The 72,089-nt window shown below is 32.7% G+C and overlaps 3 protein-coding genes across 4 annotated transcripts; 2 read left to right on the top strand and 1 right to left on the bottom strand.

Moving 5' to 3' along the window:
* The first annotated feature begins 13,942 nt into the window (after positions 1 to 13,942).
* Positions 13,943 to 21,868, top strand: LOC139844494 (AMSH-like ubiquitin thioesterase 1). Of its 2 annotated transcripts, none has more exons than XM_071834718.1 (14): positions 13,943 to 14,241; positions 14,489 to 14,553; positions 14,675 to 14,750; positions 14,838 to 15,038; positions 15,659 to 15,729; positions 16,865 to 16,970; positions 17,364 to 17,410; positions 18,143 to 18,467; positions 18,849 to 18,938; positions 19,013 to 19,075; positions 19,648 to 19,722; positions 20,206 to 20,268; positions 20,814 to 20,866; positions 21,537 to 21,868. In XM_071834718.1, exons 1-14 carry the CDS (start codon positions 14,128 to 14,130, stop codon positions 21,709 to 21,711), a joined length of 1,524 nt encoding a protein of 507 aa, XP_071690819.1. In that variant the 5' UTR covers positions 13,943 to 14,127; the 3' UTR covers positions 21,712 to 21,868. The 2 variants fall into 2 exon arrangements, with proteins under 2 accessions (XP_071690819.1, XP_071690818.1); XM_071834717.1 differs by having other exon boundaries at positions 15,656 to 15,729.
* Positions 21,869 to 41,978: 20,110 nt separating this feature from the next.
* LOC139844493 (probable inactive DNA (cytosine-5)-methyltransferase DRM3) lies at positions 41,979 to 47,549 on the top strand. The gene is made up of 12 exons (XM_071834716.1): positions 41,979 to 42,118; positions 43,076 to 43,137; positions 43,232 to 43,339; positions 43,658 to 43,754; positions 43,905 to 43,951; positions 44,057 to 44,152; positions 44,325 to 44,435; positions 44,565 to 44,664; positions 44,839 to 44,936; positions 45,236 to 45,335; positions 45,464 to 45,543; positions 45,925 to 47,549. Exons 2-12 carry the CDS (start codon positions 43,135 to 43,137, stop codon positions 47,293 to 47,295), a joined length of 2,211 nt encoding a protein of 736 aa, XP_071690817.1. The 5' UTR covers positions 41,979 to 42,118; positions 43,076 to 43,134; the 3' UTR covers positions 47,296 to 47,549.
* A 1,742-nt stretch (positions 47,550 to 49,291) lies between these two features.
* On the bottom strand, positions 49,292 to 52,053 carry LOC139844491 (polygalacturonase At1g48100). The gene is made up of 6 exons (XM_071834715.1): positions 51,652 to 52,053; positions 51,376 to 51,543; positions 50,928 to 50,972; positions 50,607 to 50,814; positions 50,225 to 50,306; positions 49,292 to 50,072 (listed from the first exon to the last, which is right to left on the bottom strand). The coding sequence occupies exons 1-6, from the start codon at positions 52,051 to 52,053 to the stop codon at positions 49,568 to 49,570; spliced, it is 1,410 nt and encodes a 469-aa protein (XP_071690816.1). The 3' UTR covers positions 49,292 to 49,567.
* Between the last annotated feature and the right edge of the window lie 20,036 nt (positions 52,054 to 72,089).

Here is a 72,089-nt window from a genome sequence, read left to right as displayed (position 1 = left end):
CAGGTACGAAATAAATCTTCCGCTGTGCATTTGCTCATTTTAGAGATATTACTTGGAGTCATTCATGACATATTTCAAAAGATGTTGCATTCGAGTCGTTGAGTTTATCAAGATTATTATTAAGTCAATTATAGTTGGATATATTGTGAAATGGTATGCATGCCGTCAACTTTCGATATAATGAAAGTTTGTCTTTTAAAAACGAATGCAATGTTTGCAAAATGTATCATATAGAGGTCAAGTACCTCGTGATGTAACCAAATGTAATGTATTCGTCCAGATGAATTAGGACGGGGAATTAGAGTTGATATCAGAGCGGTGGTCTTAGCGAACCAGGTCTTGCATTAGTGTGTCTAACTGATAGTTGTTTAGATGCATTAGTGAGTCTGGACTTCGACCGTGTCTGCATGTGAAAAGTTTTGCTTATCATTTTGTGTCAAAAATTACCTGCTTATCCTTCTTAGGGAATCACTTGATTATCATTCTTAGTTTAGACACGTCTTATTGCATTGATTGCATAAATAGTGTATAGACAAAATTCATATCTTAGCGTATCTGCTAATTCATATCTTAGCGTATCTATTACTGTAAACTTTGCCTGACATATTCCGTAAACTCCTCCGTAATCTACGGGATCTTCTGTACTATATTTAGGTATTCTATGCAATTAGAATATCATCCGATATCCGAAAATCATTTCATATCGAAAATCCTTTATCTAACCGTACAATTTGGAACTCGCAACTAGTTCAAATTCCTTAGATTCCGACAGCTATTCCGATATGGATTTCGACTCAAGCTCCGAAGACAGTGTAACCGAAATGGATCAACCGACTAGTCATCACCAATTCTGGATGAATTGGGGATGGGTTCATAGTCTACTTAATTATTGGAGACAAGAAGAAGGTGATCCCTTCCACCCACCATATTGCCCTCTTGACGATGAACCTGAAGCACTTACCGGCGAACCTATTCGAGACACCATTTTCTCTCTCATTTCCAGAGTATCTCGTCATGATTATATACTATCTCAGATTCTAGATCTTATTCATCCACTCGTCCGAACCGACAATCATCCCGGTGTAATAGAAGAAGTCAACGAGCTTCGCGCTCGGGTAGTGACTTTGGAGAATATGGTGCAAAGATTATAAGCACCAGCGGCAACACCGGCAGCAACAGTACCACCATCAGCGGCACCAACAGCATAACCAGTACCACCATCCACAATATCCACATTCCAAGATTCAACATCACAATCTGTATCTCGAGCATCAACGTCATACGCACCATAGATACCAAGGAGTACCAACAACAACAACAACAACCGATGAAGTATTAATCTATAACATCATTGGAGAAACATTCGGTAGCGATTATGTAATCTCTAAAGTCTTAGAGATTATATATTCTAGTTCCAGCCAAAAATCAAATGAGCTTAATATGATATAAACTCATTAAATCTGTATTACATCTGAAGAAAATATATGTGTGTATATGTTTTCATAAAGATTGTAATTAAAAAAATTCTTTTGTACATACTGTTAATGGTGAAAATATTTTAATGGGTAGGTAATACCCGAGGAATATTTAGATTTCACATTAATAAGTTACACTGTACATTCTTCGAATATGATTCAACAGTCATTTACTATCCTACTTACATCCACAGATATACATAACCATTCACCACAGAATAACCATTTTCATTCAATTTCATATTTGGATTTTGACTTATCATAATCCAATAAGTGACATAATGAAGAAAACATTGGACAAAATAAAATTTGTTAGAAACAAACAAATTAACTTGAGAAAAATTTTGTTAAGAATCCACGCTAACTGTTCCTAGCTAACTGTTCCTAGCTAACTGATTACATTTTATTTATCGTAATTTATTTATCGCAGTTTATTTATAGCAATTTATATTCTCGCAATTTTATTTATCGTCATTTAATTTATGTTATTTATTTTACGCACTTTATTTATCGTCATTTAAATACTGTTATTTATGCATTTAAATATCGGGACACGTATACAAGGTTTTGACATATCATATCGACGCATCTATATATATTATTTGGAATAACCATAGACACTCTATATGCAGTAATGCTGGAGTTAGCTATACAGGGTTGAGGTTGATTCTACAATAATATATATACTTTGAGTTGTGATCGAGTCTGAGACATGTACACGGGTCACGACACGTATTAATTAATTCGAATATTATATATTGCTAACTGTAGACTATCAACTGAGGACTACCAACATTAGACAATTAAAATGAATTAAAATATTGATTATAACATATGAAACTAAACAATTCTTCAAGTTTGCCACTTGATTCTATCCTAAACTTCATTTGTATCTTGACGATTACGATCTGCGTTCAAACCTTTCATGATTCTTGAAAACACCTCAATCGAGATGATGATCCAACCACATGTTATCCACAGTCATGCACCTGGGAGAACTTCCAGAACCCAAGTAGAAGTTTAACACGTATCTGTGATAGCTCCTTTGGCATTGTTATTACCGAAAATAACATTGCAATTCTTTTTCAAATTAGCCAATTTTGTCACAGCTCCAGCAAATCAACTTCAATTTTTCATTCGAATAAACCTTATTATAACAATTACGCCCTTCATCATCGTTACCGGGGAACTGTTTATATCTCACCACATTAGCAGAAACTTACCAGCAACTTCATTACTCATTGGCTTAAGTCTCTATGAAGAACCATTACATTTGTTCATTAAAACCTTATCATATACTCATTCACATCTTATAACGAAAATTTACCATACCAATTATTGAGAATTAACAATCTGTATTTTGAATCTCGCAACGTTTCTACATCAACAGTTATATGTATACATATAACCTTTACCTCTTGGAATTATGATCTCCAATTCTGAAATTCTGAAAAATACTCAGCCTGCGAATCAATTCTGAGTATCAAAAGAACTGATAAAGCAGCAAAATCTATAGATGACTTTAACAGTCAAAAGTTTGATGACAAAGAAGGATATGTTGGAGAAGCTCAAAAGAAAGTTTTAATACTGAAAAACGAATTGAGCAAACCATGAAGGAGACTCTGAACAAATCACAAGGACTAAACTTGTACATAAAGAATCCGGATGATTCTGTTTCTGATGAAATCTATAGCGAATACCTTACTCCTTACTCTAAACTGTTGCGGACAATATTCTTCATCATCCTTTGATCTTAGATATTTTACAATTCTAAGATATCATCATATCTTTCATTATAAATATCCTCGATATTTCTGAAGATAAATTCATAACTATTCTTATCTAAGATTATTTATCTCTCTGCGATATCTGCGTTACATCATAAAGGAAACTATTTTAGTTTCTAAATTCAGAAAAATTCGAATTTAAAATATGAATGTTTTTGAAGTACTATTGAAAATTGATGCATGAGTTAGTATAATATAATGACACTTGATCAACGTGATTATATTACAGTAAGTCATGCTGAGTTTCTAATGGAACGTGATGATTCACAGATCATAACGTTATCATGTGCCATGTTACACGACTCTTACATTCTATCTAATATATAAACATACCAAGAACATATCTTCCTGATAGTTCCATAGTTTCTCTTGAGTTCTGGTAATTTAACTAACCAAGATCGTGCTATTACAATCTCTCTCTTAGAGCATTAGTCATGTTCATTCGAAACTTCATACCTACAAATTCTGGACCATTATTCGTTTGATTTAAAGTCAGGAAGAGAAAACAAAAGTATGGAACTCCAAAGTATAAAGAAAATGAAGAGAGTGGATTTATAGTGAAATATCAGACAGAGCAATCGAGACAGATTATCGCACTTAAACAAAGGAGATTATAATTTCCTTAATTACCGAGGAACCAAATCTTATTACGAGGATTTTCTCTAAATCCCTTGAATTCTGAAATTCAACCAGACTACGTCAAAAGCTAATACAAATCTTTACTTCATTATTTCACTCTTTTGTGATAACTTCACTTGTACTCTTCGAGTAATCGAATTATATTATCCATATTACTCGACAGTAATAAAACTCTATTTATCAGCTCATATTCGTCAGGAAAACATTCTTATTATTAGCTATGACGATCTCGATCAAATTTTGGGATGAAATTTCTTTAACGGGTAGGTACTGTGACGACCCGAAAATTTCTGACCAAATTTAAACTTAATCTTTATATGATTTCGACACGATAAGCAAAGTCTATTTAATTGAATCTCAAAATTTTTGAACTATTTTCATATATTCATGTGACCTTCGACTGTCCCCGATGATTCACGAACCATTGCTTGTAAATATGTGGATATATATAAAAATGTGTATATATAAATATATGTATAACGTATATAATAACATGAACATTAATAAACTATTATATACATTTATTGTTATAAATAAATATGTACAATAAAATACATTGTAATCAAAACTATTATTTTATATGTATATTTCTTGTATATATATATATATATTGTTATATTTAATTTAACTATTTAATATATATTATTTGCGTAGTAAATTTTGTTATTTAAAACTGTTTATATATATACATAGTTTATATTGAATATAATTAATTTTGAGTTTAAATGGTAAATGTCTGTAACTTTTGATTGACGTTTAATTATTTTTAAAATAGGTCTAATATATATATATATATATATATATATATATATATATATATATATATATATATATAGTTTAAAAATAAAAGTTGTTCCAAAATTTGATTAAAAAGATAATAGTTTTGATAAATATTTTTTTTACCTTTTCAAACTAAGTTTTTGTACTCCGTACATATAAATTGGAACAGAAAATAAATAATTATCGAATCTTTTTGATCAGGTTTCAAACAGGTAATGATTGAAATAAATAAATGGACTTAATTTTAAAATATGAGATTTTTCTGAATTAAATTATTCGTAACTGTTTAGCAATGGACACAAAACTGATATCCGAAAAGTTAGATGTCGACGGAGTAAAACAAAGAAGGTGGCTGCTACAATTTTGTTTACTGTGCTTGATTTCAATCAACTTTAAATATATAATTATTGTTAGATATTTATTATTATTAATATTATATCATTAGAGCTTAAAAATATTTATATATGTATCTGTATGGTATATACACAAACAATCATATGGAAAGCCACCCTCCCTCTCTCTTTCTTTGCTTCGGACGACCATCACTTTCTCTCATATTCTGTTTCTCGATTCTTGCTGCTGCTGCTATACGCTTTTATGTTTATGTTTTAGCCGCCGTAAAACAATCTCCAACCACCACTAAAAGCCACTTTGAAACACCATCAAAGAACAATTTAAAACCGCCAACCTCACCCTCAAAATACCTGTTTACTTCGATTATGTATTGCTCCTGCTATACTATTTGGTTCGAAAACACACCATCACCATTCTCCTTTATTGTTTCTTGCTTCGGGAACCCACCAATCGTCACCACCTTAACTCATCTAACAACATACACCACTTTATTATTCTGTCTTAACTTCGGTTACGACTCAAACAATCAAACACCACACAACCACCACTCATTCGTGATAAATAAATTGCTACTACTACAACTGTGTTCCTTGTCTACGGCCACCACTAGATCATCACTATCTTCAATGGACCATAACCACCAAACCACCTGCAACATTCTTCGAGCACCACTACTCCTACTTTTCTGTTTCCATTTGAGTCAAGCCAAGAATCACCACAAACAAAAACCTGCATGTAGTGACCCGAACTTTTACATGTTTATATATATTAAATGAAATTGTTATTTACATGATTAAGTGTTTCCAACATGTTAAGTAATCAAACTTGTTAAGACTTGATTAAGTGAAATAGATTTCATATAGACAATTGACCACACAAGTTGACCGGTGATTCACGAACGTTAAAACTTGTAAAAACTATATGATGTTATATATATGGATATATATAGTTAACATGGTATTATGATAAGTAAACATATCATTAAGTATATTAACAATGAACTACATGTGTAAAAACAAGACTACTAACTTAAGGATTTTGAAACGAGGCATATATGTAACGATTATCGTTGTAACGACATTTAATTGTATATATATCATATTAAGATATATTAATACATCATAATATTATGATAATGTAATAATTTAACATCTCATTTGATATAATAAACAATGGGTTAACAACACTTAACAAGATTGTTAACCTAAAGGCTTCAAAACAACATTTACATGTAATGACTAACGATGATTTAACGACTCAGTTAAAATGTATATACATGTAGCGTTTTAATATGTATTCATACACTTTTAAAAGACTTCAAGACACTTATCAAAATACTTCTACTTAACAAAAATGCTTACAATTACATCCTCGTTCAGTTTCATCAACAATTCTACTCGTATACACCCGTATTCGTACTCGTACAATACACAGCTTTTAGATGTATGTACTATTGATATATACACTTCAATGATCAGCTCTTAGCAGCCCATGTGAGTCACCTAACACATGTAGGAACCATCATTTGGCAACTAGCATGAAATATCTCATAAAATTACAAAAGTATTAGTAATAATTCATGACTTATTTACAAGTAAACAAAATTACACATCCTTTATATCTAATCCATATACCAACGACCAAAAACACCTACAAACACTTTAATTCTTCAATTTTGTTCATCTAATTGATCTCTCTCAAGTTCTATCTTCAAGTTCTAAGTGTTCTTCCTAAATTCTATAAGTTCTAGTTTCATAAAATCAAGAATACTTTCAAGTTTGCTAGCTTACTTTCAATCTTGTAAAGTGATCATCCAACCTCAAGAAATCTTTCTTATTTACAGTAAGATATCTTTCTAATACAAGGTAATACTCATATTCAAACTTTGATTCAATTTCTATAACTATAACAATCTTATTTTGAGTGGAAATCTTACTTGAACTTGTTTTCGTGTCATGATTCTGCTTCAAGAACTTTCAATCCATCCAAGGATACTTTGAAGCTAGATCTATTTTTCTCATTTCCATTAGGTTTATCCACAAAACCTAAGGTAGTAATTATGTTCATAACATCATTCAATTCATATATATAAAACTACCTTATTCGAAGGTTTAAACTTGTAATCACTAGAACATAGTTTAGTTAATTCTAAACGTGTTCGCAAACAAAAGTTAATCCTTATAACTTGACTTTTAAAATCAAATAGACACATGTTCTATATCTATATTATATGCTAACTTAATGATTTAAAACCTGAAAACATAAAAAATACCGTAAAACCGGATATACACCGTCGTAGTAACACCGCGGGCTGTTTTGGGTTAGTTAATTAAAAACTATGATAAACTTTGATTTAAAAGTTGTTCTTCTGGGAAAATTATTTTTCTTATGAACATGAAACTATATCCAAAAATCATGGTTAAACTCAAAGTGGAAGTAAGTTTTCCAAAATGGTCATCTAGACGTCGTTTTTTCGACTGAAATGACTACCTTTACAAAAATGACTTGTAACCTGTATTTCCGAATATAAACTTATACTTTTTCTATATAGATTCATAAACTTAAGTTCAATATGAAACCATAGCAATTGGATTCACTCAAAATGGATTTAAAACGAAGAAGTTATGGGCAAAACAAGATTGGATATTTTTACTTGTTGTAGCTACGTGAAAATTGGTAACAAATCTATATTAATCACATCCTAACTAACTTATATCGTATAATACATATATTCTAATATATTATGTAATCTTGGGATACCATAGACACATATGCAAATGTTTTGACATATCATATCGACTCATCTATATATATTATTTGGAACAACCATAGACACTCTATATGCAGTAATGTTGGAGTTAGCTATACAGGGTTGAGGTTGATTACAAAAATATATATACTTTGAGTTGTGATCTAGCCTGAGACGTGTATACACTGGGTCGTGGATTGGGTCAAGATAATATATATCAATTTATTTCTGTACATCTAACTATGGACAACTAGTTGTAGGTTACTAACGAGGACAACTGACTTAATAAACTTAAAACATCAAAATGTATTAAAAATATTGTAAATATATTTTAAACATACTTTGATATATATGTACATATTTGTTATAGGTTCGTGAATCGACCAGTGGCCAAGTCTTACTTCCTGACGAAGTAAAAATCTGTGAAAGTGAGTTATAGTCCCACTTTTAAAATCTAATATTTTGGGATGAGAATACATGCAAATTTTATAAATGTTTTACGAAATAGACACAAGTAAATGAAAATACATTATATAGGTGAATTATCGAAGCCGAATATGCCCCTTTTTAGCTTGGTAGCCTAAGAATTTGGGAACAGACCCCCAAATTGACACGAATCCTAAAGATGGATCTATCGGGCCCCACAAGCCCCATTCTGGAATTTGGAATGCTTTAGTACTTCGATTTTATCATGTCCGATGGGTGTCCCGGAATGATGGGGATATTCTATATGCATCTTGTTAATGTCGGTTACCAGGTGTTCACCGTATGAATGATTTTTATCTCTATGTAAGGGATGTATTGAAATATGAAATTTTGTGGTCTATTATTATGATTTGATAATATATAGGTTAAACCTATAACTCACCAACATTTTTGTTGACGTTTTAAGCATGTTTATTCTCAGGTAATTATTAAGAGCTTCCGCTGTTGCATACTAAAATAAGGACAAGATTTGGAGTCCATGCTTGTATGATATTATGTAAAAACTGCATTCAAGAAACTTATTTTTGATGTAATATATTCTTATTGTAAACCATTATATAATGGTTGTGTGTAAACAGTATATTTTAGATTATCATTATTTGATAATCTATATAATGCTTTTTAAACCTTTATCGATAAAATAAAGGTTATGGTTGTTTTAAAAATGAATGCAGTCTTTGAAAAACGTCTCATATAGAGATCAAAACCTCACGACGAAATCAATTAATATGGAACGTTTATAATTAATATGAACGGGACATTTCAGTTGGTATCTCCTTTATATCACTGTTATTGCTACGTCTTTCTTTTCTGTTTCAAACAAACTAAACCAAAAGCTTGAAACCCAATTTGATTTTCACTGCTGTTGATGGTTAAATGAAGAAAACCATGAATGATGAATCGTGATTTTATGTGGAGGATGATGAAGTGATGTTTCGATGATAATGATATAAGTATCATGATGATAATGATACGGAGGATAATAATGAATATGATAGTAATGACGATTAGGGTTCTGTTAAAAAAAAGAAAAGAAAAAGAAACAAAACCTCCGTCTGGATGGCCTACTGCTCGATCTCATTTCCTTGTTTCTAATTTTGGGCCTTGTCATATTTTTTTGTTGGGCCGAGAAGTGTGTTGGGCCGAGATGTAAGGGTTAAATACAATAGGATACCAGAAATATCAGATAAATAGAAAATAGATGAATGGTTTGGGTTTGGTGCGGGTGAGCGAGAGGTCTTGGGTTCAAGTCTCGTCTGGAGCATTTTTTTTAGAAAAGCTTCTTACAGGGTATACACTCTTATTTTATTTTCATTATTATTATTATTATTATTATTATTATTATTATTATTATTATTATTATTATTATTATTATTATTATTATTATTATTATTATTATTATTATTATTAATTATTATTATTTTCTTATTATTATTATTATTATCATAATTATTATTATTATTGTTATTATTATTATTATTATTATTGTTATTGATATTATTACTATTATTATTAGTTATTACAAGTATTATAATTGTTATTATTATTAATATTAATATTATCATAATTACAAGTATTATTATTATTATTATTATTATTATTATTATTATTATTATTATTATTATTATTATTATTATTATTAATTATGATATTACTATTAAATTTAAAACTTTAATATTATTATCATGAATATGTTTATTATTATTATTATTATTATTATTATTATCACTAATAGAATTATTAACATTATTACCTTTATTAATAAAATTAAGTATTATAATAATTATTATTATTTTACCATATTTAATATAATTTTAGTATTGTTATAATTACTATTTTAACAAACAAATGATATACATATATATATATATATATATATATATATATATATATATATATATATATATATATATATATATATATATATATATATATATATATATATATATATATATATAGATATTTAATATATATGACATAACAAAATTAATATTTTTATGAATATATAAAACATATATATATTAATAATATAAATATGATATAACTAATAAATTTATATACATTGATTCCATTACAAGTACATGATTTAATATATATATATATATATATATATATATATACACACACACACACAAATGATATAGGTTCGTGAATCCGAGGCCAACCCTGCATTTTTCAATGTCGTCATATGTATTTTTACTACAAAATACAGTATTGTGAGTTTCATTTGCTCCCTTTTTAAATGCTTTTGCAATATATATTTTTGGGACTGAGAATACATGCGCTGCTTTTATAAATGATTTACGAAATAGACACAAGTAATCGAAACTACATTCTATGGTTGAATTGTTATACCGAATATCGCCCTTGTTGAACTTGGTAGCCTAAGAATTGGTGTTTATTATAATTGCCACCAATTGACGCGAATCCTAAAGATAGATCTATGGGCTTTGACACGCCCCAGTCAGAGAATTTGAACTGATTTAGTACTTCGATGATTATATGTTTGGGGATATTCTAGATGCATTTTGTTAATATCGGTTACCAGGTGTTCAATCCATATGAATGATTTTTATCTCTATGCAGTTTGCGAAATGCCTTATATGAGATTATGTTTATGAAAAAAAACTGAAATATGAAATCTTATGGTCTATTAAAATGATGGAAATGAATGTTTACGATAAACTAATGAACTCACCAACCTTTTGGTTGACATTTGCTCATTTTAGAGATATTACTTGGAGTCATTCATGACATATTTCAAAAGACGTTGCATTCGAGTCGTTGAGTTTATCAAGATTATTATTAAGTCAATTATAGTTGGATATATTATGAAATGGTATGCATGCCGTCAACTTTCGATGTAATGAAAGTTTGTCTTTTAAAAACGAATGCAATGTTTGCAAAATGTATCATATAGAGGTCAAGTACCTCGCGATGTAACCAAATGTAATGTATTCGTCCAGATGGATTAGGACGAAGCATTAGAATAATCTCCAATTCATAGTATCAGGTTCAATTTGCTACACAATATTGGTTTGGGTAACTTTTGCCACATATCTTACCACTTATTGATCATCCTTTTCTTTTGTTTTTGGTTGGTTTACTATGCATACCCTTTTCATTTTGTTTCTGGCCAGTTTACTTCCGTATGACTGGAACTAAATATGCAACTTTTTTAAATCATAAATCAATATGTTACTACTACATAAAATTTACCTAATGGACAAAAAAAAACTATGTTTTTTTGCCAATACAACTAGAATCCAATTCAATTTTCACTAAAAAGTTATCACATCCAACCCATTTCATGACCCAACCAGTTTAACACCTCAGATGCTCAGCATTTAGAAACAACATAAAGGAACCTTGTTTTACAATATGAACCCGCCTCATGTATAACATAATACAAATACGTAAGAATAAATCAAAACGATTGATATCATGTCAACTATCACACTTGGATCCAATCCTGCACCCCCTCTTCTGGTCAACCCACAAATCAATCCTTGCATGTTGACAGAAACAGAACTCATTTGTGATTGCTCTGCAATATAATGTCTTCCAACCTACATAGAAATAAACAACAAAAGAACACGTCAGTTGAATTCTTAGATGTCCACGAAGTACGAATAATCTTGAGACTACCGCAAACACAATACACTCATTCTAAATTTGGATAGGAGGTTGTTTGGGTCTATCAGCGTTCGAAGAGAATACTGGGTGGGAATTGAATTAGGGCTCAGTTTGTTTATATTAGACAGGTATAATTAATCACGTGAGGTACATGTAGCTATCCAACTTAACAGACGTTTACAACAGCTAATTTCAGGGACTGATTTGATACTCCAAAATGCAAATAAGGATTGATTTTGCAGTAAATTATTTGGAGGGACTATTTATGCTAAAGTGAACGGACGAATTTGGCAATTTTGTCTTTATTATATTATACCTATATCTAAAAGAGAAAGCCTAAATGAATAGCAAGGGTATTTTCGACTTTTCAATTTTTAAATTTTTTTACCACTTAACAAAATTTCATTTGCACAACAAAGCCCCCTACACTTTTATTTGCACAAATCGCCCAGAGAGAGCCTAAATGAATAGCAAGAGTATTTTCGACTTTTCAATTTTTAAATTTTTTTACCACTTAACAAAATTTCATTTGCACAACAAAGCCCCCTACACTTTTATTTGCACAAATCGCCCCCTCATACAGGGGTATGAACTGTCAAACTATTATTTTCATAAAAAATCTTAAGTAAACTCCACTCAAATATTCAACGGGTCATATCTTCTCGCTCGCATCGAGTCAAATTTTTAAAAGAGAGAGTCCAAATGAATAGTAAGGGTATTTTCGACTTTTCCATTTTTTTTTTTAATACTTAACAAAATTTCATTTGCACAACAAAGCCCCCTACACTTTTATTTGCACAAATCGCCCCCTCATGGGGTATAAACTGTCAAATTATTATTTTCATAAAAAATCTTAAGTAAACTCCACCCAAATATTCAACGGGTCATATCTTCTCGCTCGCATCGAGTCAAATTTTTCCGACACCATCGTTAAACTCGAAATAATTTTAGGAACACAATGTCACTAGCTATACGCAAAACGGACGTTTTTTAAAAAACGCTAAATATTTGGGGTACTTTTCATACACGTTTATTTTGCGTTAAATTTTTAAAAATCGAAAATTCCATAGCGAAACGCAGAGATGCACACATATTGTTAATTTAAAATAACATTTAAATCTTTCACGGGTTATACATTTTAGTTCGACTCGAGTTGCGCTTCAACGACATCATCGTTAGCCACGAAATAATTTTACAAATTAAACTAAACGCAATAAAATACATTGAATATCGAACACCCGGCGCGAAGCAAGGGTTCGAACACTAGCTATATCTAAAAGAGAGAGGGGTAATGAATAGTGCTCAAGGGCATTTTTGACTTTTCATATTTTTTTTTTAACTTAACTAAATTTCATTTGCACAACAAAACCCCCCACACTTTCTTTGAAAAATCAAATCGGCCCCTCATACAGGGGGATAAAAGTGTCAAATTACCATTTTCATAAAAAATCTTAAATAAACTCCACCCAAATATTCAACGGGCCATATCTTCTCGCTCGCAACGAGTCAAATTTTTCTGACCCCATCGTTAAACTCGAAATAATTTTAGGAACACAATGTCACTAGCTATACGCAAAACGGACGCATTTTAAAAAACGCTAAATATTTGGGGTACGTTTCATACACGCTGATTTTGCGTTAAATTTTTAAAAGTCGGCAATTCCATAGCGAAATGCGGAGATGCACATATATTGTTAACTTAAAATAACATTTAAATCTTTCACGGGTTATACCTTCTAGTTCGACTCGAGTTGCGCTTCAACGACATCATCGTTAGCTACGAAATAATTTTACAAACTAAACGCAACAAAATACATTGAAAACCGAAACCCCTACGCGAAGCCAGGTTCGTACACTAGTTTTATTTATTTGATATGAAAAAAAAAATACAGTAAAAGAAATCGTCACGTATTCTTCATCGTTCTTGAGTATACATACAGATTTTATAAGTCAACATTTTGCTGTAATTTTCATCGTCTATCGCTTCAACGAAGATATTTAGATTAGAGTCTGTTATTTAGATCTTTCAGTAGTTAAATTATTATTATTGTTTTATTTTTAAGTGTTCAAAACCCTACCTGTGACAAATTATTGCTGAATTTCAACTAATTGAATCCACACACAAGCAATTTTGTTTGTGTTTCTCTTGAGATCATTTAACGAGATGCAATTTGGTACCAATTGGTACCAATAAGAAAGAGGAAATTCAAACCCTAATTCGATGAAGTCTTCTTCGGCAACTATCAATGTAGCCGCCAGCGCACCGAAGATAAATGTTGATAATCGGATCTCTCTCCATTACTATTACCGGATCTCTGATAATATTCTCCGACAGGTTCTTACTTTTTTTTTTTTTTTTTTTTTTTTTAATTGTTAGGTGCACTAATTATAATTATATTCAGTTTAATCTGTTGTGCTTTTAGAGTTCATATAGACTTATATCTGCCCTAGGATGTCTCAGCAAATATATGCTGAATATATCTGTTTTGTGAATGCATTTCTTTTTTTATTTGAATTGTAGTATACAGATAGATATAGATATATGTAAGTTGATATTTAGATGGTTAACTTTACCGATGCAGGCTGCGATATTCCGAGAAGAGAAGAATATTATCGATTTGTATGTTATGCTCTTAAGATTTTTAAGGTAAGAAAAGATATATTATACTGATACGAATATGAATATGAATATGAATATTGTCTTTGCGTATCGTCAATCATTTCAAGGTCGTCTGTTGATCCTGAAATGATGTGTTTTGTATTTTAAGCTTGGCTACTGAAACAATACCGTATCATCGAGATTTTAGAGCATCTCTTCAGATAGATAAGCTTTCTCTCAAAAAGGTATTGAACATCTTACTTATACCAAGGCGTCACCTTCGTTTCAATTCAGCATTACATCATCAGTTTTTTATATTATTTGTATCTCAGAAATCATTGAGTGCTCTAACTGAGCTGGAGGCGTTAAAGCCAACTGTACGACAGAAGATTGATGAGTTATCGAGGAAAAATGTATATCAATCAAATGGGTTGACTCATCCTCCTCAAAGGAAATTGTTGGAGTCGTCAAAATCTTTACCACATCGATCTTCTTTCAGTGAGCAAACATCGATAAACCGTACCTTCGGGAAGGTATATATAATGTCATAAATTCAGCATTTCAATAGTCAAAAATTAAATTGTCATTTATGGAGAATTATACTGTATTAGATTTTGCATATAAAGAAGCTAGTTTCAATGGCGCGTTATAGTCGTGCTAATATACTTGTGTTATGTTATATTTTCTGGTATATTGCACTACTAGTCTTCTTAATTTTATTTTTAGATATCTTATATAAATAACTTTTCTGGCAACTATCATAGTACTTAGGGTTTTTTTTTTTTTTTTTTTTTATTGACTGTATGCCAGACAGATCTCAATTGTTTGATGGGTATAATATTCCACTCCTTAAAAGAATATTTATAGGACTAGTTGCAATTTGTTATTGATTGTTTTCTGAAACCATGTATACTTAAGGCTGAATATACATGCATACACCTGGCACACGGTAAAAAAATTTCACAAGTTTTAGTTCACTTAATGTTTTGATAATAAAAATTTCTGCTGCAGGTTTTAAGTATGATGAATATGAGTATTGATGCACATAACCTATGTGTCTTATGCAGTGGGTTGTTTTTTTAGCTTGGAATTAGGAAATGTCATTTAAATTTCTATGGAGTATTTTTTTATACGAAACTTTAATAAATAGCAGGTGCCAGAAGTTTATAATGGGTATGCTTATCAAGAAACTCGCAATCAGATGCCCTCTTCTGCTAATTCTATGTGAGTGCTATTATTATGGCTTTATTTCTTTGTGGTGTCAGTTGTCTTGTAGTTTACTATCAATATTAAATATGGAAATTTATAAAGAATCATTTATAACACATTATACTACAATTTATTAATGATCTCAAAATCAATACTTTTACATAAAGTTATTTTGAAATCTTTAATTTGTGTATCGTTCTTTTTAATTTATGTTTGTTCATTAAATTATCCTTTAGAAAAAAGTGCATTAAATCAAAAAAATCCATACTACACTAAAGACACTTATTGTTTGATCTTTTCCCCATACATACACAAACTGTATTAGTCTTGGCTAGTACAATGATCTGTTCCCCATATAACTTGGATGATAATCTGAATATATATGGGATGCAAGGATATGATAGTCATTTTAAGCTGATTATGTAGGGAGCTAAAGGGAATATAATTGTCACTTTAATATCAGACTGTGGTACGCCATTCTAATTCAGAATCCAATGTAAGCTGATTATATGGGAAACTGAGTGGGCATAAATATTTTCTGAATAACGTTCAATATTTTTTTAGCGGAATTATAGAAGAGAGCTAGACTATTCATTTGAAATTTATATTTCCGATAAGGTTACTTTACTATGTTCTTGACATTAATAATACATCACCACACACATTATTGAGAGCAAAGATATGCTATTTAACTTTGATGTTAATAGAACAATATGGCCATGTAATTGATTATCATATTGCTGTATTTTTTTGTCTTCGACAACTCTAGGAATTAAATAGAGAACGAAAATTGAGGGTTTTGGTAGATGTTGTTAGTCAACAGAGAACCATATAATTATGTTACTATATAATGAAATCAATATCAATATCATTAATTTATTATATGATACTGATACTGATAACTTGATTAGGCCAGTTTAATTATCCATCATTTGATTATATATTGTTAGAAAAGGTTGTCACCCTATTAACATTAACATCCAACTTTAACATAAAAATATAACATACTGGTAAAAGAAAAGCATTATTACTTCTGACATTAGGGATCTGCCTTATAAGTTAGTTGATATCTCAAGGATCAGCTAACTAATATTTTGTTATTTTGCATTTTATTTTCATACAAATTATTGTTTTTCCATCTGTGCTTTAGATCTCTATATATTCCTCGTGCAAAGGATGAAACTCTCTCCAGACATTCTATTTTGGGCCCCAACGGACTTCGCGGGCAATCACAACCCCCTACTTTCAATGTTGCGGTATCATGACCTTCCTTTTTGGTTCCTTCGTTATTATTTTTTTAGAGTATATTACATAAATGATCTATATGATTTGCACAGTTTTACAAAATGGTACTTTAACTCTTTCGTCCAATGAGTTGCAATTTGCTCGAAAATAACCCCACGCCCACCTAAATTAACTAAAATACTGTTATTCAAATTATTTCTTTAACTTTTCTATGTTTTACTTGATCAAAGATAAAGGGTAATTTAGTCATTTTAGTTGGACAACTGATTATTTTCGAACAAACTGTAAACTTATTGGACTTAAAACATGGAAAACTAATTAGGGACGACTTTCGTAATTTAGTGACAATTTATGAATTTTACCATTTTTCTAATGAAGTCTTGTAAATCGTATATGGACTGCAGGTTCGGTATCCGACAAATATAGATTTAACGCCCGTGGAATTTCCGAGGTTAGTTCCTTCACTAAGAGATTCATCATCTTATTATTGCCATTATGATCATAACCAAATAAAACATGTTAGGGCATTTTTAATGTATGGTGCATGAAAATAATTTGGAGCTTTTTGGAGCTTAAGTTCTTTTGGAGTTTTTTATTTAAATAGATTTAGAAGTTAACATTAATATTAATATTAAGTATGAAATTAATATGAATATGAAAATTAAAAAATGTAGTTCTATATAACTTACTGTTGTGATTAGAACATGATAATCACATTGATTATCCAGTCATAAATTGTGGCATTGTGCTTAAATCTCATGGTTTCTATGTGTTTAAGCACATAACTTGATATTCGCATGCGTTTATGTTATAAGATGTGATTATTGTTAACAAAGAATTGTAATAATAAAAACGATTATTTCAAAGTAGATTGTTGTAGTCTCCAATAAGAAGCTCCAAAAAAATATATGAAAATATTGTGTTTTGAACATTAAAAGTAAAATCATTCTCGCATTCTCATGGAATTTGCTCATCTCATCTGAAGCTTGGCATCTTTCTCTGCTTGTCCTCTGTTTCTGTATATTTTATTTAAAGGGACTGGGTAATTATGCTTTTTTATGTCATATCCTTACTTTAAATAAACATTAAAGATGCCCATACTAGAATCGAAATTGCAGTCCATTAGTATGTGTTTTGTTTTATGAACTTACTAATGTAAGTTTTGCTATTTTGATTTTTCAAGGGAGAACAAGCTGCTCTCCTTGGAGGATGGTGTTTCAACCAAAATATCTAGCAGCAACTTGGAACATGAAAAATCAAGTCTAGATTTAAATGTTCTACCAAACAATAACAACAAGCCGCATGTCACTGAACCTGATTCATTGATTTCTTTTGAAGAAAAAATGGAAACCTCTGTTCAGCCTGATATTATAAGACAGCCTTCCCCACCTCCTGTTCTAGCTGAAGTCCAAGATTTGGTCCCTGCAACATCACCCGCTTCAACGATTGAATCAGGACATTCAACTGACAGCGTTGTTTGTTCTGAATCTCCCCTTGAGTTACACATTGTATGTTACACCCTTTCAGTTTTATATCCAAATTTTAATATTAAGAAGGGCATAAGGTGGCAAAATGGGAGGGTGTGGCGGTTTGGGAACAGTAAGAAATGATTAATTTTTGAGGGGGCTAATTTTGTAAATGCAATCAAAAATATGCTTTGCATGACTTATAACTTGTTTCCCTTTTAGTGACTTGTGTTCTTATTTGATACTTTTGGGTTGTTGTAGTATAATAATTACCTGAATCGACACATTCATAAGTAAACGGGCCGAAGTTGATACCTCTAGAATTTTACATATATGTGAAGTTCCAACTTCAGCTTTATTTAATAATGAGGTGTATAAATGGTACCAGCAAAGACATAAATACTAACTGCTGGTCTTGTTCAGTCTTCAAAAGTAATGGAACACTTCATGAAGATGGCGAAGTCAAACACGGACAAAGATTTGGAGACATGTGGTATTCTCGCAGGGTCACTTGTACGTGCCATTAATTTCCATTATTCCTTATTTTTTGCATTGTTTATCTTATTGTTCCTATCTAATGCTTGTAGAAAAACCGAAAGTTCTATGTTACAGCCCTCATCATTCCAAAGCAAGAAGGAACAGCCAACTCGGTAAACTTTTATCTACTTACTGTTTTATTTTTATGGGATCTATGAGGGTGTTTGTTTGGATGGAGCAGTTAAATCCAATTCAATTGGATAAAAATGATTGTTTTACGGTTCCTAAAAACGGAACTGAACCATCCAAACTAACTCTTGAACTGAACAAATTATTACCCGCTGGTTTAGTTTGTACAATTCTGTTTCTTCACTGACTTCATGAAATATTGGTATTAATTCATTCTACTTGAATATGAAAAATAATTACATAGGGGATTATGGGTATTATTATTGTTTGATGAGTAAGTACATATACAAGTAGTACTTATGTTACTACAAATATGTAAATTGTCGGTTAATTAATGTGCGGGTTGGGCTGGTTAGCAACAAGTAATAATGGTTTTTCTTAAAATTGTATGGTTCAGGTCAACCTATAAACACTTCCTTCTCTCCATTTTCACGTTACTTTTATTACCGATATTAGGATAATCACGAAACACTATTGTTACCACAGTAACATAATTACAATGGCTGGTAATATACACTTCAATGTGATCTTACAATCACTATGGTTTCTGGTACAGTGTCAGGCTACTAACGAGGAGGAAATATTCGAAGTGCAGGACAAACGATCTCTATTCCCTCTTGGATGGATACATGTGAGTCGTATATGAATTTTAATGTTGAATTGGGTTCAAGTTAGTTTTTTTTTTTTTTTTTTTTTTTTTGCTCAGTTGTAAATGCATCTTATTTATGTTTTGTTAGCCACCTCTGAGTTCTACAGAACTCGGTTATAACCGAGTTCTGCGAGACCTACAATTATATGAAGTTCGACTCTGTAGGCTTACTTCATTGGATCCCAAACCGAACCCATATTTATTAAATGAGCTAAAACTTTTACTTCTAGAATATATTACTTTAAAAGTTTTGTATCATAACCTTTTGTTCATATTATTATTTGAACTTTTTACAATCTGATATATGTGACTTTGGGGTTAATTTGGCGCATTATGCTTGTCATCCTGAAAATTTCTTGTGACTTCTATCTACTGAATTTGTATTACATTTTGATGTTTGTCTGATTTTTGCGGACACAACTTATACAGTTATGTTACATTATGATGTTTGTTTAATTTCTGCAGACACATCCTACTCAATCTTGTTTCATGTCATCTATTGATGTTCATACACACTATGCATATCAGGTGACAATTCCTATTGCTTAATCCGTTATATAACTTAACTTGTAGTTCAAGGAATTGTTTGATTATTGTCAGATATTTATATTTCTCTTCAATACTGAAAAGATATAGGACCATAGTATGGCTACCGTAGTACCATCTATGAGTTAGCACCAAACTAATAGAGTAGTCATTTTGTTTGAAGTTATAAGGTATGTCTCATATCTGAGTATTAAATTAGGGTTTATTCGTCAAGATTTGGTTTTCATGAACAATATACCATCAACATTACTTCTCCGTAAAATGTAATCATCATTCATAAAATTATTGTTGCCAATCTGATTGCCATGTTAGTATCCTCTGGTTCTGAAACTATCATAATATATAGAGTATGATAAAAATATGTACTGGTAAATCGGATCAAGATACAAATTTGGCATTTAAAGAATGATGATTATGAGTATTATTTTTACCGTAGAATGTTGCTACTTTTTTGCATAGAATTTTATAGAACTTTGCAGAGCATGAAGCCATGCATTTACTGAACACCGCGTTTGGTCATTTTCCAGATTATGTTGCCTGAGGCCATTGCGATCGTTATGGCACCAAGAGATAGTTCAAGGTATTCTTACACATCATGTGTTACATTACGTGGGTGTGTGTATATGTAGTAAAATATGAACTACTGCAATTATACTAGATAATCTGGTTAATAGATGTGTGCTACTTATGGTATGCACATTCTTTCACTCCCAGTCCCTGGCTCATTTTTTTGCGGTTCAAGGCCCTCGACCCAGGTTTATGTCACTCTCGGTTCCTAAATTTAACGCCAGTTGATTTACTCTTTTAAGTCAGACCACGTGCAGGGCATACGAGGGCAAAAACGACTTTTCCATACAAGGGTCTACATAAACTCGTTTTTTACCTTCATGTGCCAGATCGAGGGACTTGGACCGCAAAAAATGACTGAGGGACTGGGAGTGAATAATTTGCCTACTACAGGGATTGGGAATATAATTTACTCTCGAATGGATAATCTGATTATCGCGAATTAACTTACTTTGCCACCTTAGCGGTGGTTTGTTTGTTTACGGTTAACAAAAGAATGTTATGTAACAAAATTAAGACAAGTAATCTGTAAAAATGAATTACATCAAATATGTTATTGTGGAACACGTGCTAAATTTATTGCAGTTGTCAAGAGTCTTGCTTTTTCGAGATCTTTATTGGATGAACTCATTGGTTAGATATAGATTGACTTGCATTTTGTTGATTTACCATCATGTTCACAGAAAGCATGGCATTTTTCGTTTGACGACGCCTGGCGGTATGGGAGTTATAAGAAACTGTCCTCAACGGGGTTTTCATGCGCATGATGCACCTTCAGATGGCAGTCCAATATATAAACAATGTACAGATGTTTATATCAACCCCAAGTTGAATTTTGACGTGATTGATCTGCGTTGATGTTTGGAAGACATACATAAGTAAATGGTATAATGATAAGTTCTTTCTAATGCAAATACTTTTTAGATACTGAAATCACAAAGGAACACCTCCATTGCAATCTGTACACTGAAATCTTATTAGTGGCTGTTTGAGAATATTTCATCATGAAGAAATAATATATTGTTATAATTCAGTAGGCTTATAACTACCTTTAGTGACCTATTAACTACTTAAATATGTAACAATATATAAGAACAAAGAGAGAAGAAATATTGATATTGATATTTCAAGAGAAATGGTACACAATTAAATGGCTACCATACATGCCTATTTATAGTGTAAAATATTACTATGCAAGCTATACAAAGTTGACTAAAATTTATCATCCATATGACTTTTTGTACTCATATTATAACACTCCCCCTTGGATGATCAATTTTATTAGAGTGCAACTAGTACTGTCTCATTAAAAATCTTGCTAAAGAAAAATCCAGTGGGATAAAAACTTTAGTCAAGGAAAAAAGAGTGCAGTATAAAGTTGACTCCCCCTCAAGTAGACATCGCCTCCCCCTCAAGTAGACATCGCTGAGTCGTCACATACTTTGAACTTGCTTCATGCCAATATTGTGAACGTGTGTTCTGAAAACAGCGGTTGACAGTGCTTTGGTATAAAGATCAGCAGAGTTGTTGATTGAACGTATCTCATTTTAATCTGGTTGTCTTATATGAGAAGAATCTGAGGTTTTCATCTGAAACTGTATCATCTAAATCTTTTATGTACAAGTTTAGCCCATGTGATTTGTCTACAATCTCCTTCATGGTTTTCTCAAACCCTTGTTTCAATTCCTATTTCCTTTTAGTCTTTTCTGAGCCTTACCAACATACCATTCTTTTCCATCAAACTTATGACCGTTAAGACCGTCTATGACTTTGGCACCTCGTCAGCATTTATATTTTGTTCTGTCACTTTTGATACTCTTCTTTCATTTGTATTATGCAAGCTGCATTATCTTCATAGTTGTTGGTGAAGATAGTTGTTGGTCTTTTATAGCGTTCTAGTCCACAAGAATCAATAATGATTTGTGTCATTGATCTCAATCAAAAACATTTTCGAGTAGTTTTATATAACGCAATCACTTCGTCATGATTTGATGATGTTGCAACAAGTGTTTGTTTTAAGAATGCCATGATTTTGTGGTACCTCCAAATAGAAATACATATCGAGTTTGAGATTTATCTTTATGAGGATTTGATGAATGACCTGCATATACATAATCAACCAAATCTTGTTTTGAAGCGTTAGAATAAAATAATTTTAAATCAGTAATTCCTCAAGGGTATCAAATATATATATATATATATATATATATATATATATATATATATATATATATATATATATATATATATATATATATATATATATATATATATTATCAAAATATCTGCTTGATCCCATTTCAATGTCTTTTTGTATGAGTTGGGCTGAACCTTGTCAACAAATTAACTGCAAAAGAAATATCAGGTTTTGTACAATTTGTAAAATACATAATAACCCCAATTGCACTAAGATATGGAACTTCTGATCAGTAAAGATCTTTAGAATCTTCACGGAGATGAAATGGATCAGTGTCAATATTGAGTGATATATCAACCAATGGTTTTGTATTTAAAAATGTTTTAAAATCTTTTCTGTATAAGTTGTTTGATGTACAAGTAAACCATTAGGCAGGTGCTCAATTTGCAATCCAAGTCAATACTGATCTCTTTAGTTGTTCATATGATGTTATGATCATTGACATAAACAACTTACAATCACATATCCGAACATTGTTTTCTTAATAAGAACGCATGTGCAAATGAGATTATTTGTATACCCCTTTTCTTATCAAGTAATCACTTAATCGGGTATACAATATGCGATCCGATTGTTTCAATCCATATAAAGACCTTTGAGGTTTAATTGAGTACATTTCTTTGTGTTTTGCATTTGATACTTTTGATACCTTAAACCCTTCATGAATATTCATGTATATATCACTATCAAGTGCTTCATTTAAATAAGTAGTAATAACATCTATGAGATGCATTTCTAAATTTTTAGAAACTGTTAGGCTGTTAAGTATCTAAAAGTAATTGCATCCATAACAGGAGAATAAGTTTTCCTCATAATCCATTCATGGTCTTTGAGAGAAATCTTGAGTTACAAGTCTAGCTTTATCTTGTAACCTCATTTTTATCATTTCTTTTTCGGATAAAAATTCATTTTTATCTCATACGTTTCACATCTTTAAAAGTGATAACGATTGATCCGAAAACTTTTCTTTATTGAGCGATTCTAATTCAGCTCGTATTGCTCCTATCCATTGAGTCCAATCATGTCTATTTTGACATGCAATGACAGATTTTGGTTCTAGATCATCATCTTTATTCATGATGTCATTGTAAGATTATATGAAAAATTCTCATCAATATTTTGTCATTCCATTTCGGTTCCATATTATTGCAATTTATGTATTTATATTTATCAATATCCTCTGCAGAAGGAATATTGATTTGTGGTTCTTCTTGAACACTTTCTTTTACCTCATTATCAGCTGATTTTCTTTTCGAGGATTTTTTATCTTTGGAACCAATTGGTCTTCCACGTTTCAGACGTGGCAAAGACTCAAGAGTGACATTATTGCCAGCTTTTGGAATTTCAATTCGAGCTGGAGCATTTGCTGCTGGTATATATGATTTAGTCACCTTTTTTTTTGTAAATGCATCAGGCAATTTATTCGCAAGTTCTTGCATATGCGTTATTTATTGAACTTTAATCTCGCATTCTTTTGTGCGAGGATCAAGATACATTAATTGAGGTTCACACCATGAAACATCATTTTCTTTATTTTTTTTATTTCTCCCCCTAATCTAGGGAACAATGTTTCATTAAAGTGACAATCAGCAAAACGTGCTGTAAAAACATCACCCGTCATGGGTTCAATATATCTTATGATTGAAGATGTTTCATATTCAACATATATTTCAATCCTTCTTTGAGGAATCATTTGTTGTGGTGGTGCAATTAAAAATACACTGCACAACCAAATGTTCTAAGATGGAAAATATTTGGCTCTCGACCAAAATTGAGTTGGTAATGGAGAATATTTATGAATTGCACTTGGTTTAATGCGAATTAATGTCGCATTATGTAAATTTACATGTCCCCATATAAATATTGAGAGTTTTGTACTCATTTCCAATTGTCTAGTTATTAGCTGCAAGCGTTTATCTATTGATTCAGCTAAACCAATTTTGTGTATGCACATGAGCAACTGGATGTTCAACAACAATCCCTTTAGACATATAATAATCATTAAATGCTTGAGATGTTAACTCACCAACATTATCAAGTCTCATCCTTTTAATGGTGTAATCAGAATAATGTGTTCTCAATTTAATAATTTGTGCAAGAAACTTTTCAAATGCCATATTACAGCTTGATAACACACAAACATGAGATCATCCGCTAGATGCGTCTATTAGAACCATGAAATATCAAAATGGTCCACATGATGGATGAATTGGTCCATATATATAACCTTGAATTCTTTCAAGAAAACATTGGTGATTCTATCTCAATATTCTTTTCATTAATCATCATATGTGCTTTTCATTAATCACCATATGTGCTTTTTCATTAATCACCATATGTGCTTTTCATTAATCACCATATGTGTTTTTTCATTAATCACCATATGTGTTTTTTTCATTAATCACCATATGCGCTTTTCATCATATATCCTTTTCACCATTTGCGCTTTTAATCATATGCGTTGCGCTTTTCATCATATGCACTTTCCATCATATGTGCTTTTAATCATATGCGTTGCGCTTTTTATCATATGCGCTGCGCTTTTTATCATATGCGCTTTTAATCATATGCGCTGTGCTTTTCATCATATGCACTTTTCATCATATGCGCTTTTAATCATATACGCTGCGCTTTTCATTTGATTTAAATCAGTGAAACATTTCTTAGATTTGATCATAATGTGTATATTACCACTATCTGCAATACATAGGTTTTTACCATTTAAATGATGTTGTATTTCAGCAGGATTCATATTAAAACTTCAAATAAGATAAGAAAATAATGAGTTATATTTCAGCAAGATAATCAAATTATATTACGTGCAAACAAGTTATAATCTGAAGTACATAAAAGATAACACTTAATAAAACATATGCGTTGTGGTCTAAAACCATTTATTTATGAGTGATACATAACAAGCTAGGCATCTTAGAAAATTCAAACCATTCAAGTCTCAAGGTAGCTCAGGGTTTATTTAATCAAGATTTTTCAACAGATTCACTCTCGTTTTCTTTTCTTTTGGGACTTATTTGTAGAGCTAAACAAGATGTTCATGTATTCAAGAAATACTAGACTGATGATCCAAGTTACCAGATCACTAATAAGAATCTTCAAAATTCTTATAAGAGCGTCTACTAATGTAACACCCCGTCAAAAATCCCTTTAACGGAATGTTAACTCTGGTCCCAGTGCTTGGCTTGACTTCTACGTAACAGCAATATTCTACAGCGAAAGCAATTAATACCTGAGAATAAAACACGCAAAACGGATCAACAACAATGTTGAGTGAATCTACAGGTTTTAAGTAAACAATACAGTATGTTTAAAAAATAACATTTCTAAGATGTTTATTAGTGGAAGACCACCAAGGTTTAACGTTAAAAGTTTGTAGACAACACCGTGTCCCATTTCAAAAGTTTGTTGACATGACCATGTCAAGTTTTAATCATTTGTAGACAATACCATGTCAAGTTTCAAATATTCGTAGACAATACCATGTCAAGTTTTATCTCATTTGTTCGTAAACCACAGTTTTAAATAACATTGTATAGTATCTGAAAACAGTTATCAGAAAATAGTTTAAATTCCTTGACCACGAGATTTTACAAGTACAACTCCAAGTTGCGAAACGTTTGCATAATCTATGAGCACCTTAATACTAGCAATGACCCGAGTATAGAATCCACTATACCCGCTTTTACCTCATAAAAATGTTATACACTTGTACGAATGTATTATGTTCAAAATAAATGCACCACAGTTTTTATAGAGGGTGAGGTTGTCAACCTAACGGATCCGTCCATCTAAATTGTGCCTACACCGATGGTATTTAAAGTATTCAAGCTAGAGGCTTTGTGTACAAACTCAATATGCAGATATAGTACTCGTGTCAATACAAAAAAGCATTTGATAATATAAGTATAACAGCGTGTATTCTCATCCCTGAAAACATGTAAAAAGCGGGACTGTAGACTCACCTTTGAATAAAGCTCGGATTGAAAAGTGGACAATTTACTTGTATGGTTTATAGCCGAGTAATGCAACCTAAGTATATGTATTTAGGTTGATCAATAAATATGTCTTAAACAAGTGTGGTTTCATAATATAAGTTGTTTTATTGCTCGAATCGACGCGTTTCAAAGTAGAAGTCAGCATACAATCAACTAATTCATGCAAGTCAAACAAAGTCAACCGAAGTCAAACCGAAAGTCAAACTTGGTCAAAGTAGTCAACCAAAGTCAACATCAGTAGGTTCATGTCAAATGTTGGTCAACATATCAAACCTAAGTCAAACAACACGTTTTATGTCATACATGGTCAATTTCACAATTTCAGTTTATCGTTGTGCACAAAGTTCATGTACATGTAGCAAACTTAGCATATTATATCATAGTACAAAATTCATGCAAACATGGCAAACTCCAGATCATAAGTATACTCAAAATTGATTCCAAAAAGTCTGGTCAGGGTCTCATACGATAATTAAAAGTTAGGAATCAGAAGGGATACATTTATGGTTTGCCAAGTCAGAATCTGACCGCGCACTGATTTCGTTTTGGCTATAACCGGAGTTAGGGACATGAAATTGATACAAGACCAGTGGCAATGGTTCAAGGACAAGTTATACTAACACATATCAAAAATCAAGCAATTTTGGTTTAGCCAATTTGTACAGTTTATTCATGCAAGTTGAACATTCAGTTTTTCAGCTCAAATCAGAATTTACATAAAGTATGGCTCTATTGTGCCCAATGCATAAGGTTTCAGAGATTGACATAAACTAACAATAAGTCACATATCATGTTAAAATTCATATTCCAGAAGCTTACATGTTCATTCAATAAACACAATCAACAGAGTATAAAACAGAGAGCAATTTACATATTCGATTCTAGTTTCGCTAGTCACATTCGCACGCGATTACCCGAAGATATAGATACAATTAGCCTATGATATCTACATGAAAGATGAAGTAATTTTTGTGTACATTTCAAATATGCAAAGCTTTAAATCCAGAAGTTAACACATTTTATCATACAAGACTGTTTTCATGCAAGTGCTGTATAAATCAACTTTTTCACTAAATCGAGCATATCTCAGGTTATACATAAGTAAACGACATGATATCCTAGTGTAAATTGTGTGTTTTTAAATTACCTATCCAGTGGTATTAATTTCACAAGCCAATTCGTGGTCTATCAAACCCAGATTTCGGATTACACAACAAAAACACAACGTTAATTTCAAATGGACATAACTTGATCATCCGGAAACGAAATTAAGCGAATCCAAAGCCTAAAATCAATAGTTTTTCGCAAGGATTCTGAATATCACATAATATCATACATTTAAAAAGTCAAAATTTACTGTACATGCAATAAACAATTCGGTTTTCGCATTAATCAATTAAAACGAGCAATTTATCGCATCTAGTATTCATCAAACATCAAGACTTGAGCAATAGACAACCTAATCCATGAAACTTTAACAAAAATCAGATTTTAAAGATTAGGGTTTATGTAATTATACCTTTGATCACAAAATTAATGATACGCACGCGTAGAGAACGACGATCGGAGCAAGATTGATCAAACGAGTAAGAGCAAACAAGCAAGTTTGATGGTTGATTTATGTGTGTGTGTGTGTGTTTGATGTGAAGAAAAAGAGAGGGAGGAGGAATGAGCTGCATTTTTCATAGTTAGGATGGAATGAGAGGATTATCTAACTAGTTATTTAGTGCCTAAAATCAAAAGTCAACAAACATGGGCCTAAAAATCAATAGTCAACAAACATGTGCCTAAACTAATAGTCAACATGCATTGACTACTCATGGGACCAAGGATGATGAGGTATGAGGTCATGGCCATGTGGTCTCGGGCTCATTTTGTGTAAAAGCTCGTTCGCGCGTGGTTCGTTTCGAGTGCCGTTAACCGTACCGAATCTCCGGAACGTTAACTAGTCGTTGAAACAAAATCACCGTGTTTAATTCATTAAGTAAATAATAAATTAAATTTCTTTCGCAAGTTCAATAATTATTAACAATAATTATTCTATCGTTTTTCTGAGTTCCGTTAACTGAAAAGTTTTCTAGGCGATTAACTTTAATCGTGTCGTTTCTAGTTTAATTCGTCAACCGAATTAAGTTTACTAATTAATATAACATATTAATTCAAGTAATCCACTAAGGATAAAGTACGCATTTAATTTCTTTAAATACAAAAAAAAAATTCACGTAAGTTCCATTAACTAACTAACGGACAGTTAACTAAAGTAACGGGAAAAGTTGGGTTGTTACATTACCTCACCGTTATTGAAATTTCGTCCCAAAATTTGGATGATGCAGTTATTGATGAAAATAAAATATTTTCGTATCATTAGAAATCCACGTTTCAACGTGAGCTTGAATTCTATAACGAAGTTTGCAAATAAAGTTTATACTTGGCTTGAATAGTTTGTCTTTCCAGACGTAAGCCTTCATAGATTCTTTTAATAAAAGAATTTGGTCATATACGAGTGTTTCGTCAAATAATATGATAAGATTAAATAATCTTTCGAGATCTCTATACGGATGGACTTCTAAGGTCCGTTCGGTTTCGTAATGAATACCAGTTAAGTGTATAGAATTTCTTATCATCAAGAATATGAATGAAATGATTCGGTTATGTGTAAAAATATGACTGAATATGTCACTAATGGATGTATTGAAGTAATAGTTGTCCGCCTTGACTTTTCGATGTAATCACTATTGATTCTTCTAAATTCAAGGGATTTGAATATAATCGTTTGAAATCTGTGAGATTTGAATCCCGGTAATTAAGGAAATTAGAATCCTTTTCTTTTTGATTTAATACGATTATCTTAATCGGCTGACGCGTTGCTATGGTAAAAAGTTTTGATATAAATTAATCATCTCTGCCGCCTTATTTTCTCAACCTCAATCTTCTTACTTTCAAGATTCTATTTTCGAAAATTTTGTGAAGATGCTTCATCCGCTCTTGATTTTCGTTACTATTTTGACTGTGTATACAGTCATTCTTCTTTTTAGTCTACCACCAGAAGAATCTCTGTTTTTCTATAATGTTCTAGGGGTGACAGTATTTTTAATTCTACCACTCCTCTATTTTTCAATACTTATTGATATAAATGGTTTATGATCTTCCATGTTTGTTGTCTTTTATATTCTGACCTATTTTTCGAAGACTCATGCTTTTTATCCAAGAAGATCTTCAACTTGTTCTTCTATACATGGTCAAATAATACAGATCAATAGCCGATGATGATGCAGAAACATTCGTTGTTCATCGTCATAGTATCCGTTTTCACCTTGTTTTCTCTTCTCGACTTTAAATCAAGCAAGTAATGGTCCAGAATTCGTAGGTATGGAGTTTCGAATGATCATAATATACAAGGTAGAAAGGAAAGGTAATAGCACGATTTGATTTGTCAAATTACCAGAATATTCGAAAAAGACCGAATCATCAAGAAATATATTTCCTTGATATGTTTAGTAGTTAAATAGAATGAAAGAGTTATGTAACATGGTTCATGATGATTGTAAGGTCTGTAAAGCATCATCTTCCATTAGAAATTCAGCATGACTTCAGAGCAAGATATTCTCTAAAGATATCATCGGATTCAGAATTACCTGGATTCTTTGAATATAAGGTTTGGTCCTTGTATTTGTCCTTGGTCTCCTTCATGGTTAGCTCAATCCGTTTTTCAGTTCCAAATCTGAGCTTTTTCAATACGTTATTCTTTATCATTAAACTTTTGGCCATTAAGACCATCTATAGCTTTTGCTGCTTCGTCAGCATTCTCAAGGTTAACGAATCTGAATCGTTGGTTATTAATCCGAGATGGTTTCAAGAGATTTTATTTTTAGATGATTAAACGCTGATTGTAATCGTTAACGGGTCTAATGGTTGACGAATAGGCGTTGTTGATTTCAAAAGTAATGAATGATAATTTTGATGGTTTGATGTGATAATTCATCATAGAATACAAATGAATATAATTCATGAATGTAGTGATCTTTAGGAAGATAATACTTGCTAAAGCTTTACTTAGATTCCGATACGTCAAAATCATAATATGTAGTAGTTGTTCTTTAGTGAACGGATACACATATCTTGTGAGTGTAATTAGTATAGTTACTGATTATTGAATCAGAATTTGAAGAATGTATAATGTAACATATTAATGTGAGATATAAATATTTCTCGGGTTTTACCTACCCGTTAAATATTTTTACAATTTACAGTTTGTACAGAAGGGTTTTTAATTACAATTTTTATGAAGATATATATTCGTATTTATTCTTCAGATGTAATCATGGATTTAATGAGTTAATATAATATTAAACTCATTTGATTTACGGTTGAAGATAATCTCCAAAGCCTTAGAGATTTCATAATTGTCGCGAAATATTTTGCTAATGAAGTTATGAATCAATACTTCATCGTTCATTGTTTATTGATATACCTCGGTATATGATATTGATGCTCGTGGAGTTCTTGTGAAATTTACAAGGCACGAATAATGTTTTCTAGAAAGTTTCGAGTACATCGAAAATAGAAGTGAAAAATCAAACATGTATTTGAATAATACACTTTAGTTTATTATGAAATGGAGTTTATTGTGCTGAAGCAGTGATTAATGATTGTTAAGTCATTAACGAAGGATGTACATCATAGCATATTAATGATATGATTTAACCAAGTAGTACATACTAGTTAAGATTCACACGTAATAGCTTAGTACGAAAAGATTTATTATTGTTCCAAACCATATATATATATAAAGTATATATATATATATATATATATATATATATATATATATATATATATATATATATATATATATATATATATATATATATATATATATATATATATATATATATATATATATATATATGTGTATATATATATAATTTTTTTTAGGAAGAATGAGTCAATACATCTTAACTCGCAATTACTAATATTCATTGGTATCTATGGGGCGTATGATGTTGATATCCGAAGTACCGAGTGTGATGTTGAGGTGTGGGATGCGGATGTTGTTGGTGAAGCTGATGTTGTTGGTGGTGATGTTGATGGTACTAGTGGTGCTGGTTATGCTGCTGGTGCTACTGATGCTCTTAGATTTCGCACCATATTCTCCAGAACCACTACTCGAGCGCGAAGCACGTTGACTTCTTCTACTATTCTGGGATGATTGGCGGTTCGGACAAGTGGATGAATAAGATCTAGAATTCTGGATATTAGATATTCGTGGCGAGATATCCTGGAAATGAGGGTGAAAATGGTGTTCCGGATTGGTTCGCCAGTAAGTGCTTCAGGTTCTTCACCAAGAGGTGAATTCGGTTGGTGGAAGGGATCACCTTCTTCTTGTCTCCATTGATTGAGTCGACTACGAACCCATCCCCAATTCATCCAGAATTGATGATGACTAATTGGTTCGTTCGTTCCGGTTATGCTGCCATTGGAGCTCGAGGAGTTCGAGGAATCAAGTGAGAAATCCATATTATATGATTGGATAAAGGGTTTTTGTTATGAATGGGTGTTGAATACTGAATGATATATTCGTCTCCTCGATATACGTATATATAGCAAAAAGATTTTCGTATTTTGCGGAGGAAATTTTGGAAAAGTGTTTTGTGATGACCCGGAAATTTCTGACCAAATTTAAACTTAATCTTTGTATGATTAACATTTTCGACACGATAAGCAAAGTCTGTAAAACTGAATCTCAAAATTTTTGAACTACTTTTATATATTTAAATACCTTTCGGTTGTTTTCGACGATTCGCGAACAATTATATGTAAATAGATACATATATACTATAACTTGAAAAGGTAACAATGTATTAATTATTTGATACCGTACATTAAACTTATTGGTTTAAATATCTATTTGAATATATATGATAAGTTGAAATATTTATTATTAAAATTTATTTATAAATAACTTCCAATGTGTATTTAAAAACTGATTTATATATATTAAAAAGATATATACATATATATAATTTTAAGTTATTTAGTAAACGATAGTAACATTTTCAAATTGCTACAGTACCCAAAATGCTACAGTGTTTTTGAAAATCACTATTTGCTACAGTGAAATTGACTTTGATACAGTGAATTGCTACAGTAAAAATTGACTTTGCTACAGTAACTTTGCTACAGTGGTATATTTTATGGATGATTTAAGACTATATTTTGACAAAGGTACGATTCACGAAACGTAAAGTACAAGTTTTCTCAGCGTACGAAAGGGCGTTCGAAAAACCGGAACCGGGACATAAGTCGAGTGACAACGTACGACTTATCGGAACAAAAATTACAAGTCAACTATGCACGTGAATTTAATATAATATATAATTAATTAATTTAAATTATATATATTATATTTATATTTTATTATGTCGAAAAATGTTAGGACAAAAACAATGTGAGCTGTCCCTGGTCCTCATGCGAGTCGCATGGCCAGAAGGCCATTTTCATGCGAGTCGCATGACTCCAGATTTCAGGCCAGGTTCTATAAATTGCAACATTTTCTGCCGAGTAAAGAAAGAAAAAAAAACACACACATACATATTACTCCGTATTTATTTTATTTATTATTTATATTATTATTATTATTATTATTATTATTATTATTAATAAGATTATTATTAATCTTATTATTTTTTTTTTATTATTAGTGTTATTATTTTTGCGATACAAAAATAATAATGTACATCAAATATTACGACGGAGTGCTGTCCAAGTAATTTTTAAAATGAGTTTTCGAGCAAGCTAGAGCTAAGGAAATTATGGGTTATTGCCAAGGAGGTTATGGGTAATGTTCGGGGGTATTTTTTGTGAATCAAACCTCGTGTTTATCATCTCAGATGCGTCTACGTGCTTTCCTGCAATATTGTATATCAATATTAAACAGTGAGTTTCATATGATCCCTTTTACTCAATATATTTTTGGGCTGAGAATACATGCGACTGTTTATAAATACTGAAAATACTAGATTTATATGCGTGAGTTTTATTTGCTCCCTTTTTAAATGCTTTTGCAATATATATTTTTGGGCTGAGAATACATGCACTTTATTTTAAACGCAATGGATACAAGTACATACTAAATTCTACACTGAGTTTGAACCGAAAATCCCTTAGCTTTGGTAACTAGTAACTGCCAGTTATAAGAACTGGTGGGCGCGAGTAGTTATATATGGATCCATAGGACTTGATATCCCCGTCCGAGCTAGAGCACTAGCCTTTTAACGGACGTATGCTATTTGAGAAGCGTACACGTTGGTTTGCGTGTATTATTAAAATGATTATACAAAGGGTACAAATTATATATACGTTAAGTTTAGTTACCAGGGTGCTCAATTTCGTAGAATATTTTGATAAACGTTTCTGGATGAAACAACTGAAATCTTGTGATCCACCTTTATATGCAGATTATACGAAACATTAAAACTATGAACTCACCAACCTTTGTGTTGACACTTTTTAGCATGTTTATTCTCAGGTTTCCTAGAAGTCTTCCGCTGTTTGCTTAGATGTTAGACAAGCTATGTACATGGAGTTTTACATGACATATTTTTCAAGGAAACGTTGCATTCACCAAATCATCACCATGTATCTTATTTTGACTGCATTGTCAACGGAAGTACTATTGTAAACTATTATTTATGGTGATTGTCTATATGTAGAAATCATCAGATGTCAAAAACCTTTGATTTAAATATTCATTTATGGTATGCCTTTTCAAAAGAATGCAATGTTTATAAAACGTATCATATAGAGGTCAAATACCTCGCAATGAAATCAATGAATGACGTGTTCGTCCATATGGATTTGGAGCGATCGTCACATGTTTAGACAAAGTCTATTGGATAGATATGATAAGATATGATTTGTCTATACTCCATTTACGCAATAATTGCAGTAAGATGTCGGTGGATCAAAAATGATAAGCAGTGAGAAGTAGTGATCGGTCGCGACTAGTAGTGAGAGGCAGCGTTGAGTAGTAGTAAGTAACGAAAAATAGCAAGGAGTAGTGGTATAAGATGATGAGTATGTCCAGGCAGTGTCTTCATAGTGCCAAGTAGAAATCAGGGATGACGGACAGTGTCGGGTAGTGACGAATTGTGATGTGATTACACGCTCCTTATAGGTTATAATAACAATTAAATCGTACAATGTAAATTTCTACTCATATTTGAAATTAAACGGTTTATGTTATAAATGGTATTTATCCAAGTAACCTACTTGACTCATTCCCAATTCCTTATTTTGCGATGTCGGAACTTCTATATGAGTTACCGTAATGTAATCCCGGTCATTACATTACGCTATCTCATATTTCCATACGACATTACTCCATAAGTTTAAGATAGCGTAGTCGACTTAATTCTGTTAAATCTCGCGTCGCATGTACGTATGCGATTCGTAGTATAGTTTTTAATTCAAGTCCATATCATATGGGTACAGTGTGTATATGTATGTGATGTATTGTGTTGCACTACATATAGCATAGTGACACAAACAGTGCAAGTATGGTGTATAAAAGTCATCCAAGACACACGGCTATAGACTAGACCAACTAATGCGCCCTACCGTTAGACACACTAATGCATCCTAGTTCCCTATAGCCAAAGCTCTGATACCAAACTGTAACACCCCGTCAAAAATCCCTTTAACGGAATGTTAACTCTGGTCCCAATGCTTGGCTTGACTTCTACGTAACAGCAATATTCTACAGCGGAAGCAATTAATACCTGAGAATAAAACACGCAAAACGGATCAACAACAATGTTGAGTGAATCTACAGGTTTTAAGTAAACAATACAGTATGTTTAAAAAATAACATTTCTAAGATGTTTATTAGTGGAAGACCACCATTTTTAACGTTAAAAGTTTGTAGACAACACCGTGTCCCATTTCAAAAGTTTGTTGACATGACCATGTCAAGTTTTAATCATTTGTAGACAATACCATGTCAAGTTTCAAATATTCGTAGACAATACCATGTCAAGTTTTATCTCATTTGTTCGTAAACCACAGTTTTAAATAACGTTGTATAGTATCTGAAAACAGTTATCAGAAAATATTTTAAATTCCTTGACCACGAGATTTTACAAGTACAACTCCAAGTTGCGAAACGTTTGCATAATCTATGAGCACCTGAATACTAGCAATGACCCGAGTATAGAATCCACTATAACCGCTTTTACCTCATAAAAATGTTATACACTTGTACGAATATATTATGTTCAAAATAAATGCACCACAGTTTTTATAGCGGGTGAGGTTGTCAACCTAACGGATCCGTCCATCTAAATTGTGCCTACACCGATGGTATTTAAAGTATTCAAGCTAGAGGCTTTGTGTACAAACTCAATATGCAGATATAGTACTCGTGTCAATACAAAAAGCATTTGATAATATAAGTATAACAGCGTGTATTCTCATCCCTGAAAACATGTAAAAAGCGGGACTGTAGACTCACCTTTGAATAAAGCTCGGATTGAAAAGTGGACAATTTACTTGTATGGTTTATAGCCGAGTAATGCAACCTAAGTATATGTATTTAGGTTGGTCAATAAATATGTCTTAAACAAGTGTGGTTTCATAGTATAAGTTGTTTTATTGCTCGAATCGACGCGTTTCAAAGTAGAAGTCAGCATACAATCAACTAATTCATGCAAGTCAAACAAAGTCAACCGAAGTCAAACCGAAAGTCAAACTTGGTCAAAGTAGTCAACCAAAGTCAACATCAGTAGGTTCATGTCAAATGTTGGTCAACATGTCAAACCTAAGTCAAACAACACGTTTTATGTCATACATGGTCAATTTCACAATTTCAGTTTATCGTTGTGCACAAAGTTCATTACATGTAGCAAACTTAGCATATTATCTCATAGTACAAAATTCATGCAAACATGGAAAACTCCAGATCATAAGTATACTCAAAATTGATTCCAAAAAGTCTGGTCAGGGTCTCATACGATAATTAAAAGTTAGGAATCAGAAGGGATACATTTATGGTTTGCCAAGTCAGTTTCTGACCGCGCACTGATTTCGTTTTGGCTATAACCGGAGTTAGGGACATGCAATTGATACAAGACCAGTGGCCATGGTTCAAGGAAAAGTTATACTAACACATATCAAAAATCAAGCAATTTTGGTTTAGCCAATTTGTACAGTTTATTCATGCAAGTTGAACATTCAGTTTTTCAGCTCAAATCAGAATTTACATAAAGTATGGCTCTATTGTGCCCAATGCATAAGGTTTCAGAGATTGAAATAAACTAACAATAAGTCACATATCATGTTAAAATTCATATTCCAGAAGCTTACATGTTCATTCAATAAACATAATCAACAGAGTATAAAACAGAGAGCAATTTACATATTCGATTCTAGTTTCGCTAGTCACATTCGTACGCGATTAACCGAAGATATAGATACAATTAGCCTATGATATCTACATGAAAGATGAAGTACTTTTTGTGTACATTTCAAATATGCAAAGCTTTAAATCCAAAAGTTAACACATTTTATCATACAAGGCTGTTTTCATGCAAGTGCTGTATAAATCAACTTTTTCACTAAATCGAGCATATCTCAGGTTATACATAAGTAAACGACATGATATCCTAGTGTAAATTGTGTGTTTTTAAATTAACTATCCAGTGGTATTAATTTCACAAGCCAATTCGTGGTCTATCAAACCCAGATTTCGGATTACACAACAAAAACACAACGTTAATTTCAAATGGACATAACTTGATCATTCGGAAACGAAATTAAGCGAATCCAAAGCCTAAAATCAATAGTTTTTCGCAAGGATTCTGAATATCACATAATATCATACATTTAAAAAGTCAAAATTTACTGTACATGCAATAAACAATTCGGTTTTCGCATTAATCAATTAAAACGAGCAATTTATCGCATCTAGTATTCATCAAACATCAAGACTTGAGCAATAGACAACCTAATCCATGAAACTTTAACAAAAATCAGATTTTAAAGATAAGGGTTTATGTAATTATACCTTTGATCACAAAATTAATGATACGCACGCGTAGAGAACGACGATCGGAGCAAGATTGATCAAACGAGTAAGAGCAAACAAGCAAGTTTGATGGTTGATTTGTGTGTGTGTGTGTGTTTGATGTGAAGAAAGAGAGAGGGATGAGGAATGAGCTGCATTTTTCATAGTTAGGATGGAATAAGAGGATTATCTAACTAGTTATTTAGTGCCTAAAATCAAAAGTCAACAAACATGGGCCTAAAAATCAATAGTCAACAAACATGTGCCTAAACTAATAGTCAACATGCATTGGCTACTCATGGGACCAAGGATGATGAGGTATGAGGTCATGGCCATGTGGTCTCGGGCTTGGGTCTCGGGCTCATTTTGTGTAAAAGCTCGTTCGCGCGTGGTTCGTTTCGAGTGCCGTTAACCGTACCGAATCTCCGGAACGTTAACTAGTCGTTGAAACAAAATCACCGTGTTTAATTCATTAAGTAAATAATAAATTAAATTTCTTTCGTAAGTTCAATAATTATTAACAATAATTATTCTATCGTTTTTCTGAGTTCCGTTACTGAAAAGTTTTCTAGGCGATTAACTTTAATCTTGTCGTTTCTAGTTTAATTCGTCAACCGAATTAAGTTTACTAATTAATATAACATATTAATTCAAGTAATCCACTAAGGGTCAAGTACGCATTTAATTTCTTTAAATACAAAAAAAAAAAAATTCACGTAAGTTCCATTAACTAACTAACGGACAGTTAACTAAAGTAACGGAAAAAGTTGGTTTGTTACAACTAACATCTTCAATTTTATTCTTTCATGGATCACCGTTATTTCTTGATAATTAATATCGTATCTATCTTTGAGTATTTTCCATAATACACTTGGATCTTCGATCATATAATATGTATATTCTAAGGACTCGTCAATATGTTTGCTAAGAAAAATACTTGCTATTGCTTTCTCTTGTTCGAAACAATTGTTATTTTCATTCAGGGTTTCTAAAATACCGATTGATTCGAGATGTTTTTCTACATTCATAACTCATGTTAAGTAGTTGTTCCCACTTGATTCTAAAGGAGCAAATTTAAGCCTTTTCAAATTCGACATTTTCTATTATAAAAAAAAATGAATAACATAAATCATAATCATAATCAACTACTATTCATAGACAAATAATAAAATGAAATTAGAATCATTTTAAATTCATAAGTAGCAAACAAAGGAATAATGGTATGATTACAAATAATAAAACCATAAGGGAATGATAGAATATAGGTTCATATTATATTATTAATAATATTATTATAATATATATTAAGTTATAATATATATTATTATAATATATTTTTCTTATTTTAACTTTTAAGATTTACTTTTAATAAAAATACAAACTACTTTTTCTTATTTTAACTTTTAAGATTTACTTTTAATAAAAATACAAACTACTTTTTCTTATTTTAACTTTTAAGATTTACTTTTAATAAAAATACAAACTACTTTTTCTTATTTTAACTTTTAAGATTTACTTTTAATAAAAATACAAACTACTTTTCTTATTTTAACTTTTAAGATTTACTTTTAATAAAAATACAAACTACTTTTTTTCTTATTTTAACTTTTAAGATTTACTTTTAATAAAAATACAAACTACTTTTTCTTATTTTAACTTTTAAGATTTACTTTTAATAAAAATACAAACTACTTTTTCTTATTTTAACTTTTAAGATTTACTTTTAATAAAAATACAAACTACTTTTCTTATTTTAACTTTTAAGATTTACTTTTAATAAAAATACAAACTACTTTTTTTTTTATTTTAACTTTTAAGATTTACTTTTAATAAAAATATAAACTACTTTTTCTTATTTTAACTTTTAAGATTTACTTTTAATAAAAATACAAACTACTTTTTCTTATTTTAACTTTTAAGATTATAAATTTAAGAATAAACATTAGTATGCATGAAATAAATAATGATTAATTGCATAAGTAATCATAAATGTTAGATAACATATAAAGACCCCATCGTATTCGTATTGATCAGAATTAATCTCGACCCATGGTACCGTATTGTCAAATGACGTGTTGCGTACATAAAGTACCGTGTTGTCAAATGACGTGTTGCGTACAATCATGAGGTCTTATTAACATAAATATAAATGTTAGTGAAGTTAATAAGAGTTAGATTACAGAAAATATAATTCAGGCGGTATAACCGACCATATATAACTTAAATAACATAAATATAAATGTTAGTGAAGTTAATAAAAGTTAGATTACAGAAATATAATTCAGGCGGTATAACCGACCATATATAACTTAAATAACATAAATATAAATGTTAGTGAAGTTAATAAAAGTTAGATTACAGAATTATAGCGGTATAACCGACCATATATAACTTAAATAACATAAATATAAATGTTAGTGAAGTTAATAAAAGTTAGATTATTTCTTACCTTGATTAGTGACGTGTGCTTGCTTAGATAAACCTTGATTATACGGAGCACTTCGTGCTGATAACGTTTTATAATTCAGTAGGCTTATAACTACCTTTAGTGACCTATTAACTACTTAAATATGTAACAATATATAAGAACAAAGAGAGAAGAAATATTGATATTGATATTTCAAGAGAAATGGTACACAATTAAATGGCTACCATACATGCCTATTTATAGTGTAAAATATTACTATGCAAGCTATACAAAGTTGACTAAAATTTATCATCCATTTGACTTTTTGTACTCATATTATAACATATATAATGTTTTTTTTACCTGATTCTTATTCGTATGTATAAAAAGAAATGCGATGCTTCAAATGGTAACATATGAGTGTCTGTCTTAAAGACTAAACACATAAAATCTTATGAGTTTGACACATTTAATCTCGAAATTCTAAAACATGTAAATAAAAAGCATATTTCAAATCTGGGGTTATTATAATTATACGACGTATAATATAACTTAATCTTTTAATAACCTTATGAGTAAGATAAAAAAAAAAAAAACTTAAAAAGGGATTTTGATTTTCTGAAGAAAAAACATGTGATGAGTATAATATGTCATAATCTTTAAATTTATTTATTCATAAAACTTAAAAAGGAAATTTGAGCCCATATAAAATCACTCTCTTAACTACAATGAGAAATTCTTAAATTATTAATCTCTTACAAACTTCTAGAATTACTACTAATTCGAAGAAGTTTCAGAGACAAACCCGGAATGTATTGGGGGAGTGTCCGGAACTAGTCATAAACTTAAATGTGGAACTCACTTCTAAAAGCGCTTGAAGGAGGAAGGAACACTCATACTTATAAGTCACCCACTAGTCCCATACCTAGCCTATGGAATCATAACAATACCCCACTCATAAGAACCAACATCCTCGTTGGTCACGGCTATATTGGTTACCGTTGGCACCCTCTCTTCGTGTCCATGCCACCACTATGTGATCTTGTTGGTCACGACTATGTTGGTTACGGTTGGCACTCTTCTTTGGGTCCAAACCACAACTCCATTAGCCACTACTCAGAGGTACCCGGACTTGAAAGATGGGTTGATATCAATTGTTACGAATTTTCAGAATTACTACTAATTCGAAGAAGTTCCACGGACAAACTCGGAACGTATCAGAAGAGTGCCCGAAACTAGCCATAAATTCAAGTGTAGAACTCGCTCTCAAAAGCTAGTTTGAAGGAGGACGGAACACCCAAGCAAATGTGAAATCACAACAATACCCCACCATTTCTTTCAAGTAAATCTCAATTAATTAAAATATTTGTCAGACACTAAAATCACTACTCGATAAAAGCTTTATTTATGTATTTATTTATTCTTATTTTTTATTTGGCCGAGCCGTGAAACAGCCAAAAATAAAAAGTAAAAACCTCCGTACTTTTTATGTTTCAAAGACTTCCATCCCCCAAATCAGTTACGCACGTGCTGAACTCAACTCAAGACAAACCCTCCGTTACAGTCCAGTCATAGCTCCGACGATCAAGGTACATATATATGCTTTAATCAATTACAAACCCTAATCATATTTGTTTATGTTCATCTTTCAATTTCACCATTTGGTGTGGGGTTTGAAATCCTAAATAAGGGTTTTTGTAAGCTACCTAATTAATCCATGAGCAACCTAGAAAGACAACAACATTGTTTCTTTACGGTTTCAATTTTTGTTAAGCTGTAGAATTTAATTTTTTTCTTCTAATGCATTAGTTCTGTATTCTATTTCATTTTGAAGAATATTACGGAACGATTAATAACATAAAATATACTCCGTAATATATATAAGTAATATATTATTATTAAGTATTAATGATTATTTTTGGCTACAGTAAATTTTCTAGAACTATTTAAACAAAGAATGGAGTCTTTATTTCCTTGTCTACCTGTTTAAGTAGGATGCATGCGGTCTAACCGGGTTATCTGCAGCGATGAATCCAAAATGAAACCTTACTGTGGTCCAAAAAATAATTTCATAAGTTAATTATATTTGAAAGGTACTTTAGTGTCTAAAAAACCATTAATCCTAAAAGTACATGGGGTTTTATAGCTAAATTTAGTGGTGTCCTATACAATTTGAAAAGTACATGATAAAATTTTAGTGGGTTTATAGGACCCCGCACCCATGTAAGTAGATTCGCTAGTGGAATCCGTGACCGTTTACTACCGTTTTTCGTGGCCATCCCAATATATGTTGCCAATGAAGTTTTTATGTTCAAGTACTAGGCTATTTTTTGACGATTCTTCTACCTTTACAATAGAATAATTTTATCGTATCTTATGTTTTATTTTAGAAAGGTCATGAAATAATAATATTCAATAAAAATATCTTACCTGATTAGTAATTTTGAAAGGCTCAGTCTTTAGTTCAGAATTCATATTATTTTATCATACAAAGCTATAGATTGCTCTTATAACTACGCCTTACGTTTTCCGTCCTGCTTTTGCAGATATTTGTAAACTGGAGGTCATTTGAGAGCCTGTATTTTAAGCTTCCTTTTTTACCAAGATGGTACAGTATTTTATCTATTAGGCCTCACTTCTTATGAACCAATCAGTGATTTCTGTTTTATCGTAAATTATTTGTTGTTTTAATTGTGATGCAGTATGAAATAACTAATCTGTCAGACAGTGAAGAAAATGAGTATAAACCAGAGGTTGTAGCACAGGCAGATGGCTTTCTGCGCGAGAACATGTACTCGGGCCATGTTGGGGTATGTCTTTTTTTGTAGGCTAGTGTTTACATTTTGGTTGTTACTCCTATATTTTTATTATTGTATTTTGTATGCTTTTAGTCTTTGGTGTGTCACATTGATGCTTAAAGTTTATGTGTAGATTGTCTACGATCAATATTGTTAATATGTGACTTGAGTCCATGATGGCTCAAAAGTAAACAACATTCATATCTATGCTACTATTTGCGTAATATATAAATTTAAATAATTTATAATCTTAAAAAGTTGGTACAAGTATGTAATCGTATAATTTGTCAACCTAATCTTCTCACACATGAGTAACACATGTATTTTCAGGACAGTGGTGCAAGCTCATCTGGAAGCAATGTAAGATCAATTCTTCTAGGAATGGGATTTTCACTGGATCTGATCGACAAAGCTATCAGAAAAAATGGTACATTCAGCAAGATATGGATCTTTATGGGATTTGAGTCTGAATTATTGTCATAAAAGTTCTTTTTCTAAGTTCTTATTTTTTTCAGAACCATATGATTTTTGCATATATAATTTTATGTGACGTTATAATTTTATTTTGGTAATGCAGGGGAGGACAATATGGATATATTGTTGGAGTCTCTCTTTGCATATTCTGTAAGTAACTCTTGTCTTAGTCATATCGTTTGGCACAATGTTTAGTCTTTTATATCCTCAAGAGTTCGAGAATAGGAACTGAATAATGTTTTCGTATTTAAACAGGTCTTACAAACGTCAAAGACTACATCAATGCGGCCTGCTAATAGCACAGTTTCCAAAAAAGGCGAGGAGTTAGCTCAAGGTAGTGGAAAACGGAAGGTACACACCGCCACCTTAGATTAGGATACATTGGTACTTGTAATATCAAAACGGAAACGCCTATTCGAAAAAGTCTAGACATTATGAATTCTTTAGTTTGGAAGATGCAGACTTATGTATATAGACTTACGTTTAGATGAATGAAACTGACATTTTTGTGTGAATTCAACAGGCTGTCTTAATATCACGTTCAGAATCAGATGATTCTCTGGATTGCTTATTTGGTGATGACAAGGATATTAGCAGTCGAAGTAATACAAACACAAACATACCATTAAAAGAGGTAAGTATTGGTTGCTATGTTGTGTTATCAGCGTAGTGTTTTATTTAGCTGATTTTGTTTTATTTTTTTGTCAATTTTGCTTTGGGGTCGTAACATTTAGTCTGTATTTTTTTATTTCAATCTATTTAGGACCCAGATGATAGTTGCGACGTTGTTGATGACAAAAAGGCATCCTTGCTAATGATGAACTTCACTATGGAGGAAGTTGAGTTTGCATTTAGCAAAATTGGTATTGCAACTTATATAATTTTAACTTGAAAGACATGCATAACAAATTATTTTCTCAAAGATGATTTGGTTGAGAACCGTTGGCTCGTTTTTTCTATTTGTGTAACAAAATTATTCATCTGGTATGTAACTTCGTAATTGAAATCTGACCTGTATCTTCTATAATTCTTGATAGGTGAAAATGCTCCTGTTAACGAACTCGTAGATTTTATCTTTGCTGCTCAAATGGCTAGTGCTGATGATTCAAACAAGAACCATGAAACGAAGAATCAGGTCTTTTTGAACTTCCGTCAAATCCGGGATAATCGGATGTTAACTAAGTTTGACTTTGACATATTAATACTTACCCGATGTTAACCGGTTAATCCTATATTGACCGATTAATCGCTACTTTGACGGGTTAATCCCCGTTGACCAATTTTAATATCAGATCGGACACTAACCGATTAATCGCCGATTCACACAACACTGCTTGTGTGATGGTTGTTGTTGCATGGCTCTCTGGTTTATCAGTAAACATCTATACAAGTCATGTTGTTTACTTCAACACTAATTCAGCTTTAATTTAACAGGATGCGACTGAAACCTTGTTTGGGACCATGGACAAGACACTTAGATTGCTTGAAATAGGTTTCACCGAACAGGAAATTTCTGCAGCCATTGAGAAATACGGTGAGTATATCTTCTCAGTATTTCACCTTTTACTCAAGTTGGATATTTGTTCCAGAATATAAGTATCAGTTGAAAATTAGCTCTTTTTCTTTAAAAGATTTTTAACATTTGATTTATCTTTGTATCAGGTTCCGAAGTTTCCATATCAGAACTTGCTGACGCAATTGTTTGTGATCGAATGGGTGGCCCAAGTGTCAAGACAGAAGAGGTTTTTTCTTTTTATATTTTACTTCCTTCCCCTCATCTTTTATTTTTTATTTTATTTTGTGACCATGTATAATATATGGAAACTACTCCTTCCGTTCCATATTTATTTTTTGGGTTGTCCCAAATTAATTCTCCATTTCCATAAATAGATAAGAAACACAAGGTCAAGTTTTTTATGGCCTTGCTTTATGCATGTAAAACAAAAAAGTGGATAAAAACTAAGGGCTAATAAAACTGGAAAGTTGAGTAAATGTGACAGTCATTTTTTCTTAAACTGTCTGGTTTTTGTCGGGGCCAATAGATATGGGACGGTGGGACCACCTCAATGTTGATGACTTTTGCTGATAAATTTAGCATGGTTTTGACTTTTTTGACTTCGCAGGATCCGTGGACGGTTGGAAATAAAGATAATTCTTCAAGTACGGGGACAGATAGAGTGTTGGATGCCAGTTTTTATACTAATTTAGCATTAAGAACCGAAGAAGAAACTAGTCAGGCTGCTGCTTCTACTCAGTTTGCTGACCTGGACGCTGTTGACAATAAAGAAAAACAACCAAAGCAAGAACATGTTGATGACTTTATTAATTTACAAAAACCTAAACCAGAGTTTGACGACTTGAATAGCTATTCTGGACGATCACGAACCATATCGAAATCTCCTGCGAGTTCTACAGTTTTACAGAGACAGCAAAAGTACAAGGCAAAACGTATGGCCCAAATTAATACGCCTAAACTGACCCAACCCGTTTCATGTAGCAGTGTGGACCAAATGGTAGCTAAAGCTCCGTTATTTTTCTACGGTAACGTTATGAACTTATCGAGTGATTCGTGGGTTAAAATATCTCAGTTCTTGTATGCAATTAAGCCTGAAATTGTCAACACTCAGTATTTCTCAGCCTTAAGTAGGAAAGAAGGTTACATACATAATCTTCCAACTGAAAACCGATTCTACATTCTGCCGAAACCGTCGATGACGATCGAAGACACGATACCAAATACGAAAAAGTATTGGCCGTCATGGGATACAAGAAAACAACTGAGTTGTATCAATTCCCAAACTATCGGAATTTCGCAACTATGCGATAGGCTTAGAAATATGCTGGTCAACTCGAACGGGCTACTATCTGTTGAACAACAAAATGACATCCTTCACCAATGTCGAACGTTGAGTCTTATGTGGGTGGGCCGTAATCAATTAGCACCGATCGAACCCGAGTCACTGGAAAGGATCCTTGGGTACCCGTTGCACCACACTCAAGCAGACGGGTTGAGTTTAGGCGAACGGTTGCATTACCTCAAGCACTCGTTTCAAACCGACGCGTTAGGATATCACTTGTCTGTTTTAAAGTCGATGTTTCCTGAAGGATTAAACGTGCTATCGATATACAGTGGAGTTGGGGGTGCTGAAATCACGTTGAACCGGCTCGGGATTCGGTTGAAGGTAGTTGTTTCTGTTGAACCTTCAGAAACGAAGCGCAAGATATTGAAGCAATGGTGGGATAAGTCTGATCAGACAGGGGAGTTGGTTCAGATCGCAACAATTCAAAAGTTATCGAGTTCGACTCTTGGAAGTTTGATTAAGAAATATGGTGTTTTTGATTTTATCGTGTGTCAAAACCCGTATGCGTACTCGCCTAAAAGTGTTGGTATGGCTGCTGTAGAAACTGAACAGTATGCAGGTTTGGACTTCTCCATGTTTTACGAGTTCGTGCGTGTTCTGCAACGAGTTCGAAGTGCAATAAAGACCGGGTGAGTTGCCTAATGTTTTTCAAACTTTAATCTGTCATGGTTAATGTGGTTACTTATGATGATCTTAGTGGGATGAAACTAACATAAGCTATTGATCAAGCTTAGCAAAATCCTATTTAGTTAAACTTTTTTTTGTGATGTTTGCTTTCATTAGCATTTAACTAGACACAGTAGTATTTTGATTGCGTATATGTTTTAAGATGCAATTAGGTGGTGTTTTCATGTGGAAGTTGTCAATAGTTATGGCAGTTATCTTTGGTGAACCTGTGTTTTATAGGTGTTGTTGACTATTCAATAGGCTACTGTTTTCCTTATTAGAGGTTAACTAGTTGTGGAGCCCTCGTTTCGCGCCGGGGGCTCTGTTTTGAATGCGAGTAAAAAAAAAGTCTTGATCTATTTTGTAAAAAAAAAAAATTTCGACATAACATTAAAGGGTTGTTCCTTTTGTGAAAGTTGCTGCTTTTAGCGTTCGGGTTTTTATTTAAAAAAAAAAGTTAGTAAAGTGGGGGTTCGATTTGTATTTTAATAAAAGGTAGTGGGTTAAGTTTGTGAAATTTGAAAAAACTGTACGTATAAAGTGGGGGTTCGATTTGTATTTTAATAAAAGTTAGGGGGTTAAGTTTGTGAAAACTGAATATTAGTAAAAAACAAAAAAAAAAGTTAGTAAAGTGGGGGTTCGATTTGTATTTTAATAAAAGTAAGGGGGTTAAGCTTGTGAAATTTTGGGAAAAATATACGTAAAAAGTGGAGGGTTCGATTTGTATGTTAATGAAAGTTAAGGGGTTAAGTTTAGATAAAGTGAAAGAAGTTAAGGGGTTAAGTTGGGATGAAGCACTATTCATTTCCACTTTATCATTTAGATATAGGTATAATATAATTAGTGATACAAGGTAACCTTAAAATCCTAAACTAACACTACGGACAGAGTCCATCTACACAATCGGACTTGGGCCGTCGCATCACTAATTAATAAGAGGTAAACAATACAAAGGAAACGATTTTTTTTCATTTTTTTCAATTTTTTTATTATTTTTTTATTTTATACGTTTGTTTAAGTAAAATAAAATATAGTGAAATATGGCAAATACTTTGACATGTATCACCACTTTTGGAAAGCAAGAAACAGGGGAAAAAATGAAAAATCTAACGGTGTTTGCAATATTTATTAATTAATGATAAGATAAATAACGAAGCCTGGCTTGAGTGGTAGAGGGTGAGATTTAACTTGGGTATTGCCAATCTAGCTTCAATTCTTCAATTTTCACTCTAAGCAGAGGTAACTCCCAACCTTTGATGGTACTGCCAACATCAATGCGATTTGGGAAGGTCTCTGGGGGGGTTTTCCCAACCTTCGATGGTACTATCAACATCGTCGTGATTTGTGTATCCTCCTAACGCTTGTGTCGGTGACAAATGAGAGCATTCGATGTCGATATCACCCTTAAAAAAAATTAGAAGGAAAAAAGTGTGATAAAAGAACAATGACATCGATTGATTTGTTTGCGGAAAAGATAAAAGGTTACATGTGACAAAAGATGTCTTGGCTTTCCTCTGTTTCGCTCACGAAAGATTCATTGAATCATCAAAAATTTGTAGCGTGATCCATCGATATTTAAATACTTCACAGTGGATGCGACCGGTTTATCTTGAAATTTTGAAAAGTTTTTTGTCCAACTCATTTTTAACCTAAAAGTTATCCTCTTTAGCTTTGATAAAACAGAATTTCCTCCTTAACTTGTACTCCGTATTGTTTATCACTAAGAATGTGTATATATGTTATTATAAGAACGTGATATGATATTAGGTGTAAATTCTTCTAATTTAATACAATCATTAGAATATTAGGTGCCAAAAATTGGGTTATTTTGTTTACTCGTGTATAGAATAGAATTGTACAAAAGTTTGTATTTTGAGTTGGCGAACATGCACATAAATTCAAAGTAAGAGAACCACAGTCCTTATATAAGAAATATTTCCAAGTACACAATCTTTGCTTAATTAATAATAATAATAAGTAACCGATACAAGAGGTCGATAATGGTAAGAAAAAATGACACCCTAATAAACCTCATCACGCAATACGGTAACCAAACCTTATAAGGATCACCAGATCAATACCAGCTAATTCAAGTGTGATGAAGATTCACACATTCACTTCACAATTCTATACAGTATTAATTAACTAACTAACTAACTCAACCGATAGATATTGATATGTCATCATCTAAAGTATTTGAAATATTACCAAGCCTTTAAAATGACAATATATAGTCGATTTAGTTGCAGCCGTAGACAAATTTGTCAGATACTGATTGTGGCATACCATCTTGTAAACAATCAATCGGAGGTATTGTAAGAGTCTGCTGGACCCCATACGCGTTCCAACAAAACGGATCATCCACTAGTACACCTTCAAAAGGCAATAATTCAACCTCGGACATGGTTATGTTGGTACAAGCCACTGTGTCACTGCAAGCAAAATGTATAGGTGGACTACGAACATCGTACGTCCCTTTTATGTTTCTGTAAGAGACGTCTCGTACATAAACAGCTGATGTTTGGTTTGCGCAGTTCTTGTTTGCGCAGTAATATTGGTCTATGATAGCGCAGTTTCTTACATTCTCCATTTGAATGTTCTCGAAAGTGATCCCTGTTACCGACCCGGCCCCACCCTGCCATGTTTTGATTCTAACTCCGTTGTCAGAATCGTGTATCATTACGTTCTTTACCGTAATGTTAGAAACACACGCCTCTGAGTTGTGCACCCCTAGGCTCCCAATGCTGCGCGCAATTATATATTCGTTATTACACATGTAAATGTTGATATTAGGGGTGTTCATCGATTCAGTTTACGTTTTAAGAGTGTGCTAAAAGTTAAAACAATTTTTTTTTCAATGAGCAATGCTTCACAAATTGTAATAACAGAAACATACCTGATTCCGTGACTGGGCCCACAAGTCACACCCTCTATATTAACATCCACACAACCAGGTCCAATTGAAATGCAATCATCCCCTGTAGGGTTGAAATAAATTCTTATTGTTTTTAATTTTATGCTATTATTATTATCGTACGTGGAAAAAAAAAAATAAAATAAAATAAAAAAAAAATAAATTATTATCGTACGTGGGAAAAAAATAAAAGAAAGAAATATATATCATACATACTTGCTGGTAATATTTCCGTTCATGCTTTTGATAAATCCACCAGTAAGTACTTGTACTGTACAAGTACTTAATGAATGATAATAGTTGATTTATCGAAAGCATGAGTGAAAATATTACTGGCTTAGTTGTATGTATATGTACTAATTACCGTTGCTTATCATGGAATTGTAGATGCCCACAGACTTGGTGTTCTCAATATGGATACCGTCGGTGTTGGGGCTGAGTTTAGGAGACGAAATCGAGACTTTATCGATGAGTACCCCATCACATCCATCAAATTTCACGTGAAACATAGGACTGTTTTGGATCCTTAGTCCACTCAACGCCAAATTTGAGCTCATAAAGAATCTAATCAACTGACATGTGTATAAATTTAATGTAATTACATTATTAGATACATGAATTTTTAACTTTTCTTGAAAATTGACTAGTATACTATTGATGCTTGTGATTAAATACTTGTACTTACTGTAGGGCTGTCACATGGTCCTGGCAATGTTGAACCATTGGGACCCTGAAATCACATTACTTAAGCTTGTGAGCGTCCATTATATATATAATATAAATATAAATATAAAATATAAATAAATAAAAGAAAAATTCATTTTCTCAATAGTCCAACATCAACTTTCAAATTGGAATTAATATGTCAGATACTTTTTGTGTCTTAAATATCATTAAAAGCATTAATATTGGGGTGACCAGGGAACGGGTCGAAAACTGTCACGTAATAACTTGGTTAAACCTGATGCAATCTTGCCGTTCAAAAAAAAATAACCTGGTTAAACCGTCTACTATTGAGTAAAAAATACTACCCTACCCATCCTACCCGGGTAGCCTAACAGGAAAAAACTTATCGGTTTACCCGTTTAGTGTCTGTAAAAAGCTGCGTAGTTAGAAGAAGAATAATAAATTACCCGATGAGGCTTGCAGGGGAGGTCCCACCAGTCTTGGCCATAGCCATCAATGGTACCAGTTCCACTCAAACTCATGTTATCAAGTCTGTAGAACACTAGCCATTGCTTGTTGCTATCTTTCTTTGGCCAACAGTTTGGTCCTGCAGGCGGCGTTAGGACACCGTCTACCTACATTTTTTAAGCAAAATATACTCATCAAATTACATACAAATAGACTATATAGTCCATATTCATATATAAATTATGTGAAGACTAATTAAAATGTAGCTAGCTTACTTGAAAAACAAGACCTGGTTGACAAGGTCCAGAGAAAATAGTAGAAGTAATCATGAAAGTGCAACCAGAGGGTACTAAAACAGTTGCTGATTCAACTGCACAAGCATCTTTCCAAGCAGCTACGAAAGCAGGCGTATCGTCTGTCGATCCGTCTCCAATCGCACCATAATCCTTCACATTAAAAACACATGGCAACGGGTCGTCTTCTGAATTATCATCGCCACCCGGGTAAGTCGGAGCTGAAACCGGGTCAGAAGGTACAGAAGGTGGTGAAATGGGTGAACTTGAACCTTTCTTTGACTTTTTGTGGAAATGAAATCTTCCTTCCACATTATTATGATTCATGGTCATTGACCATAAAACTACCAGTAACAATAATATGCCATTATTAAAGAACTTCATTATCTTTCAACTAATATAACTAATTGAATTGATTGATTGAAATCTTTGTAACAATTCCCCTAAATTAGTTTTCCATAAAAAAGTTGAAAATGGAAGTTAAGGAGTTAACAGTTGAGAATTGAAGGTGGGTATAAGAGTGTCTTTTAGGTAATGCACCTGTGATTGAGCATATATATACACAGATAGAGAACAGAGATAGAGATACATCCATAAACATGCATAAATTAACAAGAGACACGTGTCAACTCAACGTTGGTTTGTCTTTCAGTGCCAAAGTTGTAACATGTGGCTACCCTCTACCTCTCTTTGCGCTGCTCTTTTTCAGTCTCCATTTTAATTACGTACTCATAATAAATAAATATAACCATCCAGGCCTAGCCTGGGTGGCCACCAACACTTCCCATGAAGGTGGAGGTCTCGGGTTCAACTCCAAGGGGTGCCCGCATTTAATGACCAAAGCTGGAGGATGCTTTACCCGGTAGCGGTGGAGGGTTGGCTTGACGTTTACCCGGGGTTTACCTGCGGTGGGGGGCCAATGTGCTCTGGCACATAGTGGGGTTCCTCGTAAAAAAATAATAATAATAATAAATAAATATAAATAATATAATTTTTCATAAAAAAACCATATATGCATCTATCTCTTATTATAGAAAGCTGATTTCAATCTCCAATTTCAAAAATTAAAGTTAATTAACCAATCAAAGTTTTATGTTAATATATTCTAATATAATAAATATGAATAAATACCCACAAAGATGGGCACGTAAATGTATATATATCTACAATTTAATATATATATATATATATATATATATATATATATATATATTTTTTTTTTTTTTTTTTTGAAAATATATATATATATATATATTTTTTGAAAAGCACGATTGTATTAAATAAGCAACACGAGATTAGTACTAATATAGGTATATGTATGATATGCATCTTTTTTATGATAAAGGATGAATTAATGGATGATAAATTTCCATCGATACACTAGTCATCAACATTCATATTCATATTCATATCATTATTCATTTAATTCGTCAATCCACTCTTACTAGTGAAATGACCCGTGGAACCACGGGTTTAGTTAAACGAATCAGTTTAATGATATGTTTTAGGAATTAAGTGAATGTAAATGCTAAAGTCGTTTAGTTTAATGACCCGTAAAACCACGGATTCTGACTAAGAAACTTGTCGTTGTTTTTACAAACATATAGAGACATGTATTTTCGCATACATATGTAACGTAATTAATCCCGTAAAGAGAATCCATATTTAAATATTAATATAATAATAATAATAATTATAATTATAATTTATAATAATAATAATAATAATAAAGTTTGCTTAAAAATTGAGTATTTATATTTTTAATAATAATTATTACTAATAGAAAATGTCTGTTGAAATTTTTTAAAAAATTAAAATACAATTATTATATGAAGGTTGTATACTATGTTTTAAAATTTTTACATTTGTTCATTGTGTGTTTTGTAGAAGATTGTATAATTTGTTTTAAAGTTTGTACATATGATCATGTGGGTGTTATCTTAATCATAATTAATTATAAAGATTAAATTTTAATTGTAAATTAAATTGATTTATGATGTCATTCAATTGGGTTAGATTCTTTTCTATTTTCTTTTTGATTTTTTTCAATGAAAGAAAATTACTATTTATGATGTTATCATTATAGTATTTTAATATTAAATATAGATGTGAGTGAATAAGGTGAATATTCACTTGATCGGATGATAATTGTTACTTCTAGATCATATATAAAAGTTATAACTATAATTTATTTTTTTACTTTTTTTTTTATTGAACATCAGTTTCGGATCACCTAAAGGGACTAAACCACCCAAGCGATTATCTTCTGCAGTTGTATAATCCGTCCCTAATTGCTGCCCCGAAAGAAACACACCGGGCCAATCCCAGGGCATGGCCGGTACAACCACCCTCCCCGTTGCCCCGCAACGCAATGTGCGAAAGGCAACCTTGGGTGGATTTCAATGTCAGAGGATAACTTTGTGTACAATGTTGTATAATTTCTAAGAGTCGAACTCCTGAACTCTAATAAAGATTGTCAGTCACTACCACTTCAGGTAAAACACAAGGTTAAAAGTTAAAGTATAATTATAAAGAATATTATACCTACAATTAACAATTATAATTATAATAATAATAATAATAATAATAATAATAATAATAATAATAATAATAATAATAATAATAATAATAATAATAATAATAATAATTTCACAAAGGTTACCGCTTCTGCAGAATTCACTTTTTCGTTATCTCCCCGACAATCGGCCTTATGGAAATCACAGCAGGGTGATCACACATCTGCTTGGCTAAGTGCAGTCCCTATTTTGGGGTTGGGTCAGACGATGAACGCAAAGACTTACCGATGTGTGTTGTGCTACCGGTTAGGTGTTCCTTTGTTCTCTATCTCGACGGCATGCTCTGCCTGTTCAAGGGTTTTTACTGGGGATATTTTCGGGGATCACGCCGTGTCTTGTGCTGGTATGGTGGGTATTAAGCATCGACATAATATTGTTCGGGATTCCCTTGTTGATGTTTGTTATCGATCTGGGATTTCAGCGAGAAAGGAGGTTGACATTGGGTTGTCTGGAGGGAACGACAGGGCCCTCAGACCTGCTGATGTGTTACTTTATTCCTGGGATTGTGGTCGCGATGTTTGTGTTGACTTGACAGGGTCTTCTCCTTTGACGCAGTCTGGGCTTTCTGACTTTGTCCCTGGACGTGCTGTGGTTGATGCGGCTCGTCGGAAGCGGGTCAAGTACGAATCTAGCTGTCAGGCGATTGGTTATGGTTTCATTCCTTTCTCATTTTCTTCCCTGGGGGAATTAGAGAAGGAGGCTGTTTCTTTGCTAAAGCGGGTTCAGAAGAGTTCGATGGCGCAAGATATTAGTGTCGGTGCTGCTGCTCATATTTTTACTAGGATAGGTTTTGCTATTGCTAGAGGTGTGGGGGTCCAGATTGTCTCTAGGCTTCCTACTAATTTTTTGTAAGTTTTAAAACTTTTAAGTTTTTTTTATTATAATAATAATAATAATAATAATAATAATAATAATGATGATGATGTGTGTATGTGTATTTGTATTGTATAAATGAAATGTGTGGGTGGGTGATTCTGAAGGTTTGCGCTTGGCATATATCTGTAACTTTTTCAGTCTTTCAGCATTTGTGTTTTAGCTAGTTAGCTACTAGTATCTTACATCTTACATATATTAATACTACGTATATACATATACTGTACATACATATGGTTGCAGTTATGGCTGTTGGTGGCCTTGTGAGCTAAACTACTTACTTACTAGTCTCAAATCTCGTGCCGAATCAAATCGATCTTATTCTTCTCCTCTCGATCAATTAACTTAGTAGGTGGATAAACTTAATTTAATTCTCGCTCCATTACATATTTACATGTGTTTAGGACAGTATATATCATCATCTTTATCACATTACACATTACACATGTAATTTAATTTAAGCACCATGTTTTACTATCTTGTCATTCAATCCAAATTAATTTTGATAACTTAATTAAATATCGATCATCATTTTAATAAATTAATCGTTCACATAAATAGGTGTAGATAATTGAGTAAAGATCGAAAGTAAACCACCGGCCTTCCAACTGAGTGGTATCGAGCCTTAGTAGGGCGGGCTCGCGATTAGTTGCTAAGCAACCCGGGTTCGATTATGAGGAGGGGGCCTTTCTTCAGGTTTACTGCGATTAGTTGCCAAGCAACCCGGGACTCGCGATTAGTTGCTAAGCAACCCGGGATCGATCCTTGGAGTTTCCTACCTAGCGTGTGTGGGTGCAAATGAGAGCATTCGATGCCTCTCAAGTCGTTAAAAAAAAGATCGAAAGTAAGTATATTTCCGTATATGGTGACAGCCATAGGAGAGCATACTCCATAATTAATTAATTATTTACCATACAAAATTTAATTTCATATAATTGTTGCATATCTTTCTTTTCCTCTCAAAAATTTGTTTGATATTTCATCACAATTTAAGTAGTCTTGTCAAATGCACAATTGTTGTAAACCAAATACTACGGTAGATTAATTGTTTTTTTTTTTAACATCAGTTTGAGATCATTCAGGGGACTTAACCATCCACGCGTTCATCTCCCGTAGTTGCATAACCCGCTCCAACTACTGCCCTGAAGGAAACTCGGACCAATCCGAGGGCATGACCGGTAAAAACCCCATCCCCGCTGCCCCCGCACTAAGCGAAAGGCGACCTGGGTAGATACTTTAAGTCACGGATAACATTGACTGCAATGTTGCATTCTAGTGGAGTCGAACTCCTGACCTCTCGCTAAGTGATTCAGACCACTACCAGCTGAGCTACAACTCAATGTTCTACGGTAGATTAATTAATTTCAAAAACGACAAAATTAATATTTATATAAACCCTAGTAGAAGATGTATACGGAGTATCTATATATTATCATAGATCTAAAGAACTTCGGTTCCACTCTTTCATTCTTGGATGTCACGAATATAACCAAATGCAATTAATAGTAATGGTAATGGTAATATATGCTAAAAGAAATCTATAAAGTTAATTGAATGCATTTTTTAGATATATAGGTTGTCGTATTCAATTATATGAACCTTATAGCTAGGCATATGTTTGTTAGACAAACACAATTTATACGAGTTATAGTAATTACCATGTAAGATTTGATAGATTATTGATTTCAAAGATATGCTTTAGAATTTAGTCGTAATAATAAGAAACAAAATTATGGGTGTTAATTATATAATTTCTAAACTAGGCTAGCCATGAGCACAATTTTCATTTGAAGTAAAGAAAAGAAAGTATATACGACTAGTAAGATTGTAAATAAGTAGTAAAATATTTAAAATTAAAGCAGGTTCTAATTAGTACTCCAGAGAATAATATTAATTGAATTGGATGGGTAGCTTTCGGTTTGGTCTACAGTGGAAATGATGATATTTGTGATTTTACGTGTTTGTGCATACATGTTTGTATGGTAGCTAATCGTATATAATATGGCCAGTTGTAATTAATTATAATTAAAAATTATTGTATAAGAAATATGAGTTAACATTAGAAATATACATTTACATGATATATATGATGATAGTTGATAGTTTAGTAACGTATAGTGGAAGGCATGTCGGATATATTGATATAAGCAAGGACGGAGAGTCGCGAGTTGTTGCGAACGAATTGTTTAAAAAATAATAAGAATAGTGTATCCGTTTGTTAGATTTATTTACGTAAAATTTTCATATCCAAATAACGTTGCAATATTTTAAAAATACTTTAGCTCAAACAAAAAGGCAATAGATTTATAAGTTCTTTGTGAATCCTTTCGATATATATATAGGGAGAGGATCCAGTGAGAACTCAACATGTGTGAGAACCTGAGAACTCCAATTAGAATAATTTTGGTGAAATTCGAGCAAATTTTGGTGAAATTCGAGCAATTTTGGTGAAATTCGAGCAATTTTGGTGAAATTCGAGCAAAAAAAATTGGCGGCGAGCAAAAATCAAGAAATTCAAGCAATTTTGGTGAAATTCGAGCAAAAATTGTGAAATTCGAACAAAAACGATGAAATTCGAGCAAAAAAGTGAGCTACTGAAAATGTAGAACGAAAATTGTAGAATCGAAATTGTACAACAGAAAAATGTAGAACATGTTCGAATTTTTAAAATTTGTTCGAATTTCACTTGTTCTACATCAAAAATCACGTGTTCTACAATTACATAAAACTACAAAAAAGATTGCATCTATTCTTCATCTTCAAAAAATAGTATCCATTGTCCTGTAAATTACTCACTTTCTAAAAACTTCAAAATTCTATTAAGTTATGTAAATCTACTATTAAAAATGTTTTAGAATTAAAAATAGATGCAATAGTAGGAGACTCATCTTCATAATCACAATTATCACCTACCTGGACAACTGGACAAGAGTTGCAATATTAGCAGACCCATCTTCAAATCACAATTATCAAGAAATCTTTGTTCGAACAATTGTAGTCGAAGGCACACCAAATGCATCTAATCTTGAATCATAGTCAGGTTCAGTTAATATTGAACAATTAAATCTCTTGAATTTATAAATAATTATGAATAATAAAGATATTGAGTACTGAGTGCTACTATGATGCAATTAATTTGACACGATGTATCACCGATCGAAAAACAATGGATAATTTTAAAACCCACACATTTGATAATATCAAATATAGATGATGAAGATTAGTAATTGATGATTGAGATGAGAAATTAGGGGTTGGAAGAATTGGGGGTTAGAGAAAATTGGGATAAGAGAGCAGGTGTTGCCCTAATTTTATCAAACTGCCCACTCTTTGTTTTTCCTTTTGTTCGACCACAACCAAGTTGAGTTCGCCACTTAGTTCTCATAATTCTCAGAGTAAAAAAGTTCTCATTTGATCCCTGAACTATATATATATATATATATATATATATATATATATATATATATATATATATATATATTCACTTGACAAATCTAGATGGCACAACCTACTTTACAAACAAGTTGTGTCTCGAGATTAGTTAAGTGGGTATTCAAATAATACCCACTTAAAATAATACATACTTATATTATATATCGCAAACATATAGTTTATTGAATTGATAAAATTAAACAATAGAAAAAGAAAACAAGAAATGTTTATTTAAAAAAATAAATGAAATGAAAAGGGGGAAGTTAGTTGGTAGAAGAAGATCAAAAACATGGTGTGAACACAAGTATAAAAGGACAATTACTAAACTTAAATGACAGTCGGGCGACGTTTAGTATGTATGGACAATTAATTAATTATACTTATGCTCGTAATAATTTATAATTTACAATAACAACGATAATGATGATAATGATTATTATTATAAGATAAATTAATACAATAATTGTAATTGTAATTGTAATTCACAATGGTCCCTCAACTTTACACTTTTTCAGGGGTAGAAAGCGTAAATATATAATTTTATTAAAATAAAAGAAACTAATTTCACCCGAATTTTTAACGGGCCTTATCTTCTCGCTCGTTGCGAGTTAAATTTTTCCGAAATCACCGTTCAACTCGAAAAAAACTAACGAACACAACAGGACTAACTACGCGCGAAACGCACATCGTTAAAAAGCAGTAAATATTTCGGGCTATATTTCATACATATACATACACGTACAACAAACAACTCAACCTATTAGATATATTGGGTACCAAACAACATATATCCAAATTCGATCGCGCGTTGAATACAACCGCAGCAACGTGTGATCGATTTTTTTTCTAATTATATTATAATTATAATTATAATGAAAGGAAAAAAAGAAAAAAAAATAGAAAATAGAAGAGTGTTACTCGTGATAGTTTGTTGTTGTTTTGTTTAATTCCCTTGTGGCTAAGAAAGAAGGTGAAACATTGAGTAGGGTCCAACGACGGAAGCGGGCTTTAATTTGGAATAAATCCAATCACGGGTGATATACCTTCCATCCCCAAAACTAGCTACATACCCGGCCTACACATATCATCATATATTCTTAATTAATACTCCCTCCCGTGGTTCGGTATTTTTTTAACTAATCCAAAGATTACTCTATAATAACTATCAACTTTTCATAATGGGGGATGATTCTCACACACACTTTTTTGATCCTCATACACCTATTTTAACCTTTTACTCTTCTAATAATACTCAATTGGTGTGTAAGGATCAAAAAAGTGTGTGTGAGAATCATCCCCCTTTCATAATAGGTAAAATTTTGTATTTTATTTTATGCACTTAAACTAAAAAATAAATAAAAGGTAAAAGTAAAATTGTAAAATATAGATCCTTCACGGTCAAGAAAAGTTACATGCGATGACTTCGATCTGTTCATGAAGCGGATAGTCGCCTTGAGTTGTCCACAAAGCTGGCAGCTTATATGCTATCAGTGGCGAATCCAGGATTATAACGCAATGGGGTCCTAATTTTTTTTTTCCAGCTAAATATAATTGAAGGGTACTTTAGCGGTTGTTTACCTCCAAAAAAACCACAAATCCTAATATTATATGGGGTCCTGTAGTAAAATTTAGTGGTGTCCTGTATAATCTGAAGAGTAATTCGTTAAAAAAATTTCCGGACTAGCGGGGTCACGAGACCCCACTGCTTATAGTGTGGAGTCGCCACTGTATGCTATAGTCGTTGGCTTTTATACTGTTCATCATTCTTTGTAGTATTGTTTTAGAAAATAACTAGTTGCCGAACCCTCGATTCGAGCCGGGGGTTCGGTTTTCGAAGTATTTTAATACATTTAGTTTGTAAATTATTTCGTGGCTAACGATGATGTCGTTGAAGCGCAAGTCGAGTCGAACTAAAATGTATAACTCATCAAATATTTAAATGTTATTTTAAATTAACAATATACGTGCATCTCCGCGTTTCGCTATGGAATTGTTGACTTTTAAAAATTTAACGCAATTAAATCGTTATTTTGTGGAGAAAAATATAAAGGAAACCAAAAAAGAAAAAATAAAAAAAAATTGTTATAAAGGGTAGAGAAAAATATAAAGGAAACAAAAAAAAAAAAAAAAAAATTGCTAGAAGTACCATTGCTACAGTGCTAACGGGCTACAGTGATTCTGTTACTACAGAAAAGTAGGTAAAAAAATGAAACTGTCCCTGGTACTATTTATCATTTTTGTCTAATGGTTAATATAGTAATTATTATTTACTTGTATAAAATAACTATTAAAAATTGTTAAAGTGTCAATTTACTCTCATTTTATTGACAAAATATTTTAGTCAAACGTGATTTAAATATCAGCTTAATTGACATTCATTTAACTTATATTAAATTCAAAAATAAATTAGGGTATACTTAAATAAAAATGGGATGAATGAGCTGAGTAATTTCTCCTCTTCGTTTTCTTTTAGGTATGATCATGTGTTTGTTAGCTTGTCAAACTACCGAATGCCTTTGCTTCTTGCATCTATTTTTTTTGCCGAAAAAAAAAAAAACTTATGCACAACTAGAAACTTTACGCTTTATTTGGTTATGGAACATGTTCATGTTTATGTCATGTAAGATCGAGTAAATGAAGATGCATATAATTAGAAAATGTACGTACGTACTACTACGTATCCAGCCGCTTAACTTGGATTAAAGGCTACTCCGTATTTTTACTATGTAAATATATAAATATTAAATATAAATAATATATATATATATATATATATATATATATATATATATATATATATATAGAAAATGTACGTACGTACTACTACGTATCCAGCCGCTTAACTTGGATTAAAGGCTACTCCGTATTTTTACTATGTAAATATATAAATATTAAATATATATATATATATATATATATATATATATATATATATATGTATGTGTGTGTGTGTGTGTGTGTGAGTGTGTGCGCGCGCGCGCGCGTGTGTGTTAGATGTGTGAAGGATATCAAAACAAAAAGGAGGAGTTCGGATTCAGATGAAGGCGCGCTGCGGCCTATAGCTTAAACGAGAGACAAGTCGAGGAAAACCTACTGTTTCGAGTTTGCACGTGGAGGCGCGACGTGGCCCCATATGGGTGCGACGCGGGTAGTCTGACGGGAAGGAAACTTTCAGAATTAATTTTACTTGCTCCTTAAGTCGTTGTATGCCTATAAATACATCTTACTGTAACCATGTACCATATGCACGAAAATATCAATAATAATCACTCTAGTTGACCGTGGACTAAAGCAATCAAACCGATTGCATATAACCACGTAATTTCTTGTGTCGTTTACGTTTCTTTACTTTATTATTTTCGTTTGTCGTTTGTGGGATCACAATCTTTTGATTGGTGGTCGTTGTTGGGTCCATAAATTCCTAACAACTGGTATCTAGAGCACAAGTTTCGTATTGGGCGCGATGGCAGAAGAAGGAAAGTTTAGGATTGATCGGTTCGATGGGAAAGATGTTGGGTTTTGGAAGATGCAAATAGAAGACTATTTGTACCAGAAAAAATTACACTTACCACTTGAAGAGAAGAAGCCTGATAGCATTAAGCAAGAAGATTGAGATCTCCTAGATCGCCAAGCTTTAGGGGCGGTTAGGATGTCTCTTGCAAAAAATGTTGCATACAACGTTATTAACGAGAAGACTACGTTTGGGTGCTTAAAGGTGAAATGTCCCGTTCTTATTGATTAAAAACGTTCCATATTAATTGATTTCGTTGCGAGGTTTTGACCTCTATATGAGACGTTTTTCAAAGACTGCATTCATTTTTAAAACAAACCATAACCTTTATTTCATAAATAAAGGTTTAAAAAGCTTTACGCAGATTATCAAATAATGATAATCTAAAATATCCTGTTTACACACGACCATTTCATAATAGTTTACAATACAAATATGTTAAATCGAAATCAGTTTCTTGAATGCAGTTTTTACACAATATCATACAAACATGGACTCCAAATCTTGTCCTTATTTTAGTATGCAACAGCGGAAGCTCTTAGTATTCACCTGAGAATAAACATGCTTTAAACGTCAACAAAAATGTTGGTGAGTTATAGGTTTAACCTATATATATCAAATCGTAACAATAGACCACAAGATTTCATATTTCAATACACATCCCATACATAGAGATAAAAATCATTCATATGGTGAACACCTGGTAACCGACATTAACAAGATGCATATATAAGAATATCCCCATCATTCCGGGATCCTCCATCGGACATGATATAAATTTCGAAGTACTAAAGCATCCGGTACTTTGGATGGGGCTTGTTGGGCCCGATAGATCTATCTTTAGGATTCGCGTCAATTAGGGTGTCTGTTCCCTAATTCTTAGATTACCAGACTTAATAAAAAGGGGCATATTCGATTTCGATAATTCAACCATAGAATGTAGTTTCACGTACTTGTGTCTATTTTGTAAATCATTTATAAAACCTGCATGTATTCTCATCCCAAAAATATTAGATTTTAAAAGTGGGACTATAACTCACTTTCACAGATTTTTACTTCGTCGAGAAGTAAGACTTGGCCACTGTTGATTCACGAACCTATAACAATATATACATATATATTAAAGTATGTTCAAAATATATTTACAACACTTTTAATATATTTTGATGTTTTAAGTTTATTAAGTCAGCTGTCCTCGTTAGTAACCTACAACTAGTTGTCCACAGTTAGATGTACAGAAATAAATCGATAAATATTATCTTGAATCAATCCACGACCCAGTGTATACGTATCTCAGTATTGATCACAACTCAAACTATATATATTTTGGAATCAACCTCAACCCTGTATAGCTAACTCCAACATTCACATATAGAGTGTCTATGGTTGTTCCGAAATATATATAGATGTGTCGACATGATAGGTCGAAACATTGTATACGTGTCTATGGTATCTCAAGATTACATAATATACAATACAAGTTGATTAAGTTATGGTTGGAATAGATTTGTTACCAATTTTCACGTAGCTAAAATGAGAAAAATTATCCAATCTTGTTTTACCCATAACTTCTTCATTTTAAATCCGTTTTGAGTGAATCAAATTGCTATGTTTTCATATTGAACTCTATTTTATGAATCTAAACAGAAAAAGTATAGGTTTATAGTCGGAAAAATAAGTTACAAGTCATTTTTGTAAAGGTAGTCATTTCAGTCGAAAGAACGACGTCTAGATGACCATTTTAGAAAACATACTTCCACTTTGAGTTTAACCATAATTTTTGGATATAGTTTCATGTTCATAATAAAAATCATTTTCTCAGAATAACAACTTTTAAATCAAAGTTTATCATAGTTTTTAATTAACTAACCCAAAACAGCCCGCGGTGTTACTACGACGGCGTAAATCCGGTTTTACGGTATTTTTCGTGTTTCCAGGTTTTAAATCATTAAGTTAGCATATCATATAGATATAGAACATGTGTGTAGTAAATTTTAAAAGTCAAGTTAGAAGGATTAACTTTTGTTTGCGAACAAGTTTAGAATTAACTAAACTATGTTCTAGTGATTACGAGTTTAAACCTTCGAATAAGATAGTTTTATATATATGAATCGAATGATGTTATGAACATCATTACTACCTCAAGTTTAGTAGGTAAACCTACTGGAAGTGACAAGAAATGATCTAGCTTCAAAGGATCTTGGATGGTTTGAAAGTTCTTGAAGTAGGATCATGACACAAAAACAAGTTCAAGTAAGATTTTTACTCGAATTAAGATAGTTTATAGTTATAGAAATTGAATCAAAGTTTGAATATGAATATTACCTTGAATAAGAAAGATAACCTACTGTATATAACAAAGGTTTCTTGATCTTAGATGATTACTTGGAATGGATTAGAAAGCTTGGAAGTAAATTAGTAAACTTGAAGGGATTTTTGAAGTGTTCTTGAAGTGTTCTTCCTATGATGATTATAGCTTGATTCTTGAAGTGATTTTTGATGAAGATGATGATTAACTACTGGAAAAATACGTTCATAATAGTGTGTGTGTGTTGAGAGAGAATTAGAAAGAGAATTGGAAGTGAAATGGAGTGAATGATGAGTGGTAATTGGTGAGTGGTGAGTGGGGTTAAAAGGAGTTCTAGTTAGTTGAATAGCTCATGGTAGAAGTTAAAATTGATTAGTCATACATGACATAATCTAGAATGGAATCCCATGCTAGTTCCTATTGGTATATACCCATAGTAAGTACGTTTTGAAGCTGTGTATAATACGGGTAAGAATATGACTAGAATTCTTGATGAAAGAAAAGAATGGGAAAGTAACTGTAACCATTTTCGTTAAGTATGAGTGTTTTGATATATGTCTTGAAGTCTTTCAAAAGTATTTTAATACATCTAAATACACTACATGTATATACATTTTAACTGAGTCGTTAAGTCATCGTTAGTCGTTACATGTAAGTGTTGTTTTGAAACCTTTAAGTTAACGATCTCAATTAATGTTGTTAACCCATTGTTTATTATATCTAATGAGATGTTAAATTATTATATTATCATGATATTATGATATATTAATATATCTTAATATGATATATATATACATTTAAATGTTGTTACAACTATAATCGTTACATATATGTCTCGTTTCGAAATCCTTAAGTTAGTAGTCTTGTTTATATGTATATAACTCATTGTTAATATACTTATGGAGATACTTACTTATCATAATCTCATGTTAACCATATGTATATCCATATATATATCGTCATGTCGTTTTTACAAGTTTTAACGTTCGTGAATCGCCGGTCAACTTGGGTGGTCAATTGTCTATATGAAACATATTTCAATTAATCAAGTCTTAACAAGTTTGATTGCTTAACATGTTGGAAACATTTAATCATGTAAATATCAATCTCAATCAATATATATAAACATGGAAAAGTTCGGGTCACTACAGTACCTACCCGTTAAATAAATTTCGTCCCGAAAATTTAAGTTGTTGAAGGTGTTGACGAATCTTCTGGAAATAGATGCGGGTATTTCTTCTTCATCTGATCTTCACGCTCCCAGGTGAACTCGGGTCCTCTACGAGCATTCCATCGAACCTTAACAATTGGTATCTTGTTTTGCTTAAGTCTTTTAACCTCACGATCCATTACTTCGACGGGTTCTTCGATGAATTGGAGTTTTTCGTTGATTTGGATTTCATCTAACGGAATAGTGAGATCTTCTTTAGCAAAACATTTCTTCAAATTCGAGACGTGGAAAGTGTTATGTACAGCCGCGAGTTGTTGAGGTAACTCAAGTCGGTAAGCTACTGGTCTGACACGATCAATAATCTTGAATGGTCCAATATACCTTGGATTTAATTTCCCTCGTTTACCAAATCGAACAACGCCTTTCCAAGGTGCAACTTTAAGCATGACCATCTCTTCAATTTCAAATTCTATATCTTTTCTTTTAATGTCAGCGTAGCTCTTTTGTCGACTTTGGGCGGTTTTCAACCGTTGTTGAATTTGGATGATCTTCTCGGTAGTTTCTTGTATAATCTCCGGACCCGTAATCTGTCTATCCCCCACTTCACTCCAACAAATCGGAGACCTGCACTTTCTACCATAAAGTGCTTCAAACGGCGCCATCTCAATGCTTGAATGGTAGCTGTTGTTGTAGGAAAATTCTGCTAATGGTAGATGTCGATCCCAACTGTTTCCGAAATCAATAACACATGCTCGTAGCATGTCTTCAAGCGTTTGTATCGTCCTTTCGCTCTGCCCATCAGTTTGTGGATGATAGGCAGTACTCATGTCTAGACGAGTTCCTAATGCTTGCTGTAATGTCTGCCAGAATCTTGAAATAAATCTGCCATCCCTATCAGAGATAATAGAGATTGGTATTCCATGTCTGGAGACGACTTCCTTCAAATACAGTCGTGCTAACTTCTCCATCTTGTCATCTTCTCTTATTGGCAGGAAATGTGCTGATTTGGTGAGACGATCAACTATTACCCAAATAGTATCAAAACCACTTGCAGTCCTTGGCAATTTAGTGATGAAATCCATGGTAATGTTTTCCCATTTCCATTCCGGGATTTCGGGTTGTTGAAGTAGACCTGATGGTTTCTGATGCTCAGCTTTGACCTTAGAACACGTCAAACATTCTCCTACGTATTTAGCAACATCGGCTTTCATACCCGGCCACCAAAAATATTTCTTGAGATCCTTGTACATCTTCCCCGTTCCAGGATGTATTGAGTATCTGGTTTTATGAGCTTCTCTAAGTACCATTTCTCTCATATCTCCAAATTTTGGTACCCAAATCCTTTCAGCCCTATACCGGGTTCCATCTTCCCGAATATTAAGATGTTTCTCCGATCCTTTGGGTATTTCATCCTTTAAATTTCCCTCTTTTAAAACTCCTTGTTGCGCCTCCTTTATTTGAGTAGTAAGGTTATTATGAATCATTATATTCATAGATTTTACTCGAATGGGTTCTCTGTCCTTCTTGCTCAAGGCATCGGCTACCACATTTGCCTTCCCCGGGTGGTAACGAATCTCAAAGTCGTAATCATTCAATAATTCAATCCACCTACGCTGCCTCATATTCAGTTGTTTCTGATTAAATATGTGTTGAAGACTTTTGTGGTCGGTATATATAATACTTTTGACCCCATATAAGTAGTGCCTCCAAGTCTTTAATGCAAAAACAACCGCGCCTAATTCCAAATCATGCGTCGTATAATTTTGTTCGTGAATCTTCAATTGTCTAGACGCATAAGCAATCACCTTCGTTCGTTGCATTAATACACAACCGAGACCTTGCTTTGATGCGTCACAATAAATCACAAAATCATCATTCCCTTCAGGCAATGACAATATAGGTGCCGTAGTTAACTTTTTCTTCAATAACTGAAACACTTTCTCTTGTTCTTCATTCCATTCAAATTTCTTCCCTTTATGCGTTAATGCAGTCAAGGGTTTTGCTATTCTGGAAAAGTCTTGGATGAACCTTCTGTAGTAACCAGCTAGTCCTAAAAACTGGCGTATGTGTTTCGGAGTTTTCGGGGTTTCCCACTTTTCAACAGTTTCTATCTTTGCCGGATCCACCTTAATACCTTCTTTGTTCACTATGTGACCGAGGAATTGAACTTCTTCCAACCAAAATTCACACTTTGAAAACTTAGCGTACAATTCTTCCTTCCTCAATACTTCTAACACCTTTCTCAAATGTTCACCGTGTTCTTGGTCATTCTTTGAGTAAATAAGTATGTCATCAATGAAAACAATGACAAACTTGTCAAGGTATGGTCCACACACTCGGTTCATAAGGTCCATGAACACAGCTGGTGCATTAGTTAAACCAAACGGCATGACCATAAACTCGTAATGACCGTAACGTGTTCTGAAAGCAGTCTTTGGAATATCATCTTCTTTCACCCGCATTTGATGATACCCGGAACGTAAGTCAATCTTTGAATAAACAGACGAGCCTTGTAGTTGATCAAATAAGTCGTCGATTCTCGGTAGTGGGTAGTGGTTCTTGATGGTAAGTTTGTTCAACTCTCGGTAGTCGATACACAACCTGAATGTACCATCTTTCTTCTTGACAAACAGAACAGGAGCTCCCTACGGTGATGTGCTTGGTCGAATGAAACCACTCTCTAAAAGTTCTTGTAATTGGCTTTGCAGTTCTTTCATCTCGCTGGGTGCGAGTCTGTAAGGAGCACGAGCTATTGGTGCAGCTCCTGGTACAAGATCTATTTGAAATTCAACGGATCGATGTGGGGGTAATCCCGGTAATTCTTTCGAAAATACATCGGGAAATTCTTTTGCAATGGGAACATCATTGATGCTCTTTTCTTCAGTTTGTACCTTCTCAACGTGTGCTAGAACAGCATAGCAACCTTTTCTTATTAGTTTTTGTGCCTTCAAATTACTAATAAGATGTAGCTTCGTGTTGCCCTTTTCTCCGTACACCATTAAGGGTTTTCCTTTTTCTCGTATAATGCGAATTGCATTTTTGTAACAAACGATCTCTGCTTTCACTTCTTTCAACCAGTCCATACCGATTATCACATCAAAACTCCCTAACTCTACTGGTATCAAATCAATCTTAAATGTTTCGCTAACCAGTTTAATTTCTCGATTCCGACATATATTATCTGCTGAAATTAATTTACCATTTGCTAATTTGAGTAAAAATTTACTATCCAAAGGCGTCAATGGACAACTTAATTTAGCACAAAAATCTCTACTCATATAGCTTCTATCCGCACCCGAATCAAATAAAACGTAAGCAGATTTATTGTCAATAAGAAACGTACCCGTAACAAGCTCCGAGTCTTCCTGTGCCTCTGCCGCATTAATATTGAAAACTCTTCCGCGGCCTTGTCCATTCGTGTTCTCCTGGTTCGGGCAATTTCTAATGATGTGGCCCAGTTTTCCACATTTATAACAAACTACATTGGCATAACTTGCTCCGACACTACTTGCTCCGCCATTACTCGTTCCGACACCATTTGTTCCTTTCGTTCTATTAACCCCTGGTCCGTAGACCTCACACTTCGCCGCGCTATGACCATTTCTTTTACACTTGTTGCAAAATTTGGTGCAGAACCCCTAGTGATACTTTTCACACCTTTGGCATAGCTGCTTCTGATTGTTATTGTTGTTGCGGTTATTATTGTTGTTGGGATGATTGTTGTAGTTGCTGCTGTTGTTGTTGTTGTTGTTGTTGTTGTTGTTGGGCCGTTTGTTGTAGTTGCGATTGATGTTACGATTGCTGGGATAATTGTTGCGATTATTGTTGTAATTGCTGTTATTGTTGTATTGGTGATTCTTATCACCGTTTTCCTCCCACTTTCTTTTGACTTGCTTCACATTGGTCTCTTCAGCAGTCTGTTCTTTAATTCTTTCTTCAATCTGGTTCACTAGTTTGTGAGCCATTCTACATGCCTGTTGTATGGAGGTGGGCTCGTGTGAACTTATATCTTCTTGGATTCTTTCCGGTAATCCTTTCACAAACGCGTCGATCTTCTCTTCCTCATCTTCGAATGCTCCCGGACACAATAGGCACAATTCTGTGAATCGTCTTTCGTACGTGGTAATATCAAATCCTTGGGTTCGTAACCCTCTAAGTTCTGTCTTGAGCTTATTGACCTCGGTTCTGGGACGGTACTTCTCGTTCATCAAGTGCTTGAATGCTGACCACGGTAGTGCGTACGCATCGTCTTGTCCCACTTGCTCTAGATAGGTATTCCACCATGTTAACGCAGAACCTGTGAAGGTATGCGTAGCGTACTTCACTTTGTCCTCTTTAGTACACTTACTTATGGCAAACACCGATTCGACCTTCTCGGTCTACCGTTTCAATCCGATCGGTCCTTCGGTTCCATCAAATTCCAAAGGTTTGCAGGCAGTGAATTCTTTGTAGGTGCATCCTACACGATTTCCTGTATTGCTAGATCCAAGGTTATTGTTGGTATGTAGCGCAGCCTGTACTGCGGCTATGTTTGAAGCTAGAAAAGTACGGAATTCCTCTTCATTCATATTCACGGTGTGTCGAGTAGTCGGTGCCATTTCCTTCAAAATAGTCAAATGGAACAAGTTAATCATACAATATATTAAGAGTAGTTAATAGTATTTCGTAGCATAATATGAACTCATTTATAAAAGCTTTTTCTTCATATTAGCGTTTTATAAGTTTAAATTCGGGTAGTACCTACCCGTTAAGTTCATACTTAGTAGCTAATATACCATTCAACTACTACAATTCTATATGAAAAACTGATTATAATAATATTTCGCGTTCAAACTTTTACACAATATTTTACAAACTTACAATACCGCTTATTTTACATATAGCATGAAATATAGCACATAATAAATTTGATACAAGATGGTTGTGAAGATAATTCTAGCTAGTACACAAGTCGTTCAGCAAAGGCAATAAAGACACGTAATTCATACGTCCAGAAACAAGTCATGCATTCTGGTTTTACTAGGATTACTTCCCATCCTTGGTCTTGTGGAACATAACCGTTATGGCCGTTGATAAGACAGCGTATTGTAACGTCGTCAAAGGGACGAGGGTTACGTAATGTCCAACAGTCCCGTAACAATCTAAAAACCTCATTTCTTACCCCAATTACCGACTCCGTCACTTGTGGGAACGTTTTGTTTAATAGTTGTAGGCCGATGTTCTTGTTCTCACTTTGGTGAGAAGCGAACATTACTAATCCGTAAGCATAACATGCTTCTTTATGTTGCATGTTAGCCGCTTTTTCTAAATCACGAAGTCCAATATTCGGATATATTGAGTCAAAATAATTTCTTAACCCGTTGCGTAAAATAGCATTTGGGTTCCCCGCAATATATGCGTCAAAGTAAACACATCGTAACTTATGGATTTCCCAATGTGATATCCCCCATCTTTCGAACGAAAGCCTTTTATAAACCAAGGCATTCTTGGAACGTTCTTCGAATGTCTTACAAACTGATCTCGCCTTAAATAGTTGTGCCGAGGAATTCTGACCGACTCTAGACAAGATTTCATCAATCATGTCTCCTGGTAGGTCTCTTAAAATATTGGGTTGTCTATCCATTTTGTGTTTTTATACTGTAAAATAGACAAGAGTTAGATTCAATAAAAAAATACTTATTAATACAAGCAATTTTTACATATATCATAAAGCATAAGCACACTATATTACATATATTACACCACACGAATACAACTATCTTATTCCGACTCGCTCGTTTCTTCTTGTTCGGTTTTGGTTCGTTTTGCCAAGTTTCTAGGGATATATGATGTTCCCCTAATACGAGCCATCGTTGTCCACATTGGTTTAGAAAAACCTGGTGGTTTAGAGGTTCCCGGGTCATTGTTACAACTTAAGGACTTCGGGGGTTGACGATACATATAAAATTCATCGGGGTTGGAATTAGATTTCTCTATTTTTATGCCCTTTCCCTTATTATTTTCTTTTGCCTTTTTAAATTCAGTTGGGGTAATTTCTATAACATCATCGGAATTCTCGTCGGAATCCGATTCATCGGAGAATTGGTAATCCTCCCAATATTTTGCTTCCTTGGCGGAAACACCATTGACCATAATTAACCTTGGTCGGTTGGTTGAGGATTCTCTTTTACTTAACCGTTTTATTATTTCCCCCACCGGTTCTATTTCTTCTTCCGGTTCCGATTCTTCTTCCGGTTCCGATTCTTCTTCCGGTTCCGACTCTTCTTCCGGTTCCTCTTCGGGAACTTGTGAATCAGTCCACGAATCATTCCAATTTACATTTGACTCTTCATTATTATTAGGTGAGTCAATGGGACTTGTTCTAGAGGTAGACATCTATCACATAATATCAAACACGTTAAGAGATTAATATATCACATAATATTCATATGTTAAAAATATATAGTTTCCAACAAAAATGTTAAGCAATCATTTTTAAAGAAGACACGGTCGAAGTCCAGACTCACTAATGCATCCTAACAAACTCGATAAGACACACTAATGCAAATT

This window comes from Rutidosis leptorrhynchoides, chromosome 4, assembly GCF_046630445.1.
Source record: "Rutidosis leptorrhynchoides isolate AG116_Rl617_1_P2 chromosome 4, CSIRO_AGI_Rlap_v1, whole genome shotgun sequence".
Classification (NCBI taxonomy): Eukaryota; Viridiplantae; Streptophyta; class Magnoliopsida; order Asterales; family Asteraceae; genus Rutidosis; species Rutidosis leptorrhynchoides.
Note: the sequence above shows the minus strand (reverse complement) of the source record. Positions and strands in the feature narration are given on the sequence as shown.

Coding starts and splice junctions, on each gene's coding strand:
- LOC139844493 (XM_071834716.1), top strand. Junction 43,755..43,904: donor CAAAGCTATCAGAAAAAATG/GTACATTCAGCA, acceptor TTGGTAATGCAG/GGGAGGACAATATGGATATA. Junction 43,952..44,056: donor AGTCTCTCTTTGCATATTCT/GTAAGTAACTCT, acceptor GTATTTAAACAG/GTCTTACAAACGTCAAAGAC.
- LOC139844494 (XM_071834717.1), top strand. CDS start 14,128: ATGAAGTCTTCTTCGGCAACTATCAATGTAGCCGCCAGCGCACCGAAG. Junction 16,971..17,363: donor CCCCTACTTTCAATGTTGCG/GTATCATGACCT, acceptor TATGGACTGCAG/GTTCGGTATCCGACAAATAT. Junction 20,867..21,536: donor GCACCAAGAGATAGTTCAAG/GTATTCTTACAC, acceptor TCATGTTCACAG/AAAGCATGGCATTTTTCGTT.
- LOC139844491 (XM_071834715.1), bottom strand. CDS start 52,053: ATGAAGTTCTTTAATAATGGCATATTATTGTTACTGGTAGTTTTATGG. Junction 51,544..51,651: donor AACCAGGTCTTGTTTTTCAA/GTAAGCTAGCTA, acceptor TAAAAAATGTAG/GTAGACGGTGTCCTAACGCC. Junction 50,307..50,606: donor CAATTCCATGATAAGCAACG/GTAATTAGTACA, acceptor TCAACCCTACAG/GGGATGATTGCATTTCAATT.